This window comes from Atractosteus spatula, chromosome 7 (genome assembly GCF_055471065.1).
Source record: "Atractosteus spatula isolate fAtrSpa1 chromosome 7, fAtrSpa1.hap1, whole genome shotgun sequence".
In the NCBI taxonomy this organism is placed as follows: Eukaryota; Metazoa; Chordata; class Actinopteri; order Semionotiformes; family Lepisosteidae; genus Atractosteus; species Atractosteus spatula.
Window position 1 is genome coordinate 40509131 of NC_142712.1, and position 61984 is coordinate 40571114.

General features: G+C 42.6%; 2 protein-coding genes across 9 annotated transcripts in view; one reads left to right on the plus strand and one right to left on the minus strand.

Moving 5' to 3' along the window:
* Window positions 1-842, plus strand: part of etnk2 (ethanolamine kinase 2) — a 16742-nt gene extending 15900 nt beyond the window's left edge. For all 3 annotated transcript variants that reach the window (XM_088922267.1, XM_088922268.1, XM_088922269.1), the window contains one exon: window positions 1-842. This exon is cut by the window's left edge and continues 4210 nt beyond it. The gene's annotated coding sequence lies outside the window, so the exon portion shown is untranslated.
* A 3615-nt stretch (window positions 843-4457) lies between these two features.
* sox13 (SRY-box transcription factor 13) lies at window positions 4458-45171 on the minus strand. Of its 6 annotated transcripts, none has more exons than XM_088921225.1 (14): window positions 44960-45171; window positions 19594-19792; window positions 18846-18951; window positions 18451-18537; window positions 17909-18081; window positions 17218-17286; window positions 16945-17059; window positions 14330-14406; window positions 13180-13327; window positions 11744-11844; window positions 11130-11229; window positions 10367-10537; window positions 8257-8473; window positions 4458-7665 (listed from the first exon to the last, which is right to left on the minus strand). In XM_088921225.1, the coding sequence occupies exons 2-14, from the start codon at window positions 19789-19791 to the stop codon at window positions 7398-7400; spliced, it is 1830 nt and encodes a 609-aa protein (XP_088777351.1). In that variant the 5' UTR covers window position 19792; window positions 44960-45171; the 3' UTR covers window positions 4458-7397. The 6 variants fall into 6 exon arrangements, with proteins under 6 accessions (XP_088777351.1, XP_088777350.1, XP_088777349.1 ...); XM_088921224.1 differs by having other exon boundaries at window positions 14330-14403; window positions 44960-45131; XM_088921223.1 differs by having other exon boundaries at window positions 16945-17056; window positions 44960-45035.
* Between the last annotated feature and the right edge of the window lie 16813 nt (window positions 45172-61984).

The window sequence follows — 61984 nt, forward strand, 5'->3', positions numbered from 1 at the left end:
GTCTCATCCACTCCGAAGAGCAACTTGGAGTGAATTTGGGCTGTGTCCCCCCCCTCCCCCTTTCCCAGCCTATGGAAGATGCGATGCTAGGGACACTGTTTTCCTACAACTTCCAATAATGCACAGATATTCCCACCATGAAAACTGGCTCTTGGGGGATTTTATTGGGAAAAAAAGCAGCATTGATGTGGGACAAGCCCAATTTGGATATGGGAGTTGGTTCCAGGAACATGACGGGAAGCAGAGTAGATGGGCGTACAGGACTTGAACTTCTAATACACTGCATAGGAAAACAAAAAAAATCATGTAACAGTTATTGAAGAGAGGGGCCATGGTTCTTTTCCATTTCCAACATGTCTGATACTTAAAATCACATGGAATAACTTTTCTTCTGTTAATTTTCTAATATTGGAGACCAAACCGCTAACGTCGTGACAGAGTGAAGTCAGGGTTGGAATGATTAACACTGAGAATGTACTAAACTGACCTGAGCTCAAACACTGTACAAACAGCTTTTGATTCTTATTTTTAATAATGGTTGTGACACATGATGCTTCAGCTCTGTGTGGGATCTGATGCAGGGGGTGCAAGCGTGTTCATATTTGATGGGGGAGCTCTGCGAGGCACCAGAGGATCCTCATGCCTGCCTGCGTGTTGTGGGGTGCTGGGGTGGCGTTAAGGGCTGGAAGCAGGCTGGGGGTGTAAATATTGTAATAATATTGTTATGGGAAAAATACATCATTCGATCATGTACAGTGACAAATTTACTGCTCTGTATGTGTTTTCTTGGAGAATAATTTTACAACTGTTAGTAAATATTTATATTAAAAAGGAAGTCAAGAGGTGCCATGGTGTTTTCGTATTGAGTTTTCAGTTACTGAAAGGGAATGTGACAAATTCTAAATAATATATGTATCTGTATGTACAGTAGGAATAACTTAGTCAACACTACTCCGATCCTGTAGAGCCAGAGACACACATGATAATGTTCTCTCCAGTCCTCTGTTCAACGGGTATTTACAGCTCCCAGGACTGTGGCTCCCCAGCATGAGACCAGTGCACTAGACCAGAGGCTCACAGATCCAGTCCTGGAAGGCTACAGTGTCTGCAGGTCGTCCTCCACCTCGGCTCATAATTGATCTCATTATTAGCTTAACTGGACCAGGGTAACACCTTTGCCTCAGGTCTACAGGTGCTGGGGGTGTTAGGAGACTTGTAAGACCTACTGGATTGTGGCCCTACAGGACTGGAGGTGTGTAGCCTTGTAGTGGAGGATAAGAGGGGTCCTCGGTAAGGAGTAACACTGGTTACATCTCCCTCTCCCGGTTAGGGGGCTGGTGTGTTTATAATATACATGTATGTACATCTACACAGCCAGAGCAAGGCCATTTCTGAGGTCTTGGATTCTCAGATTTATTGGGTCACACAGCTGTCCTCATGCAGTTCCAGACGTAAACTGCTGGGGTGCTGTGAATGATAAAACTATTTTTGCACACAGCCCTTGACAATTATAGAAAAATTCCTGGCCTATAGCATGGACAGTGTTGCAGGCATGTTGTATTTGTACAAAACATACTTCTCTCAATGGAGTTTACTTTGCGTTACAGTTTCTCCAACAACATAACAACACATCAGAACCAGACAAACATAGTAGAAAATAATTATTAAAAATGTACTTTGCACGGTACAAAACAATATGTTGTGAAAAACGTGTTTATGATGTCCCGTTTGTTTATTAAGTATGTAGGAATAACGAAGACCAGGGATTCCAAATGTAACGAAAGAAAATAAAAGGAGGCAATATTTATTTGTACAAAAGGTTGTAGGAGTCCAGAATAAGTTAGCCATTTGTTGAATCTGATTATTGAATGGCGTTCTTCAGGAAGTGAAAAAGATTCTCAGATCAGTAAGTACCAAACAAGCAAATAATATAGATTGACCAAATGCTTTACTGTTGTGTGCAGTCTTTTCATATCCTCTTATGTTATAATTCTCAGTTTATTAAGTCCTGACATTAAACTGATTCTCAACGGTAGATTACATAAAACTGTGGGGAATCAATTAAGGTTCTTAAGACAAAGTTGAAACCATTTAGAAAATTATGCAAAGGTGGTAAAATTAGACCTTTTTTCCAGGTATTTATAGTATCTGTAACAGAGATCTATGAGGGTATTACATGGAAAAAACCCAAAACACAATGTAATTGAATATTACATGCGTAAAACAATAAAATAGCTGTATGCACAGTGCATGACCTTGGTTGATATAAATAAATTACTATTTTTTAAGAGTTAGTGGGGTGGTAGTGGTTAGCAGTGCTGTCTTGCAGAACTGGGGTGCCATGGTCAATTCTGAACCTGGGGTGCTAGCTATGTGGAGTTGATATGTTCTTTCCATGCTCACAGGGGTTTCCCCTGGGTACTCTGGTGTCCTCCCACAGTCCATAGACACACTGATTCTGATTCTGTGAATATTGGTCCTGGTGTGTGTTTTTGTCTGTGTGGACTGACATCCCACCCAAGCCCCACGACCCTGAATTGAAGGAAGCTGTAAGAAAATGGATACCTGATAAATCTGCAGTTCAGATATAATTACATAAAAACAGCAGCTATTCAGCATGGTAAATCAACTTTTCCTGATACTTCCAAAAAATGCTAACAATTTGCATACAGCGACACAAATATTTCAATACAAGCTTTTAAAACAAAAAAAATAGCTGTCCGTGTTTTTCAGTCACTTTACAGCTGCTGTAAATGGTATACTAATGTACAGTTGCTCATGTTTGTGTTTAGATAAGGACATTAAACATCGCATTGCTTCCTCCTTGCACCTGTTCAGTCTTACTTCATCAGTAAACAGCAAAGAAAGGCCCCTTTAACTCACCGCACCGGAAATACGCCAACTGTTTTCCTGTTGTCATGGAGACACTATCCCAGGAAATGCTACCATTCAGGCTTGGCGAACTTGCCGTGAGGTGTTACGTTTTCTGACGTGTTATATTTTCTAACTAAAACTAAAATGAAAAACACCGTACGTAAAACCACATATTAATTAAATGCACTTTATTTCAAAGTTAGTTGATTCGTTTTTTAATTTAGGCTTGTCAGATAAATTGTTTCCATTTCAACTTCACCAAAGATGATGTGGGTATTTGTTCGTTTAAGAAAACAGTGATCTTATCACTCGTAAATTCAGTATATAATTAAGACACAGTATATTGTCCATAATCTGTATGATCACAATCTACAAAGAAACAGTTATTGCAAATTCACACAAGAACTTGCTTTCCAACTAAAAGCAATCTAGCGCCGTCTTAATTGACAGATTTGTAGGGAGGTCAGATTTTATCAGGACAGCTAGAGTTAACGTTTCTAGTGATAAGAACGGTGCCATTGGATCTTTAAGAGCCAGTTAGGAGTTTGGCTAGTCATGATACCTGGAGATTTATTTAGGAAATTCTGGTTTAGGGGGAAAATCCTTCCTTACCTGTCCACCAACACTTCACAATAGCAACCTAGTTTTAATGTAATGGTTATCCTGGCAAGGAAACATTTGCGTGACCAAAAACTGTGGTCGTTATGTGCTAAAATTAACCTTGAGGTAATTTGGTCATGGAAAGCTATTGTTTTTACTCATTGCTTGGAAATGTGTAGTGTCTCTTTCACGCTTCCTTGCCCGATCACTTATCAAGACTTGATCTCCTGCTTCTTCCCAAAGGCTTCTGTGTTGGTGGTTCGGTCGGTGTCTGCTTTTGTCGGTAAAATATTTCGGTGTCTTTGGATAGTACTGTACTTTGATAGAGCACTAAGAGGTCGACAGAGACGTGTTTATTAGTTTTATTTGTGGAGAAGATGGCTCCCCACCGGAGGCGTTCGGCTTCGAAGTTGCGGCGAAAACACAAAGGCTCCCTCCGTGAAGACCCACTGCGGTAAGTGCCGTTTCGATTAATGTTTTTAACTGGCTACGACGGGAAAAGAAGAGGACAAAAATACCTGTTGTGGAAGATAAACCATTGCATCAGAAAGCGCCGAATTTAGAACCATCTCTGTGGGTTTATAGTGCCTTAAATTAGATTGCTGTCTGAGCAGGCCTCCTCTACCGAAAGTAATTAGTAGCCTTGTTTGTTTTGTGACTTTGCGCAAGCTGGATACAACTGTTCGTGCATCCAAGACAGAGAATTATGTAAATATTGTGTTAAAGGCTCATCTTAGGTTACATTTCCAAATGTCCCGGTGTTTTGAAGGTTTACATATCCGTTACAGGCAAGGTTATGATTTGGGATTGACGTTCTTGATTGCATTTTCCATAGTTAATCGTGTACCAGAACTTAAAAAACCAGCCTTCCAAAATACCTGTTTTCTAATGGGCGTTGCATTAGGACATCTGCTGTACTTTGCTTTCTCACGCTTCATGCTTCTCTCTCCCTAACTTTCTAAAATCCAACACGCGACACCGACTTCCGCTTGCAAGAATTCTTTATTGCCTTCAAAAACAAAACACTCAGAAACATGTAAATAATACATGAAATATACACCTTGAATTACGCAACCACTTATAAACAAAATATATTTCTATGTCTGTATTTACAGCAATAGCAATAATAACCAACCCATTTGAATTTGTTGAAATTAGTTTTCAATTTAAAAAGTTTTAAAAAATGACGTTCAGAAAATTCCAGCATTCCTAGGGAGAGGTCCGACTTGACGGTCTCATTAGAGCAGTCTTACACAGGCCCGTGTGTGCTGCCCGACCGGTCAACAGCTTTAAGAAGAAAGACTCCTTTCCTAAAACGTAATCTCAGTAGTTTTCAGTGTTAGAAAGGTGATCATTAAGAACATGAGAAGTACCCCTCCCCCCAAGAGTATTTTTCCTCGGGGCCCTACTGTCAGACTTGAACAAAATGACGGGAAAAGGACAACATGGGGTTATCAACATCTTTTCGCAGTTGAAAATTCGAACCAGCAGGTGGCGCTGTTCACCGCGTTTAAGTTTCTAGGACCGCAAACCAAGTTCTCTCCCCGAATACAAAAAACACGTCACATTACAGCATGTATGAATGGAAAGAATACATACAAAGCAAGTAACAATAAACTTAATTTAAATAAATATACGATAGATTTAGAAAAATACAGTTTAACCCAATGGCGGAGGTACTTGGATTTTTATTTTGGACTTTAAGAAATCTAGTTGTATATAAGGCTGCCAACAACCTCGATGTACACAAACCTTAAAGGAGATCTGTGCATGTTTAATATACATGTATATGTGCTCGCCGATCAGCTTCAGTTATGCCCCACCTATTTGCGTATTTATTAAAATCTATCTCAGTATGCAAACTAAGTTATGGACGCAGTGATTAATGATTCCAGACTCGCAGGTCTGAAGCAGACACGAGCACGTGCACGTGTACACAGTTAACAGAGCAGAGGCACGTTCGTCATGTGCTGGCTTGGCGAGAGTAAATCATTTTAACAGTTTTGTTTAATACCGCTACAAAAATCGTGTAAGTGCATGATCAAAGCTGAGGTGTGTGTGTATATATATATAATCAACAATTAAGTGGGAGACTTTTCCATTCGTTTAAAAAAATCTGCCTGCCATAAGATCATGTATCATCTGTTCAAGATACTTCACATTTTGCCAAAACCTCGTGGTAGAGCAGACTTAATAAATAGAAAGTATGTAGTATTTCTATATACACACTTATACACCTACAGCTTTTTGAAATGGAGACTGGTGTCACACAGTGCATCTTGCAGGCTGTTTTTGTAAGCCTGTTACTTTTTTTCTGGCAGGAAGGCTAGGGTTTTGCGATTGATTGCATCTTCCGGTTTTGGTATCCATGAATTCCTTTTTCACCATGGCGGGCAGGTTTTGTTTCAGGTTACCTCACTTCTGTACAGTTAAACCCAAGACATACAGCCTGATCCTTTTCCCCTTCCCCACCCAAAAACACCTGCAGGATGTCTCCTGTTCAAATAGGGGGTAGTATTTGGAAGGTTATGTGTTCTGCTTCATTCTTATTGTTGTTCGGCTCATGCTTTCTTCAACGGTCCAACAGCTGAACTTGGAACATATCCCGAATCCCTAATCAATACTTCACTCTTTTCATAAGCCTTTATTTACTGTGCTTCAGATACGTCTGCCAGAGTGGCTATATCTGCTTGGAGAACTCCTTTACTGAATGGCTGTCATTTTGTTTTCAAGAGGTTACAGATGTATGGATATTAAAGGTGTTAATAACATTATGAGGCCTGTAGAAAGGAGGTGATTGGCTGTCTAATTAATTGAAAAAGCTGTAGCAGCACAGTCTTTACATGTTTGCTAGGGAAGATGGACATTTGTGACTTCTCTCTTTCTAGATTCAGAATCTCCAAGGTGTTAATCCTCGAGACTGTGGGTTTGAATGTCTCTAAAGTGTTCTGGTCAAACTATCTACCTCCTTTTAAAGCTCTGTCTGTAATCTACAACCTAGAGATCTGCTCCACCATATTGTGACGCGCTGTATGGAGAATATGTAGTACCTGCACTGATGGCAGAGCAACATTCTCCTACTACACTGGATCCAAAGCATTTTCCTTAGGTGTTTAAACTACGATTTTAATGTTTATTTGAAAGTCCATGTGAAAATGCATAGTTCTTGGATGATCTTAAGGCCTTTTAACCTTATAGGCTACAATGTCACTTATGGATCAAGAACTGCTATTATTGTCTGTGTGATTACTATTACACAAATGGAAAGTAAATAGGTGCTTCTCTATACAAAGGGTTATAGGAGTCTACCCAGTTCTGTTTTCAAATTGGATACCTTGGCTACGTTCAAAGAGCGCTTGACAAGACCCACAGATCAATTGGCCCATGAGCTGAATAACCTCCCCTTATCTACAATCTTCTCGATGTTTCTGCATTGCCATTTGTGTTTTCTCAGGTAAATCTTCCCAGAAGTGCGGGGATAGTCTCTGAAGTAATCTAATGAAATATTGTGAACGTAGCTCTTAATTCCGAAAACTCCGTTTCTGATCTTTATATTCACAAAGATGTAGAAACCTTACAAAAAAATAAATAAAGCAAATAAATAGAGCCGGTCTGATCGCGCCTTTGCTCTGCTCTGAGCTAGGTTCATCCACGTCTCGGAGTGAAATCTGCAAAGCTCTCCTGACGGTGAGACAGGGACTTGCTTTGTGTTTCAGTGGGGTTTTAAGAGCGTAGGGGAGGATTCTGTTCACAAACACTGTGTTTATGTTCCCCATTTTTAAAAATAGCAGGGAGTTTTACCCCTTGAGCCCCTAAGATTTCAAAAACGTATAGATCCTTCAAACCCAGAGTGTCGTCGAGGTTTAGAATTAAGAAAAAAAGGCAAAATTAAAACTGCCGACTCCTGGCTGGCCTCCTGGGCCTCAGTCAGTGAGGACCACCAGCTCGCCCTCACTGCGCTCCCCCGGGTTGCTGTCCTCCCCCTCGCTGTAGGGGTATCTCTCCGCAGGCGGAGGCGGCGGAGGGGCTCTCCCCTCCCGCTCGCGGGGCTGAGAGGGGCGCGGCTCCAGGGTGCGGGGTAGGTACCTCTCCAGCAGGGCAGGGTGCATAGGCAGGCTGCTCAGGGACACGGGGGGGCTGGGGTACTGTGGCTCCGCGGAGGAATAGTGATGCAGCTGCTGCTCGGACTGGCTGAAACACACAGACGTGCACAGACAGGGGTCAAACCAGCGGAGCAGAGCCCGTTACAGAGGGAGGAGCCCGCGGGGAAGACCTAGCAAAATCAGGACCTGCTTTGGAACGGCTGTCGTGTGTTTCACTTTCGCTTTTCAGCTTCACAGAGAGATAAAAGCAAACATGAGCATGGTTTGTATTTCTAATTGAATTTGCATTTTGAGGTGTTCTGTGACACACGATCATAATTTAAACCATTTCTGTTTATACGTTTGTGCTGTAATTGATGTGTTTGCATGCCATACCAACGAGCAGCCCACAGGGCAGGGAGAGCTGTCTCCTCCTGCTGTCCTGAGCTCTCCACATCTAGCTCATCACTTCAGGATAAGAGGGCCACCTCAAACCATCCATCCGTTCTCTTACCCCTTCTTCCAGTTTGGAGTCATGGGCGAGCTGGAGCCTATCCCAGCAAGCACCAGGCACAGTGCAGCAGCGCGGGGCACACATCACAGACTGACTCGGACCAGGTCTCTCGAGGACCTTTGTCACGACTTTGCTTATTTAATGAATACCCCCCCGCCCCGCCCCGTGGATGAGAGAGGATCTCACCTCCCTGTGTAGCCGCCTCGCTGCTCCTGCCTGCGGCTCTTCATCATGGCCTTGTACTCCCCGACGCGCAGCCGCCGCCCCTCCACGATGCAGGTGCGCTTGGGCCGCGGCTTGTACTTGTAGTCCGGGTAGCGCTCCAGGTGCTGCCGGCTGAGCCGCGCCTGCTCCTCGTAGTACGGCTGCTTCTCCTGGTTGGACATGGCTTTCCAGCGCGAGCCTGGGAGACACACAGGAGGCGCACTGTTGGGAGGGCTCCCTGGCAACACCGCGCGGGTCTGTCCCGATACTGCCCCTCTGAGTCAGGCCTGATGCACTAACAACCCCCCCCGCCCCCCCAACATCGCTAATGATCCGCACTGATCCCATGCATTCCGGGATCCAAGATCGAGGAGCGGTAGGGATGTCCACAGCCTGGCTGGATTCCTGCTGCAATCATTAAAAGTTTTATAAAAGGTGGCAGGTTGAGATCGGTGGCTACATAGTTACTGGAAATAGTAGGCAAGGCTGTGTGTGTGTGTGTGTGTGTGTGTGTGTGTGTGTGTGTGTGTGTGTGTGTGCGTGTGCGCGTGTGTACTGTTGGGGTTTCTCTGCACAGCGTATTGAGAACTCCAAGCAAGATTTATTTTAATTAGCACCTTTCAAAGAGCGTACATATTGCGCGCAGCATGAAGAAGTGACTGGGCTGCCTGCTGTAGTTTGTGGCATGCTGGGGTCTCACTGCAATCGTAGTGCTAGGAGGGAAATGAATGAACAGAGGCAGCCTGCGTGTTAAGATCGGCAATTGTAGTCCTTTCATTCGTTTTGCAATCTGTTATTAGTCTGTGTGCACTTTAGCCCGTATTGCCAACAGACTTCAGTGACTGAACAGCAGCGTGTCGTTTCTTACAGCTCTGATGCAGGTGAAACAGAAACATTAACTCATATCCCTGCTTAGCAGTTAATAAGTAGCAGCAAGTCTCTGAGGGGCTGTGGACGGCAGGCAGCTCCATGTTCCCAATTACAAAACTCGGGAAGGGAGGGGATGGGGAGGATTTAATGTGGTTGAGCTGTGCCACTGCCTGGGAGCCCTGTAGAATGGAAGGGAATGTCAGTGTTCCGGAACAGGAAGAAGAGGAACGGGGAGAGCTGACAGGCAGTGCTGAGACACCCAATCTGTGCGTGTAGGTGGGAGGGGGAGGGGTGATGCTCTTGTGCACCCTGTTGTGCCGGAGAGCAGCAGGTGTCAGTCCTAAAATAAACCAGCGTTCACAGGCTGACGCAAGCACGGGCTCACACGCCCACCTCGCCGAAGGCAGCGCTGGGAGAGCAGAAGCGGGAACAATGCGGGCGGACCGGCATGTTGTTAGGGAGGGAGACAGAGGTTATAGCCAAAGATAGCACAGAAGGGCCTTGCAGAGAGAGAGAGAGAAATCAAAGAGCAAAGTGCAAGTCTGTGGGAGTGTAGAAGGGAAGTACAGAAAAAGGAGTGCATGAGCGATAGGACACAAAATAATACTCGAATCAAAAAAAACTTCAAGCCTAGTAACAAATTTAAGCCTGAGCCTAAGGTAAAACTGTATTGCCCCTGTGAAACAGCACTCTATTCTCGTGTTTAATTCCCATTTCTGGAAAATTGAGCAAAGAAAAATAGAAGAATACATCTGTTTTTGTGCACTTAAGCATAAGATTGAGGATAATCAAAAGGTGATAAAAGATTTGGGCTGGAGACTGCCGAAATGTTGCAGAGCTCAAACTTCTGTCCTAGTTCATTGGAACATGACCTGAGAAAGGACAATTGCAGAATGGAAGCACTGTTTTTGATTTCATCAGAATGTTTCTGCTCATCTCGGGGCTATTCTGAGTGTGAGGTTATCGTTTTCTTTCACAGAACAGGTTCTGCCACCTTGCATTTGGACTGTAACTCTTTCAGTACAATTTTAGGTTGCAATAATCGTAACTCTACATTAACCCTTCATGGGTTTGCAGGCCAGGAAGCCTGGGCTCAGAAAGGAACTGGACCAAGCTGGAAGACGCGAGTGGTAGAAATCTGATTTCAGGTTTTGTGCCTAAATTGACCAATCTAATTGCTCTGAGTGAAAAACATTCTTGTGGTTCTGCCAAGAAGGCTCACCTAGGATCTTGCTGATGCTGGAGTTGTGCATATCCGGGAAGGCCTGCAGAATGCGCCGCCGCTCGTCTTTCGCCCACACCATGAAAGCGTTCATTGGCCGCTTGATGTGTCCAGCAGAGGGCGTCCTGCCTTCTGGGTACCCACCACAGCCCGCTGCTGACAGGGTCCCTGCTGCAGAGCCAGAGAAACCGATGTTCTGTTGGTTTGTTACCTCTACAAAGCACAGAACGATTTCTTGACCTTGAATTTTATATTCAGTAAAATCTCCCTGTATCGCCCCCATGTGGCATGTTAAGGGTACTGCAAAAACTACCATCACATACAACACAATAGAAATTATTGACAGTATTGACAGTTGCTGATGTATGAAGCAGATGATGCACTATATTGCACTCGTATTATAGACATATGCCCTTTGCAACTAAACATATAAGTTATAGTTTGAACATGACTGAATGCTGCACCGTGAACAGGCCAATCAGCTTGTGGCCTTTGTCCTTGACCTATTTGAGGAAACCTTTTATTTTCCCAGTTCAGTGTGCCTTGACTAAGCTGCACTAAACTGCTTCACACAGCCCAGTTAATACATGAGGCTGAATTCTCCACGTGGCTGAATTGTGGGCAAAATGCCAAGCTAACTCATTGAGAAACTATTAGCCTAAAGGGAAATGAGGATCAAGGTACAATAGTTCAGGAGTTTTATGTAACAATGCCCAGCATAACAGCAAGACTGCAACACCCCCATTTCTGCAGGGATACCTACCCTCTGAATCGCTGCTGTGGTGGTCCTCAGTGGTCCGGGATGGGGCTTGGCCTTCTTCTGTCCTCTCTCCCTGCATGGGTCCTTCTCCTTGACTCCAGTCCTGCCACACAGAAGACAGCCTTGTCAACAGAGGGCTCCCTTAGGACAGAGGCAAGACTCCTCCCCTGGGCTCTTTCAGAAGCCTGTGCATCCAAACAGTCAGCAGTATTTGGATTGCCAGTTCAGAGGCTATGGGTTAATCACTCTGGATCTCCTCCCTCAGTCACTGAGCGGTTCAATTGGTGGGGAAAATCCATTATATAAGTGGGCCCAGCTTATGCACGTGAAAGTAGGGTGGGCGTCAAGACACTTAGCACATCCTCATATAAAAAGAACCAGGCCAAAGCTTTGCTGAGAATGGAGATGTTCAGGTCTGCTGGTGAAACGCTAGGCAGAATAGCAGGAGTGCCATGAGCCTAAGGAGCGTGGGTGGGCAGGGTTAGCCACAGCAGGGCACAGGAAGTGTTCTGACAGCACTGGCCCTGCTCGGAGTGGGCGCGGGCATGTGCCACAGGAAGCCTGCGACGGCTCCGTCTGTAACGGATCTCGCGGGTCTCCGCCGGCCTGCGTCTCACCTTCCTGGAGGAGCTCTCCCGCTCGCCGTCGCCGTGGCTCCGCAGCAGCTGCCGGGCGTCGTGGATGGCCTGTGTCACCACGTCGCCCTCGCCCAGGAACCCTGCGTCCCAAACAGGACAGGACAGGTCAGGACCCGATTACGTGGAGCAGCCTTGGCCCGTCATGTCAAGGTCTCATTTCACGAACCAAACAGTGAAGCGTATTGCATGCAGGAGAGGCCGCGAAGGGTCTTTGATCTCCCTGATAGCAGTGACAACTTGAGCTCTTGTTCATCAGAAAGATTACAAACAAGAGGAGGCTGTTCAGCCTATCTGGCCCATTTGATAGTAAGTAATTAACTGATCCCAAGATCTCATCCACCTGTTGCTTGAAAGAAGCCAGGGTATCGGTTTCAAATTACAAGGCTGCACAGCTCATTGCATGTCCCATAACCTGTTGTGTAAAGATGTCTTGAAAGAAACTAAGGTACTGGCCTCATCAACATGACTGTTTTCCCTTCAGCCTGTGCACTTTTGCTCCATTCTGTTTTGTAGTATGGTGCTAGGGTACACCTATGGCAACATGATCTAGGAGTCCCAGTACAGAGTACTGCACATGGGATGTAGCTTTTTTTAACCTAAACTGGATTAGACTGTGAGCCAGTGTATTTCAAGTACAGTATATGGCCTGCCATTGTGGCAGCAGGAGTGATCTGTAGCACTCGGGGCCTGAGGATAGTGGCAGGGGAAAATGCCATCAGGTCTGTTACACTGCCACCTCTTAGACTCTGTCAAGTCAGTTTAATGATAATTAATACTGATCGGTAGTTCAGTTCATGGAAAATATCAATAAGATAATATTTTCAAAACCCAGTATTTCTTTTTAATTATGCATCAGAACTATTGCTGTTGAGGTTTCCAGGATGCACAGAGAATAAGTTCCATTTCTGTGTGGGCTGACTGACGTGTCTGAGCTCACTTTCTCCTGTTTAAAAAAAATACTGCCTCTGTTTTGCCTTTTTATTTTTCAGTGCCTCAGAATATACGATGCTAAGAAATACACACATTGAAAATGAGGCTTTCTGAGATAGGAAAGACTTGCTGCAGGTCTCTCTTCTCTCTTCTTTTGAAGGGACTTTCACAACTAGTGTTCTGCAGTATTGCTGTGAATGTGTAAAACATATCTGTATTGGAAAGCAGAATCTTTTTTGGGGGAATAAATGACCAACATCCTGGCTGATATGATGTTTAGAGTGGTCTTGTAGGATGTCATGTCACATAGGCGTGGACACCCTGTGAGACTTTAGGTGGTTGCTGTTCAAAAAGGGGACTACCAGTAGTCAAGTGGCTTTACAGCTTTTCTGGCTGACAGTTTAGTGTGCAGTTGAACAAGCTGTATCCGTGCGAGAGCCTTATCTTATCCAGACTGTGCTGGGGGGTCAGCTCGTGTGACTGACCCAGGGAGAGCGCTGTCCTGCGGGGGCTGTGCTGCCGGTCCAGGGTGGAGCCGTATCCTGGGGGCAGTTCCAGGGCCTGGGGGCTGGGGGTCTTCCCCAGCTCCAGGGGCTTGGACTTTGAAGTCAGGTTAAGTGGCTGAGGCGCTTCCTGGAAAAGAGAAGCCCCGCATTGAAGTTTTCAGCAGTTTGAGTCCTTGACATTAAGAGAGTGTGGGCACATTGCACACTCTGCAGTTGTAATGGGCTGTCAGCAAACTGTCCACAGAAAAAGGTGGGCCAATAGGATCTGCTATTTGTTTATACAGCTTTGGTAAGTTTAATAAATGAATGCCTATGCTTTCAACCTATTTTAGAGGTTGCTACTAAAATGCATGCCAATCTTGATATTGCCTTCTGCTCCCAAGGTAACACGCTGTCAATCACAGCGAGTGCCCCAGCTCTGAGCAGCTAGTGAAGTCTGTCGCACTGCAGAGAATGAATTACTCTGTCAGCGGGATTTCCACCGGGGGTGGGCAATCGTGTTACTGGGGTCTCATATGTCTGCAGGTTCCCATTCATTCTTAGCTGTTAACCTAATTCAGCTCATGAAGGCACTAATGGGACCAGTTTTATTTCTTCCAGCTCATCAAGGCTGTGGTTTGGAAGAGCTCGAAGAATCCCGCAGACGCTAGGGCCTGCCCAGGGCCGGGATTGTCCACCCTGGTTCTGCACCATACTCGTGACCTGCACTCCCCAATTCAGACTAGTCGAGGCAAACTCTCCAGCTATTGTTTATCCCAGTTTTAACATCAATCAAGATCAAATTAAGCAAGAGCTTTTTCTTTATGATGACTCCTTTTAAAGCTTCTGTGCTGAGTGTTGGTCCGGAAAAAATACTGAAATGTGATCTTGAATAGCATGATTCTAGCAGAGCGGTACTTTCTGCAAAACATCAATTTAAACAATGCTTAAAGTATCTGCTAGGTACATGGCATGCAGAATTTTGTAATGCTGTACCCTCGTAACCTCATTTTAGAAACTGCTTATGACTCATGATGTCCTCAGTTCTTGCAGGGTCTCCTCTCTCCAAGCCAACTCACTCATGGTTTTGACTTCATCATAAACCACTTCTCTAATCTGCAATATGTACCAAGGATAAGAGACACAATACCTGCAGGTGGACTGGTCCACTGGACCTCTTCACAGGGGTGGAGTGTGAGTTAGGGAGTAGTTGCATGGGATAGTCTACTGGAAACGGAAGTGAACAACAGCATTAAAAACAATTCTTTTCTGATCTGAAACATTCAGCAGAGGAGCAGGAGTCCCCAACTCTGGTCCTGGAGAGGCACAGGGTCTTCTTGTTTTTACTGTACCTGAGATCTCTGACTTGGTGAAGCTGATTTTTGGGATCTCTTAGTCATGATCACAATGATCATAGGCATTGGCTGAAGTGTGGGGCTGTCCAGGACCATGGTGGCAGACCATTTCACAAATAGGACTATGATAGTTTGCAGTCTTTGTTTTAATTCAGAAAACAATAAAAAGTAACATTGTGGTAGATTCGGGGGTGTGGTGGCTAAGGATCTGCGCCTGTGGCTGGACGGTTGCCGGTTCGAATCCTGCAGCCGGTAGAGGAATCCTACTCCGTTGAGTCCCTGGCAAGGTCCTTAACCCCAACTGCTCCAGGGGCGCCGTATAAATGGCTGACCCTGCGCTCTGACCCCAAGCATCTCTCTCTGTGTCTGTGTGTCTGTGTGGCTCACGGAGAGCACGTTGGGGTATGTGAAAAGACAAATTCCTAATACAAGAAATTGTATATGGCCAATAAAGTGGTCTTATCTTATTCACAAGTTAAGGACAATTTTAATAAACGTGACATCTCTCTGCCTTGGTCTGTCACACATAACTAAAGGCAGGAGGGTTTCATCCTACAGCTCAAGGAAGTAGTGAATAAATGTCTCATCTCCCCTTTTGCATTTAAATACAAATTTGCATCTTTGTTATGGCATCTCAACTGAAAGTTTCCACAATGGGGCTCATTGATGTCAATGGACAATTGAGTCCAGGTTTGTGTATGTAGTTAATTCTGCACCATAACTCCCTCACAGTAATGAAAACAAAACATTTGCATGTTCTAGCCTGTGGTGTGACCCAGCCTTTCTTCTTTTGTTGATTTTTTTATGCGAATCTGGGTATTTAATGTGATGGAACCACATCCTTGTCTACTTCTAGAAAAAATGTATGAAGGTATCTTGGAAAACGTCCCACTCCATGTGAGTCTTTTATAGCTTCTCTTACTGTATTCTGATTCTATCATTTTTATGATAATTAAGTGGGGAACAACTCGGCGTGGAGACAGGTTGGTTTTTACTGCTGTCTCACAGATCTTGGATCCTGGCTTCAGTTCCAATCGCTCAATCATTTGCTATAGCAACCTTCACAACACTTTGCCACAAAGTGCTTTACAGATTTCTATAGTGGTTAACAATATATCTACATAACAGCATTTGACAATTGGGCACAGAGATGAAGAAGACAGAAACTCCCAGCGATGAAACCTCTGGGGATCTCTGGCCCATTATGTCTTCCCTTTCAAGACAAAAAGGTTTGGAGTTTCAGCATGGGGCAGTTCTATGTGGAGTTTGCATGTTGTCTATGATGGTTCTCTCTGGGCGCTACAGTTTCTTTCTGCCTCCCAAAGAAATGCAAGTCAGATCAACTGCTATGCCCTGAATTGACAGGGATCGGCAGTCTGAAATTCAAGATTTAGTATGGACTCAAAAATCTTTAGATCGATCCCAAAATCTGAACTTTCCCTAGCACAGAACAATATGAATGAAGTTCTCAGCAAGAGAAAGTAATGGGACCCATTTAATCAGGCATCGTAGCGAAGGTACGTTCAAAGGTATGAAGCTAGCGTTCACCTCTGAGTGATAAGTAAGAATGTGAACAAATTGCAGCAAGCACAGTCTCTGGACATCATTTTACTATTTGGGCTTACTATTTTGCTGAGTGCTCTTCTCTCTTTTGAGAAAAGGCCTTTCTCATGTAAGTAATGGAGCAAAAGGCCTTACTATGAGATCATTGGGATTTTAGTCATGATTTGGATGCACTTCCCAGACCTGCAAATTAGCATGGCATATGTAATGACTAAATGTGAGGCTGATGGATTACCTTAAATTTAAACAGCTGTTAATTCATCCTTTAATGGAGCTTTACTGTTCCTTTCATGCAAGAGCTGCCATGTTTTGCAGGGCGAAACAGACCCCTTGGGTAAGGTTTTGCATATCGGCTGCTGTTCAGTGACCAGTGTGTACCTGCCCCACATCCCAGTAGATGATTTAACAAGAGTGAGGAAGCACTGAAGCTCATGAGGTGTGCTGTTAGCATAGGAGGGAAATTTGATGCATGTGCCCATAGGCACTCTATGATATTGAGATTGGCTTGCACACTCTGAATTGGCTTTCAACCCTCCTGCATATGCATATTCTCCTAGTGTTTGTGGTTAAGAACTAAGGAACATGCCATATAACCTAGGAATCTGACTGTATTGATAAATGTACGTGAAGAATGTCAAACAAGATCAGGCATCTGCTGAATTGCTTAGATGAAGGGAGGCCTAGTTCTTTAACTGGAAATGAAATACTGAATACTTTTCTGTCCTAATTCCATCTTTGTTTAAAAAAAAACATACATATTCTAGACAGGAGAGCTGTAAATTCTCTTAACATTTTAAATAAGAAATGTTTCCATAGTGAGGAACTGGGCAAGGTGCAGCTCACTCACCTGGCTTGCAGGGAATGGGCTGAATAGGCAACCCCATCTGAGGGTCAGAGGTCACAGGAAGTGGCTGTGCATTGTGATGGAATGCGGGAATCATCACGTAAGGCATATTCACCTGCTAAAACAGGCCACGGAAAAGGTGTTAAGGCACAGCCACTCGAATTGGTAAAGGACGGTGTAGTAGTTCAGTGCCTTTCTGCAACATGTGAAATTAAAACAAGCTTCATGATTAACCGGTTTAGTCTCTGGTAAAGGTGCAGCTGGGAGGATAAGTACCTGTATTTGCTGTTGAAGGAGGTTTATTTTGTGCTGCTGTTGAATCAACTGCTGTTGCTGCTTTGCAATCTGCAAGAGACATTTTAAAATACTTCAATTGCTGGGGCATTTCTGGAGCAAATTTTACAAAAATGTGAATGTTTTTCCAGACCTCCTCCCAACACACACCACCACCATCACTGGTCCCACACTCTGGGTTTCTAACAAAAATCTCCAGATTAATGTTGAGGGAGGACAAGATCCTCCTTCCTTTTATCCACAGTGCAAACATTCTCCTTTAAAACCGACCAGGAGAGTTGCTGGTTCTGGTTCTACCAATGCATCGAGCAGCACATCTCCAACAGGAAGAAAATTAATTCTTTGAGACAACATGATAATGAATTTGCTTTTCTTGTGATCTTTGTTTTGTACATTTTTAAAATCCCCTGCCTTTGTTCTTTGATTTATTCATGGAACTACCATCCTTTAGAAGTCTCCCATGCTACATACAGTATGCATGTTGTTTCACCTTTCATATACTGTGCTCGTAACTCAGTCACCTGTGGTCTCTATCATTCTTCACCATATCTCTATTCCATAGCATGCATCTGTAGTACTTGGATCATTCCCATTATATAGCACAGCAGATTTTCGTAAGAGATCTTTCTCCATGGAGCGGTGAGCACTGTTGAAGAATTTCCCCCAGCATTACCTGTTCCTGTTGCTGCCTGGCCAGCTCCATCTGCTGCTGCTGCTTCTCGAAGAGCAGGGCTGCCATGTTCCGCTGCTCGGAGTGCGCGCTCAGGAGCTGCTCCCTCAGGCTGGACAGCTGGTTTATCATCACCACCAGCTGGAGCTCCTTTTCCGCCAGGCTCTCGGGGGTTCCTGACAGACAAACGGAGACAGGGTCAGTGCTTCAGCGGTCACGAGATCTTGTCCGCAAGGGAAAGACGGAATCCAGGCAGCTCTTCTACATAGATGCATCTACTTCAGGCTCAGTCTAACTGATGGTGGGCAGGTGAATTTAGGTCAGGAAGAGCAGAAGGGGTTTCCTCACAGAGCTGTGGAACAAACTACCTGCAGTCACATTGTTGTGGTAGAAGATGCTTCAAACAGCCTTACGTGTTACCAATCACAAAAGGTCAGTATTTTACCTTTTTTTATTTGTAGTTTATATCATTTCAAGACCTATTTATTGCAAATTCTGAAAGCAAGCGAAATTGGTCGAATATGGTGAATCCAGGTGCTCCTTACCTTTCAGTTCTGCGCTGCTGGCTGAGCTTTTCCCCAGCAGTTTCTCTCTCCAGTCGGTGCTCAGCAGCTTCTCAATGGTTGGCATCACTGCACAAAAACAGTCAACACTCAGTATGTATCTGGGACTGTGCCAGGCTTAAGAGGGACTCTAGTGCCAAAACAGAGCCTACAAACCATGCACTCAAACGGACTCGGCCTCTGTACTGTGTCCTGAACCCAGTTAAATCCGGGTTATATTATTTTTCCTTTTGCAAAGATTAAATCAGCTGAAAAAAAATCCATACCCTAAAAGATCAGGTATATTATATTGGCTAAATGGAGGGTCAAGGCATTCAAGAGAACCTGCTTCTTGCATGTAGCTCTCTAGCATAGAGAGAGGCAGGGCTGTGTCTCACCCTCGCTGATGTTGCGGTGAAACTCCAGCCTGTCCGGTCCCCTCTGTGGCCCGTCCTGCCCACATGGGCTATGTCTGTGCATCCTCTCCTCTCCTGGTGAGCCCTCCTGTAGGGACATAGTAGCTTCGATTAACCTTGCTGTATATCTGACAGGGCAGGACTCCCATCAGTTCTGATTATTGATTTGATCTACATGTTACATCAGGTTTTCAACAGTGTTTATGCAGTTGCATTTTCTTATTGGTTTTGACAATGTGGAACATGGTCAACGTCTATGGGAACATGCACACTAGAGGGAGCTAACATCAGCACCTACCAAGGGAGTGCAGGCCAGTCTTAGGGCATCAAATTGCTAGCACACCTGCCAGAGTACTACATTTCATTCACTAGTGTGGGGATCTCCAGTTCTGGTCCTACAGAGCCCTAACCCAGTGTGTTTTGTAGGTTACCGTGAAGTCTCCAATTATTAATTGAACAATTCAGTAGAGAGCTATTAAACACAACTTGTTAAATTCACCACACACTCGGAATTACAGAACTCCTCTCCCCCAAACACACGTCCAGTCCCTTCACACACACATGTAACAGCATGGTCCTGTAGTGACCATGGAGCCTGATGTGCTGTGAATGAAATGGACAAATCCATAATAACATTTCAGTAGGGCTGGACTCTGCAGTGTAGATCCATTTTAGAGAAGAGTAGGTCTTTAAAGACTCCCGTGCTGGCGTTGGCCAGTTGGGGTTTTACCGAGGGCGTGCGCACGTTGCGGGGTGTTCCCGCCTGGCTCTCGGTGCGGGTCGCGGGAGCAGGAGTGGTCCAGTCGCACGGCGAGGCTCCCTGGGGCTCCCGGCCCACTTCCCCCTCCTCCTCTTCGCACTTCACGCCAACCATCATCACATCCCTGCTGGCCTGGAGAGACGGCGGAGTGGGGCTGGGTTCACACATCCTGCCAGGAACAGGAGGGGATAGGGAGAGAGTTTGATCTTGGGTTTTAGACACAACAGGTTAAAACATAGCATATTACAGTGACGTAACCTATAATAATAATTGTTTATACTTATATAGCCCTTTTCTGGACACTCAAAGCGCTTTACAGGCAATGGGGACTCCCCTCCACCACCACCAGTGTGCAGCCCCACCTGGATAATGCCATGAAAGACATAGTGCTCCAGTACGCTCACCACACATCAGCTGTCAGTGGGGAGGAGAGCAGAGTGATGAAGCCAGTTCGTAGATGGGGATTATTAGGAGGCCATGACTGGTAAAGGTCAAGGGGAAATTTTGCCAGGACACCGGAGAAACACCCCTACTCTTTTTGAGAAAGATGCCCTGGAATTTTTAATGACCACAGAATGCAATAACACAGTTTTAGGTCTTATCTGAAGGGCAGCATCTTGGGATCGCAGGATTGTACCAAAAATGCCCTAGCGTGTTTTACCTGAAGCCAAAAAGGGCTGTCTCTCCTTGTGTTTTATATATGATTAAGAGCTTCTTATTCTTCATCTGATCTTAATCCTTTATCTTCAAGACCCGAGTATGAATTTAAGCCTTGTTTAGGAAGTTGGAGGAGTCTCTGTTGCCTCAGAATACTTCTTAAGAATAACCAAACCACCACAATGAAAACTCTACTGTGGAAAACTGGTAGCAATAAACACTCCAGACTGTGTCCAGCTAGACACTCCTACTAATAGAGAGCTGTTAAAGTCGGTTGCTTACTGTGTAACCAACTGTAGCTGGTCTGTCAACAGTAAAGACAGAGGAAAATTGTTGCCCTGTCTGAACACTGCCTTGAAGTTAAGGACTATTTATTTTACTCCAATCCAAGTTGCTCATGCCTTTTAAACATCATCCATCAAGTGCACAAGGATTTTAGATTAGCTTTCTTATTTCTAAATGAAAACTTTATAAAAAAGGTACCGGTTTTTGCAGTCAGCACTTTGAAAACTGAGAACAATAACCCGAGTGCTCTGTGCCAAGATCCTGTTGTTTTAACCTGTGCTGTGTAATATGACCCATGTAGTATCAATAACTGCTCACTTCTTGCAGAGGATTTGGATCAGTTACAGTTTAACAAGCCTTAATTCCAAATGCCTTGGAGAAAAATGAATTTGCAAGGAAAAAAGGCAAGATTTGTGACGCATTTATAAATAAAATTCTTTGAAGTGCTTCTGTACATCAACATTACACTCCAACGATGCAATGCTGATGTACAGTACAGAGGTCTAAGCCTCCAATGTCAGAGAGAGGATTCACGAGTCTCCTAACCCAAACATTGCTAATCAATCCTGCAACAGAACCCCATATAGCCCTATCTGGTCTGACAGGTTAGCAATGTAAAAAACGGCTCCCAGCAGCAAGCTCTTCAAACCTCATTCCAAAGGTCTTTGTCTTCAGAGTTGAACAGTGAAATTAAGGCCCCAACCCTTAGTATTTGTTTGAATGCACCTGATGTGCAAAGGTACTGTACAGATGTACTGTAAGGATGATGGGACCCAAACCATGTATTTGACATTTTGCCGAAGAAAGCCTTCATCAACAGCAATTCAAGATGCAGAAGGGGAATATTTTAAATAGCAAATAGAAAGAGGACTCTGATTCTCTCTGTAGGCAGGCAAAATACTTGAACGGTTCTGACCATATAAATATACCTTTATAGGGCACATAGTCATTGGCCTAGGCGCCTCTTCTTTGTATGATTAGCCACAATTAGGGAGTCCTACTTTCAGCTGGTGTGCATGGTGTACATGCACCACACACTGTGCATACTTCAAGATCGAGAGCTCAGTGCAGCTGACAGTTTAACAAGTTTTAATTCTAGAACTAGAAACCGATTAGTGTTCAGGGAATTAGCATCTGACTTGGGAGCCGGTGTGTTGTGGAGAATGCAGAAATCACAAGGTCAAGGCTAGCTGGAATTGTAAAATGGAGTGATGTGTCGCGATTTTGCAGGCCCCCAAAGTATTCTTGTAACGTCAGACATATGAAGCGGTCTGCCATGAATCCTTCTGGAGGGAAACTGCAGAACCAACAGAAACACACCAAAGCAAAACATCGTAGGTGAATGGGGGAGGTGAAGAAAAGAGTTGAAACTTTTTTTTTTACCAAGAAAATTGCAGAAAATAAACCTTAGCTTAGAGAACAGAATGAGAAGCCCAACCCTGTGGTTGTACAGCACTGACACTGCTGGTCTTGGAGGGCTGTCATGTCTTCAGTCTCTCCTCCCCCTCCAGGCTGAAGTCTGCAGTCCTGGTCCTGGGGGGTCAGCATGTCTGCAGGTTTTCCAGGTGTCTTAAAAGCACCACTACTGGGAAGAGCTGGTGTTTAAACTGGTCCAATTAATCCAATAACAACCATCATCTTCTTAAGAGTCAAGATGGTCCTCCAGGACCAGGATTGGGAATGGCTGCAGTAGAGAACCAGGACAGCTGTATTTGTAAAATAGTAAACTGGCTCATTCATAGGAGCGAGATAAATCTCCTTTGACTTCCTTTAGGTTTGCAGCAGGTAGGAAGGACTTGCACTGGCATGTATATTGGGGACATCTGACTAAGAACACAGGAAATAGACCCTATTGTATAATGATTAGGGAGCACATTGTAAATTGTAAATTACAATGGGGCATTGTAAATTGCCACAAGCGTCTAAAAATGATAAGGATACCTGAATTACTGGTTGCTTTCTGGTTCGTTATGTTTTTATTTCTGTTCTATCATCAAGCTGAATTGCAAATGATCCAAGCATATTGGCTTCAGTTGTGTGTCTTGGCACTTTATTCCTTAAAAACGACAAATCATTTCCCACTGTGGGTGCAGATTCAGTGGTGAGCCTGACAGCAGGAGGCTGAAGTAGAATCTCTCCGATGGGGTGTGGCTGCACCCAAGCCGAGTCTGGAGAGATGCTCTCTTGTGTGCCAAGGCTGTGCTCTCTTGGGAGAGCTCAGCAAAAACTTGTGCGGTAGCATTGCGTGACTTCCACCCCTTCCAGAGCCCCCAGAAGAAGACTATGTTTCGGATCTGCCCATCATTTTCTTGCAGGTTCTTTCAGTATCTCCAGTGGCAAAGGAAGAAGCATTCTAAGAATTAATGTTGTGGAATAAATCTAGTTGGGATCACTTTTTTAAAGCTTATATAAAAGCTGTTTGTATTTAAGAAGGAACCCACTCTATCCACCACTGAAGTGCAGCCCCAACCTAGGTGACACACAAAAGCCATTCTGCACCAGCAGCCTCGCTGCACAGTGCAAAACTGCTTCACCAATTGACTTAAGAGAAAACTTTTAGGGAGGCCAGGCTGTGTAAACAGGGTGGAGATTATTTAGCCAGGACTATTCTTACAAACAGTGCCATTGGATCGCTAATGACCCAAGTTTAAGATCTCCAACTTTAGCACCATGTCCCCAGTTGCCGTACGAAGGAAATTTGTTAGTGTAAAAGATCCACCTGCTGGTCCACAAACACCACTTACAGCAGCAAACCTGGTTTCCTGAGCAGGGCCTGCTTGTCTGACATTCTGATAAGATTGGACTACACGGTGATAATGCTGTGGTCAGTTATCGTGTGGAGCTGTCTGTCTGCATGCATGGATGTGGATTTATTTCCCAGCTAATATTGAGCTATCCCAGTCACAGGTTATACTGGAGATTGATGTGATCCTGTCAGCCCTGTGCCTCCACATTTTTTAAAGGAGGAAAGAAAAACAAAACCAACAAACCCAAAAAGTACAAAGAAAAAAATCCATTGTTGCAGAAAGAGGAACAAAGGAAGTGTGAACAATAGGCAAGAGATGGACAAAAGCAACACAGTGCAGGAAGCAAGGCAGAGTAATGATACAGGCCAGGAACAAACCAATATCCTCTGTTCAAAAGGGGGGAATGGGGTCTACCACTATTACGGGGGTCTCCACTGCTTTTAAATGTTTCTTGAGTGTAGCAGCTTTTTTGGGACTGAACTGCCACCAATAAGAAACTGTACCGTTCCTCCTCTGTGCTGAACTGTTCATTTGCTTTCATGAACTGTAAACTGCCAAATTCTCTTCCTTCTCCACATACAAATAAAAAGTTGTATATTCACTATATGTTGTAGCACAAAGTCGTTACAAAATGACACCCAAGTTAGTAAAGGACACCGATATATTCTCAAATACAGTATATATACCCCAATGATAAGCGCATGTAGAGAGGCCAAGATAAAGCTTGTGTTCCCATAGTTGCTCAGGGAATGGGAAAATCCGTTTGCGTAGCACTTCGTCACCTAATCCCAACCCTGCCATCACTTCATTTCACAGCTGACCAGAGAGCACTGGTTAATTCAGAGGCCCACCTGGAGTCCTCCAGGGAGCGGTCATCCCTACCTGGGTCAGTGAGGAGCAGCTCCAGGGCTTCACCGTGAGAGTTTGGCGAGAGCTGGCCTCTGGGCATTTCAGAAGCATGTTCAGCAAGACGCTGTGGAGCCTGTGAACAAGTGCAGTCCAGGAGCCTTGTTTGTGTCTGACTGCTCAGCTGGTATCCTGCTATTCTTAGTAGCCAGGCAGGCTCCTGGGGCCGTTCTTGGCAGTACCACCCTTTCCTCAGCACTCTGTGACTTCGATGCTATCTCACTTTCCCTTCTGTTCATGACTTGATGGCGGGGGGTGGCATGCCTGCCTGCCACAATGCATTTACAAAAATACCCACTGCCGTAGACTGGCAGGGCAGCCCGGAACCTGGTAAGTATTTCTGGATTTGCAGGTCTGTCTAGCGGGCTCAGTGCAGAAACGGATAGAGGTGGAGGGGCTGGCAGGCAGTGTCTGGACTCTCAACATTGCGCACATGCGCCAGCTTGGCCCGGGCAGCGAGAGAAATTGTCACAGGCCTTGGACAGGACTTTTGCATGTAGCTGACCTTTCTTTTTTTAAATAAGATTTGATAATGGTTTTGGGAAAAGCTGAAATACAAGCTTTCCTTTTAAGACCAGTTAATAAGTGTATTTGTTTCTCTGTACATAGAAATAACGTTGTGGAAGAGTAAGTGCGATCGTTCAGAATCGCTGGGAAATTGAGTCCACACAGGCGAGTTAACTCTTTAACTACATCTCCCAGCAGATCATGATAGCTGACAGAGATGGGGAAATGAGAACCTGTCCAAAATTATTAGAGATTAACTTTGTCTGCAAGAATAACCCCTGGACTGCCAGCACTAGAATATACATTTGTAATCAAAGTGCAGTTTCATCAGGCTCAAATGAAGTCCCCCCTCTCTCTAAAGACTTGATGAAGCACTGTATATTGTGATATCAGAACCTTCCAAAATTACAACCAAGCTGATAAGTGGCAACTTCTTTTGTTTGAAGTGCCCACTGGAATAAAATATTGATTTTGTTAATGCTACCAAGCTTCAAACTGTCTTAGCTATTGCTTTCTTGTTAATTAAATACCCCTCTGGATTTTCATGGGGGAAGAAAAATTAACAACAGAATTTAAAAAAAAAAATCTCCTGAACTCTTCATGGGGGGGTCGAGACATGAGGGGCGCCAGCCATGTATATTTTTATCATCGCTGCTCTAAAAGTCATAAGCAGGAAAAGATTTTAAGACTGGTAACGGAGCCTAAAACTGCCCTCTCTGATTCTTCAGGTTCACTCTTTCTGCATCTGTCACACTTTCCTGTCTTGTTCTGCATTATACCATCCAGTTTGCCTTGTGTCCTCTGTCAGCAGGGGCAAGCTGCTCCATTGCCAGCCCATTGGCTGGTGTCCTCCCAGCTTCATTCACCTTCCTAACTAATTTCAAACCACGTCCACAGTGCCCCACATGCCCTGTCACTCCCAATTATTGCTCAGCATCATCCACAGGGCAGCACACAGGCAGAACCGCATGAAACCATTTTCCTCTCCTTTGAAATAAGAGGTCTTTGAAGCCTTAGTACATTAAACCTGGGTAGAGCATGAGCAGGACTCTGGACTCGTAACTGGAAGCTTGTGGGTGGTTCAAGTCCCAGGTGAGACACTGCTGTTGTACCCCTGATCAAGGTACTTCACTCAGTTTGCGTCAGTAAAATTCCCCAGCTGTATTATTAGGTACAAATGTAAACTGATTTGGATAAGAGCATCAGCCCAATTGATCTTTTCAGCATTACTGGTTCTACCAATCATACTATCGAGCAAAAGAAAAATTGTTTTGTTTTAAAGTTTTGCATGCAATTTAAAAGCTCACAGAAAGAAAATCCTGCTCCGTAGGAAAAATGCAGGCCCCCTTACCAACTACAAACACAATCGAAACCTTTGTTTTCTGATGCACGTTTTTAAAAAAAAGATCATTCATAGTGACACATTTCTGATTCTTGTATTCTTGTAGCACCTGTATTACAATGTAGCATGAAGGGCTTGCATTGTGACACGCTTTGGAACTATGTTACAATCAAAGATACCATCTATGCAAATGCCACCCGATATCAAGAAGATATCCACTTTTCTAACTGCGGTTTTCTTTTTTTAATCCAAACCAGACACGTTTTTAACTGGATTAACTGAATGGTGCTCAAACCAATCAACATTATGGGAACACTGATTGGCACTGTGCATTAGCACCCCTTGCAGGTCGTCTCTTGGAGTACAAGAAACCGATCAGCCCTGAATAAGTTCCATAAACTTTAAAGTCACCATCGAACATTCTGTGAATTAAGAGAGACCTTATTGCTGAATTATTAGAAATTATTTTGCAATATGCCTGAGAGAAAAGGGCATCTAATGCTATCATCATCAGGTCCACTCAGCTGCCAGCTGACGGAAGAGAGAGCAGGGGAATTCTCACTGCCTCATGTAGCTCCTCCAGCTTTCACTAAAAATAATAGCAATAAAAGACGGGGGGGAATTCACCACAATCCAAGCACTAATTTTAGCACCAGTGAAACGAAAGGTTACCAACCTCTAGAGTGCGCCGTTCACTTCTGTCCCTGGGCTTGTGGCTCCAGTCTTCTACCCCGACCTTGTGGGGCAGCAGTGTGGGTCGCTGGGGACAGGGAAGCACCTCTCGGTGTCCTGGGACCGAGCCGAGAGGGTGTGCGCCGAATTTCCCCGAGTGGGGAAACGGCGGGTCTGGAATCCTTCAGAGCTCTGAGGTCAGGATGCACGTGCAGCTGGGATAGATGAAATGACAGGGCAGCCTCCGCGATGACAGCATTTGCATGAAATGTACATCCAGCCCTGCTTGGGTTTTGCAATGCCCTAGAGAGGTGACGGCTACTCTCTCAGGAGCTCAGCCGCCTGCTGGGCTTTCCAGAGGGGCTCAGTAACTGGTACTGTGCAGAACTAGGGGATTCTGAGCAACACGGATCCACAGACTCCCTATGTTCTCCACTCTGGGTGTAAGGGGACAGTCAGCTCTGGAATTCTATCCCCGAGGATATCGGAGATATCCACCTACCTGCATTTAAATCTAGACTCAAAACCTTTAGTTGCAGAAAGAATTTTACTTAGTGTCAGTGTCTGCTCAATTTTCTAACTTCTGCTGCACTTCTAATCTCTTGTCTTATATGTACTTTGTAATTTGCTATCATTGTAACTTTTTTTAAACATTTACTGTAAAGTGCTTTGAGATGTTACTTTTAAAAGGTGCTATATAAAATAGTTTATTATTAGTATGAGTAGTTTCCCCAGCCTTTTTTTATTCTTGCTTTTCAAGTTCCTGGTCATGAAAGTGATTGCTAAGACATTTATTTCTTTTTCTCTGGCCATCTCTTTGATGACGAGAAGTGGAAATGCTAGCTTTCAAAAACTTGCAAAGGGACCGAGCTGCTTTATTTCACTCCCTAACCTTCAGCAGCATTACAGTTGTTCTGATACAACTTGATACCTCCTGGGTAGAATTCACCCTCTCATCTCCCCTAGGCGGAACCAACAGAATCTACAGCAGCAACAGCGAAAGACTTGCCAGCCACTTTGTACCAAAGCCTTGCTCATTGTGAGGAGAAGCAGGTCTTTTCAAGTCACAGCCAGGACCCTTTCACGCTAAGACAACCCTTCTACATTGTTCTTCTACTGCTGTCCCTAATTGATTACATTTGAACAAAGAGCATCACCACGTGCACACAGAAATACAATTAACCTGTTACAAAAGAGCTGGAAAGAAAATGACGAGCAGGAGTAACAAAAGGGGAGTGAATTCTTGGAAGTTAGAGAACAGAACTTGCTGCCATCAAGTAACGTCTATAACAGAACCACAGTCTGTAGAGTCTGTAGGCAAAATTATGAGCTGTACCCTTGGACTGAGAATCATTTATACAGGCTATTTTTTAAGATACAACAGGTCTTGTTGTCAAGTTTGTATGGTATGTAGTTATTGCAACTATTTCATTAGTTGACGAACAGGAGTGACTGAGCAGTCATTCATAGCATCCAAGGGGGAGCCAAACTCTATAAGCTATAAAAAGCATAATAACAAACATCTGAGACCTGTTTTTGGTTGTGAAATGGGTCACAAATTCCCAAAAGGAAGGAAAAGGTTCAGAATGCCTTGGGAGTTTGGTATTTCTTCTTTACTCTTTTGTTCTAGGTATGCTCACAGACCAAATGCTCCAGGAAATAAATGGCTACATAAAAAAAAACCCTGCATACTTTATGCAGATGAGAAGTAAAGTAAAGCCATTGGGAATCAAGCAAAAGCAGGCTGCCATAAGATAATCTGTTGTTTTCTGCTTTTTCCTGCTCTGTCACAGGGACAGTCCCACTCTTTCCCCTCCCTCTGAAAGTGACAAACAAGAAACCGATTTCATCACACTGACTCCCAAATCACAAAAGATAAAGAGACATAGATACCCAAACCCCAAACCTTCATTATCAGAAAACAATTTAGGAACAGTAGTTCAGTCTACAAAAAAAACCCAACAATTCTACCTAAAACACCCACAGCAGCAGCTACAGGAAAAAAGTGTATACTTGTCTGACAAGTGTGAGTTCTCAGAGTGTTTAACACTTGGTATTCATCACTTTTTGATCTCCAATAATGTGGGTAAACTAGTTTGATGTCTCTTGTAAGTTCATTGATTGCCTGTTTATTATAGTATATGAAGAGTTCCAGCAAACTAACAAGACTTCCTGAACTACAAGCATAACTATTCACGCATCTGGTGTTCTTAGATTAATTTATTCTCTGGAGATCTTTAACACCACTTGCAAAGATGAGTATTGGATACAAATGTAAGAGAGAATAGCAACTAGGTTCAACTCAACAGTACTTATGAATTGCTTACATTGGTGAACAACACTGTTGGAGACAGAGGATCCAACAAGTCTTTGTATGATGAAAGCCAACCTCCAGTTAGAAGATCCCTTGCTTTGTTGAATGTCTGTCTAGGAGCCCTAAATTCCTTTGAAATTATATAATGTACGTTGCAAGGAGAAGTGGTTTTACTTTTGCGCTACAGCATGGCTACACCCTTATGAAAGTTTAGTCTACATTTGCAAATTTACTACAGTATTTTTGCATTTCTGTGGTTTTACCAAAGCCTTCCCTTGGTCCCTGTGGGATTTATCATATATTCAGTCTTGCTATACAGGACCATGGGAATACCATGATGTACCACAACGATTTGAATGTTCAGTGCAGTAGACCATGATGTTCTTATGGTCTAGTGTAGTAAAGCACATGAGGGCTTGCTGACACAGAGGACATGAACTGGGAACATACTACTCACTCAAATAGCTTCTGGTGTTTAGATGTTACTTAATGCATTATCAAAAAAGTGTAAGAAGTGTAAGTGTAAGAACTGACCACTTAAAACCCAATAGTTTCATGCAAAAAACGAAATAAAATGACAAAAATTAATTCAAATAAATCAGCTTAAGTGGGTCTGAAATATGATGGTTTCGGAATAGTCCCAACCTGCGCCCTCTGTAAAAGAGGTTAGATAGCAAAATCTATTATCCTGCTTTCTCTGCACAAGAGCCTCATTCTCTTCCTTATGGGTGAAGGGTTATCTGCAGCATTCATCCAGGAGAAAATAAGTGAATCTGGACACTGAAGAGCAGGAGGACAAAACGCTATTAGGAAAACAAAAGCACGATATGAACAGAATAAAAGAAAGTATTCTTCCAAGAGCTTCCCACCCTCTTCCCCAGTTCAAATGAAGAAAAAAAATATTGTATACTTGTGCTTTTTTGGTTTAAATCCTAAATCGTGAGCATTGGCTTGGTGGGTGTGGTGTACGAGTGTTTATGTGGTTTTGTTTAGGAATAAGGGATTGCAAGACCGCTGTTCTGAGTGGCCTGCTCACATCCCCCTAAGCACTTCCCTGGCTGGTAGAATCACAGAAAAGTAAATAGGGACCTTGAATACAAAGCATTGCAGCTGTTTCGTTTCCATGGCGATGCGGCCTGCTCATTGTGCGCCGAGGAGGAGAGCGCAACAGGTACTTAACGGAGCCTGCTGGTCCCAGTATTGTGTGCGTACTGGAAAGGAAGGGTAGGGGGGTGGGCAACGCACAATGGATAAAACCTTGTTAGAGACGCATAATTAGAGAGCGCGCTCAGTGGGAACACAGAAGGGCATTGTGGGCAGGGAATTAAGGCCAGCTTGCTGCTGTAAAGTGCTTTGCTACTTTATGAGGTTCAAAAGTGGAATTAATCTTTCCTGTGTTTCTGTTTTGTTGCTTTTACTTGTGCAGAACAAAAGTCACCATTCATTTCCAGTTATTTGTCATATCAATATCAAGATACTCAAGACTCTGGTTGTTCTGACCCTAAAAAGTGATATTTAAATGCATTTGCTATTAAAATTTGTGTAATTAAAGATTACATCAGAAAAAGAAAGGATTTTCTGCATTGGATTTTGGAAGTGTCCCTTCACCTGAGCATACTTTCTTAAATCCTTTCCATCTAAACCAAACAGGACCACTACATCATGTCAGCCTTCTCTGTTTACTCACTGGAGAAGTATACGTGTCACAGAACACCAGTAATTCAGGACAGAAAATTCCACCTGTCTCTTCTGCTCTGTGAGTTATTGATAAATCCTGGAGCAGTGACTTGGAACTCAGCAAATACGATAACATGGAAAATGTAGGAACAGATCATGCACAAGTAATAATATGGCAATCCTTTTAATAACTAGAAGATTGATTACGGTATTATTTGTGTTCTTTGCCAGAACATTACTAGGGGAGAAACATGATGAATAAAATGACCTTATACTTGTCTTGGTTAGTTGCACTATTACAATACAGTGCAACTAACTGAATTGACTATTAAATACATGTAAAACATTGAGAAATGTTTTCTAAACATGTGGAAAATGTTACATGAACAAGTAACAGCTTCTCCCTCTGCTGTAATTTCTGGAGAGCTTTTGCATAATTTTATCAAAATGCTCAGCTGAAGCCTCTGGTGTTAAGGGAGCAGTGCCCTGGCTGTTCTCTAGGATCTAAACAAATTACCCAGCGCCCTTCTCGAGGCACAGAAACAAACGGGATACCTCTACGGCACCAGGCCTCAGCAGGAGGAGGAAACAAGTACTGTAGGAGAGCAGGAAAGGGAGAGAAGAAAATAGACCAGGAGACCTGCAATCCGGTTATTCTCCTTCAACTGGAAAAACTCCCTGTGTGGCAAAAATGAACATATCCCCTGTGCTCAAGCGTGACCAGATTTAGTGCTTAACAGAAAACAACACGGGTACAATTACTATCACTGCCACAGCTGTTCAAACACACCATAATTGTAGAAAAATTAGTAATAATTCTACATGTGCCTCATTCATGCAGTGGTTTCTGCAAGTCAGTGATTATTTTCAAGTCTGCCTTATCTCGAATTTACCATTAGTCACAATGGGATGCAGGCCAATGCAAGTTGAGTTCACAAGTTAAAGTAAATGTCATTGCTACTTTCAAAAATGAAGTTTGTCAGGGAGTAAAAAAAATGTAGATAAAGGATTCTGTACAAAGCATTTTAAAGTTCAAGCATTTACGAGAAGGTGAATAATTTACAAGAATCCTGAAGACTCTTCTTCATCACCACAGTCACTTCTCACTTTTTCTCTCAGCCAGCTATACTTCTTGTTGGTCTGTTCTGATAAGAGAAGCTGCTGTGAGCCCTGTGTGACTGTGTGTGGTCGGTTTGAATTAGTGTGGCAAGGCTTTTCACTTACAATCATGGAATTTGTAGAGGCCTGTTCACCTCTTAGGGTTCCATTTGTAAATGACAGCCCACAGGCTCTTATTTTAGAAGCCCCTTGCATCTCAAGACTCTACTGTTCCACTCTCCTCTCTGTGCAGTGACAGTTCCTCATAACACACATCCCACCTTTAACATAACAAACAGTCACATCTGACCTTTTCAAATGTTTTCTACTGCCCTTTAGCTTCGGGGGGTGGGTTGTTGATGTTAGATAATTGTTTAACCTGGAATCTGTGGAGATTCAGGGAAATGAGTTTACTGATCTTCGTTCTGCTGATATTGGACCTGAAAGAAAAGACTGTTGCAGTGTGTTGGAAATTTGCTTAAAATCTACCCATCTTTTAACTACCCACTGGATAAGAACTAAGACTTCCAATGAGATAATCTAACTTTATTCCCCTGAACAACTTTTTTTTTAAAGAATGGAACATTGTAATAGTTTTTTTTATTAACTTAGAATTTCATTTGGTTTCCCTTGATATACGTACGTGAATAGTAAACATTTTTTGCCTACTCTATTTACTTTTTTATTAAATAATTGTGAAATTGTTATGCTTAGCAATAGCACTTATTGAAGTATTGTCATGCAGAAGAAGAATTCAAGGTAGAAGTAAAATGGCAATTGGCATAAATACCAGGTTACATCAATTACTGCATTTGTTGCTATTGTGAGAAAATTATCGTTTCTATCAAAAGGAGGAAAAATACTGCTGATTGTAGGGTGAATTACCTCAGTGAAATGCACACACAACCACGGTGTCCTGTAATTAGATCATAGCCTTTGAGGAATTAGAATGAGAAGAATAGCAGGCAGTGACATTCTTGTAGACAACAGAACATGAAGAAACCTCCCATGCAATGTTCAAGAAAAGTCTTGCTTTTTGTCTATGGTCTCCTTCATGTCCATATGTTCAGAGTGCCAATTTCAGTGTTTTGCCAAGATCTACTACAGTGAGTCATATGAGATAGTTGAGGAAGATTTAACCCTCTACTGCTTTCTGGGAGTCATTATTGGTTAATTCTAGGTCTGTCTCTAGATTTCTGGGCAGTGTCCTCTCTATAATCTTGAACTGTATAGTTTCTTCATCTTAAACGATAAAAACCACACCATCGAAAGATGGATAAACAATGGCAGCCACTCGGCACGCCACCTCGCTCTGGGTGAAGGGTCGGGGGAGAAGATGTGCCAGGCTGCGCAATGGCACCGTGGCATACAGGCAGGGCTTGCAAACGCACCTTTCAGCTCCTGAAGCGACCGAGGTGAGGAGCGAAGTTTAGGTAAAACGAGAAGCAAGAGCCTCCCGGAAGCAAGGTGCGATTCTGCAGTCACAGATGTGTATCTACAAGGAGAACAACCGATGGCACCGCCTCAGGAAACTTCTGACATTTGCATGTCGTGCTCACCCCTGCACCTTTCTGCTCGGCTGCAGGTGAATTTGTAGTGGTTTTATTTTTATTTTTTACCATAAATCAACAGTGACCTTTCCTTGATCCCACAAGTGAGCACAAAAGGAAGGAAGGGACACAGCATGTCTGGCCATGAGGCTATGTATGCAGAGGACACCTGAGGAGTCTTAATGCTGTCACAACACCTTAAATAGCTGAAGTGAGATCACGAGAATGAGAGAAGGTCATTCTGGCCACCTGGCCCGTTAGGTTGTCAGTAGCCAACTGATCTGAGGACCTCATCCTGCCGTTTCTTGAAGGAAACCAGGGTATTGAATTGTACAATATGGCTGGACAGCTTGTTCCAGACTCCTACCACCCTTTGGTTAAGAAGTACCTCCTGTGCCCAGTTTTAAACACACTTCCACATATTTTTTTTTTCATTTCTGTCATCAAGCTGAGCAAATCAGCTGGTTCAGTCCAGGTTTGAGAATCCCGGTCCTGGAGGTCCACACAAATGCCAAACGTCTTGCTTAAGGCATGCAGCAGTCAAAGAGCTGAGAGCAATTAAATAGTTCAAATTAATGCTGTCAATAGGTTAATTTAGAGCACAACTTTGTAACTGAGAGCTTGAGCAAAAACCAACAGATGTGTGGAACTCCAGCACCACGGCTGAGAACCTCGGATTAACAACCAATGAGAAGGACACCGGCAATTTTTATCACTACTCCATTTCCAAATTAGATTTTGTGCAAGGCTTTTTTTTCTTCTCATTAAGAGGCAGAAAGAAAGTAAGCTAACATATACACTACAAGAAAGAATCTGTGAATTAATTCTATGGTTAATGAATTGTTGAACGCCGGTCTTGCATCTGTCTTGACAGTGATGCCAAGAAGTTTTAAGACATCTGTTGTGTGCATAGCCTCATCACACCTCTGTACCGCAGTGTGGGACTGAACTCGAAAAGGTTTTTCCTGTGAGGTCAGTCGCCCACTTCATCTGATTACATCGCCCCAGCTGTAGGTTTCACAGACAGCTTTGACACTACAAGATCAAATCATTTCCACATTTCAAACTACACGCCTGACATCTGACATGGAATACTCCCAATATGTTACAACTTAAGGAATGAATCTGTGATGTTGCAAACTGCCTTTTCTGGGGAAGCTACTTTTAAAATGTAATGCATTTATATATATATAACTATATATTATGCATTACTTTTTAAAATTAACTAATCAGGTTAAGGGGAAATGTAAAGGAAGCAGATAATGTGATCTGTCAAGCATACATATTGTTACTGTGCAAGTAAGAAACTATAAAAGAAGCTATTCTTAAAAGCTGTTTCCACGAACTTGTTAATAATAATCACGAATTAATAAATAATCCATTAAATTAGGCATTTTGCATTACTCAAAACTAATGCATTATTTTTAAGTTATCTGCACCAACACTGCAAATTGTGCGATGTTCAATCTTAAAAGTGCCAGGTGTTTGCATTTGGGTCCATTGTAGATCTGTGTGATTGTTCATGCTGCTAGGGTTTCTTTTAAAGAGCTAATAGGTGCTTTCTGGTAGACTGCAATATTAAAAGTTTAAGTACCTTTTTAAAACGGGCTGACAGATCTCTCTGTTCAGTACACAGATTAGGCTATTCTTTAAAAATCGGAAGTCATTTCTGCAACCCTAATCATTCCCTCTTCAGGTGTGACTGCTCAGGAAGATCTTTACAGTGAATTTTTTAGCATGCAAGTCTGGGCATATGGACTGTGCTTCTCTGATCATCTGGAAAGACAGAAGAGGAAAATTACAATAGGTGCCTTGGCATGAAACAAGGTTGTCACACAACTAGAAATTGAATGAAAAGTCCATGAAGCAGAAAATGTTGTTATCTACAGTATATGGGAATCAATGAACTCTCAAAAATCTTTGTATATTCCTTATGCGGTGTATACAGAGCCATACAGTAATTCTTCTCACAATCACCTTACTGCATTTTCCTAGTGTTTGGATATGTTTTGGACTCAGCTTTTTTCTTGGGTCTGTTTGCTGTCATATAAATGCAACTAATAATCAGTTAAAATAAATAATGGCAAACACACAATCTAGGTTAACTCTGACTGGATATCACAGAGCCCTCTGCCACAAAGAAAACAGCAGATCCTGACCTGGGGTTTTGGTTAACATTTTAACAGTTAAAATTAGCCAAAACCAAGCATTCCTCATATATGGGTCACAGTGATGTTTCCATTTGCTTTCTATCTGAAAGCTGCACCATTTCAATGATCTGATTCATAAAAGACAGTAACTTCATCAAACTAAACAGAGCCCAGTAAGAGGCACGAGTTCTCCTGAAGAAAGACGAATCTAAAGAGAATAAATGTCTCAAGACTAAATACACGTACTGTTTGGGGTTTTGGCTTTTGTTCATGATATGGACTTCTTCCCTGTGTCCTGAAGCTAAAATGCGACTTAACTTGTTTGCAGAAAACAAAGCATTACCAGCTAACACGTCTCCCCGTCTTTGAAGGCTGGTGACACTGTGGGCTTGCTTTAGAGATTCGAGCCCAGCCTGCCTACGCCGACCCCTGCAACGTCTCTCAATTCTGCGCAAATGTTTTGAATTGAATTCCTTTAGTTTCTTTTCTATTCTTATAAACCCTCCTTAAAAAAAACCTCCCGTTTCGAAAACAGTCCCAAGGTGTACAAAAACAGCGAAAAGGTGGGTTCAGGATGATATTTTATTAGCCGTTGCTGGCTTCGAGTGGCCCAAATTGCACTGTGATTTCAAACGACTTTCTCCAACAATTTATCTCGCATCGAGATGGGCGGGAACATGTCTTCGATTTCTAATATTAAAAACGATACGAGTGTTACAAAATTGTTTCTGTGCTATTATGCGCACACTTTCGAAGAAATACATGTATCTGCAGTAAAAAAAAAAAAATTTGCTGATAAAAATCATCGAAAAGGAAGTACTTCGGCATTATAAAGTTAGAAGAAAGCCTTTCGTTATTGGTTAAATAAAAATAAACACGTTGGAAATAGCATAATTAGTCTTATAATTTGTGAAATAAAATAAGAATTAAACCACGCAACATCTCCGACGATTTATTTCTAAGTGTGATTAATACTGCTTTGTTCAACTTTACCTGTTTGACATTGTTAGCTCTTCTTTGTTGACTGATCTTTCATTTTTTTTGTGAAGTGCTAATTAAGATGCCTTGCGAATTAACTAGTTTAACACATCAGGGGCCAATAATTAGTTCTATAATAATATCTCCTACAACAATTAATATTGTGAAATAAGTATAGTTTAACTTACTGTGTTACCAAATAACACTTGTAAAAGAATAAATAATTTAAAATATGATATTAACTTCTGAAGATTTATATTTCAAGATACACGCATGGACTTTGGAGGTTATTTAGTATTTTATTTATCAAAGTGCAGTCTTGGAGCGATAGAGAGCAAACGAACTCCTTTTTAGTTAAAGGTTTTGAAACGGTTCGAATCTGGTTTCTACATAAAAAAAATCAGATATTCGTGTAATTTCTTATGGTTTCGATTCAAAACGCAAAATATCTGAAGAAAACGCTACCATAATAATCACAGAACTTTAGCATTGCCAGCAATGTAAGTTTTAGGGACAATTCAACAGTGAATTCAACACATTATTTTCAGTGTCTGAAACCGGCGATTACTTTAATTAATTAAAATGAAGTAAAAAAAATGTTATAGCTGCTTACAAAATATACATATGTTGTTAACGAAAAAGTACATGTTGCGACATAGCACTATCACGCCTTAGCAAGATTTGCATAGTAGAATCTACTTGTGCTTTCTTTATACGTGTTTAGGAACAAATTTGACATATAGCTTATGTAAACATTTAGTTTTATTATTATCCTTAATTACATCGGCACCGTGCTCTCCTTTCCACGCCAACAAAATGTTGGATGCAGTCTCATTGTGAGCACACCTTCAGCTCTGCCATGCTATTGATGGTACCTATTACACCACGGTACTGAATTTGTAGACAAAGTCACATCTTTGAGACTCTTAAATTCTGTGTTCTGACTCTTTTCGTTTTAATTCACTTCATTGCTGCGCAGATGGAGCTCCGATACCGAGTTTTGCTCTTAGAACGCCTGTTCTCAGACGGCTTTGGGTGCGACAGCGGCGTTAAGAGAGCCCCTTCAGTCGCCCAAAAGCAGGAGAACCGCACAAAAACCAGACACTGGAGTGATTTCCCCAAATTGGTAGATCGCAAAGCCGGAAAAAAGTTTTCATTTAAATTGGGGGGGACAATTAAGGTGGGAGTCACATATATATGCTATGAAAAAAGTGTATTTAATCCTTCAAATAGTACAAAAAATTAGGATGCACTTTTCGGGACCAGACACCTGAACCTAAACCCGCTACAGATCGATTGCTATCCGGACTGCTGAAAGAGCGTTTTGTTCTGTTCGTGGTCGACCATGATCCAGTTGAATGATGAGAATCAACGTCTAAGATTGTACCTTTGATTACCGATCTTTCACTCATGCTGTCCCGAATACCACAGAACCCAGCTGTCTCCTGCAAGAGATTGCAGCTTTGAAACTTGAGACAAAAATAAGATTCTGTTTTTGCAATCTGCATTTTACATATTCATTTTTTCCTTTGAAAATAAATTAACCTGAATAACAGACGTTCTTTTGACTTACTTTGCGTTCAAAGACTTAAAATATTTTTTTCCATGAACATTAAAAATAATCTACTGTGCTACTTAAGACCCAATATGGGTCAAAAGTACAAAAATATACATTTTTGCGAGTTATTTCTAATTTTGTACTTGTTTTTTTAAAAATATTTGATCATTTATAAATATTAAGGTTTTGAAAACTAACTCAAACGTCATAAAAATCATTCTGAAGCAGAACCAAGTGTCAAAGCCACATTTTTAAAGCTCAATACACACATGCAAATTAAAAATTAGGACAAATTATTTTCTAGGTTTGCATACAATCTATATATATCTTAAGTGTAAGACTAAGTGTTTTTGTTTACTTAGGAATTTTCTTTAATGCAGAGGTCTTTCCTTATGTGACTACAATCAACATCTAACGTTTCACTACAAAATTTAAGTTGAAATTATCAAAGCATGGGAGAACTTCTGGAGCACACGGTGAAAATACGCTTAGACCAACCGTATCTAATGCTTACCTCTTCTCATATTAATTTTTATTTTATAAAATAACAAAAACACTGCAAGAATTTTATTATGTTTGCTTTTTCCCTAAATTGGTGAATTTTGAGTTAGGGTATAGGCATGCGACCCGATTGTTAATTTGCGGCACGCACAATCTAATGATGATGTGAAACTTTAATACTTTCAGACCCTTCTACGTTTTTCTGCGCTCTTTGGGAACTGATTTTGACTTAAATGGTATGAATATCAACTTCATTCAAGTGTACACTGAAGATACAGTAGACAGTAGAGGTGTTAGTGCAAAAGACTTTCTGGAGAAGCTAAGTGAACAATGTCTGCCCGCCAGTCTTTTGTAAAGGAGTTCATTTACTTTCATAGCTTTTAAATACATCTCAGCTAGGTTCTGTCACAGCTTGTTTGATGGTGAACCCCTTCTTGCCCTTTGCACAGGACCACATTCCCTGGCTCAGGCAAAATGAGTTATAGCACCACCAAAGTAAAGGACTATCATCCATTCAGGTTCCCTTTCTCTGGAACTGACGCTGGTCGGTTTTTTTTTTACAATGAATTCGCCTGAATAACGCGGCTTAGGGGATGGATTGTTTACGAGACTTCGTAAGAATAGAGTTTAAAACAGAGAATCGCAACTCATTCGAGGCCCTCTCAAATCGATTTCATTCCGTTTTTGTTTTCAAGGATTTTCCCCTCTTGAGATTTCAGAATGATAAATTCTGATAGTTTGGGGAAAAAAGGTTTAGGAAGCTGGATCATTAAATCGGGGAGGGAACATCAGAAACACGCAGCTATTTGGTTGAAGATCATCAAGGATGAAGAGCTGCAACAGTGTGAGGGATGGAACTGTTCATGCATATAGCCAACACAGCAAAGCTACCCCACCCTGCAGAGAATTACCCCGCCAGGAATGAGCAGGGCTAACCTCTTTTTTTTAGTTAGGTGATGGTTAACATCTCTCCCTCAGTTTACAGATTTCCATATTTGCTCTGTGCACAACTTAGTCCCAGGAATAACAGAATAGAAAGAGTGCAATCCTTCGACGCGTTCTTAAATGGCCCCAAAAAAAAAAGATATTTGTTAAGTTCTGTACCCCAATGATCACCTGCTTTCTGAGAGGTGTGGTGGGTGTTTTTACCCTCAACCCCACTGTTTACCACCTCTGTGTGGCAATGCACACTTTCCATGGTACATATTGGGTTGAAGCAGTCTGCGGTACTCTAAAACCAGTGTTTGCTAGACTCACCCAGATAGGAAAATCAGAGCAATATTGTCTTAATACTAAAACCTAGCAATTAAAATGAGTGTGTGCACGTTTAAAAGTGATTCTGGTTTCAAACATAACAGAAACAATTATAGCCCATGCAGCCCTAATACATATTAGAAAGCAATCTGTGAAGCCAAGCTTGACCTTGAGTGCATTTAAGTCATGATTAAAGTCATTAGAAGTATTCAGGTCACTCATATATTGGTACTATATAAATGTACAATGCCTATATTGAAAAAAACATTATTCACATCACCATTAATATTATTTTTGGATTTCTCATTAATCAAGAAAAAGCCACTGTACAGACAAAAGCATAATGCGAATAGAAAGCAAACTGGTGTTTTGCAGTTTGCTCTAAAAAGCATAAGTGAAGATATACATTAAAAAAAGACATTCACTGCGAACTATAAATATAGAAATCCCAGATCTGGATTTGTGGATTGGAATAAGTTGGCCAACATTTGCAAAGCAAAACTTAAAATAGTAAGTTTCAGAAGTTTCTCCCTGGGCCTTGTTCTAATATGATCAAAAACGTTGCGTTTCTGGAAGCGTTAAAGGGCGAAGCAACAAACAGACAAAAGCTGCCATATTAGAGCTTTGGAGCTTACCCAATAATAGTGCTGATGAACCCGATACTGTCTCCTCAACAATGAAGTGAAGTCTCTCTTTCAGGGCTACAACAGTATTTGTTCCCTCCTGTTGGCTCACGCTGTATCTAAAAATCGCGTTCCATTATTGCTGTACTGTTTCTGATTTCCGGTGCTCGGCTTGGCGGGGGTAGGTTCCTGAAGTGGGGGTGGAGGGCGATGGGGGGGCGTTGATAGACTTATCAAACCCAGAATCAGAGCGCGTGACTATTCCACATTCTCAGCACTTCAAATCGACCAAAGATGTGACAAAGTGTGTATGTACAGGCTTGCATACAAGTACGCAATAGAAATGAAGCTGTTTCGATCAGCCCACATTTGTTAGTTGTTAACGATTCAGGAAACAAACTGGCAAGAAATGATAGACAAGATAATGCATTTAATTATCTTGAGAGATGGTGTTGGTGCTGTTGCCTCGCACAGAACCAACGGTTCTTTTTTTCTGACGAAGAGCTTAATTCACTCGCTATTTTAAATTGCAGCTTGGGATCCATTCAAGTTTTAGGCTTTATATTATTCCTTTGTGAAAAAAAAGAGAATTCACGAAAAACAGGAAATTACACCCCATGTTTGTGGCCTACAGTCACGTCTATACATTTGTTTAGCAATATCAAAAAAATAAGTCTGAATTTCTCCAAGCTGCTTCCGATGGGAGCCAGTCAACGATGACACACCACAAGATTCTAAATCGAAATTTCAAACCTCTGACTAATACCACTAACGTGAGTTATCATGTTCAAGCCATAGTTAAATACAAAGTACAGGGAAAGCTAAGGAACAGTCAACACAGGTGTACAGATTTACCACATTAGAAGAGTCTCCTTCATATCAGCTGACTTTGAATAAGCTTGTATGAGCAACACGTTGACTTAAAATTCAAACTCGTAAACGTGATGTGAGAAAAGCCCCCCTACACACTCTATATCTAGTGATGCACTGCCCAAAAAGTCATGGAGGGCCCCCTACAGTCTTCATGTGGCCTTTAAATACATGCCCAAAAACATAATTCACAGGAAATCGGAAAACTACAGGAATCAATAATACATTTAATATTCATTAATAGGGAAACAGGTTTGAAAATATTTACTCGGAAATCTACTATTTAGAAGTGTCAAATTCTGAAACTCAAGGGCTTGGCGCAATGTCATAGTTCCTTGGGGTCTAAATTAATTCACTGTTGTCAAGATTGGAAACTGAAAGGGCCTTTTGCACAAAAACCAAAACAGGAACATAAGTTAACAAAAAAAACTAACGTTTCACATAATCAACTAGAAATTTACAAATAAAATAGAAGAATTGGACCAGTCAGAGCAAGTGGCAAACTGAACCTCTTCCTTCTGATCAAACATAAGATGGTAAGAAAGATCACCAATGAAAGGGGGCAATTTTGGCCCATTCGGTGGTTAGGAGCTGATTGATCTGAGTTGCTCACCCTGCTGTTTCATGAGAGAAGCCAGGGCATCAGCTTCAGCAACGTGGTCGAGCGGCTTGTTCCATACTCCCACACCAGAGCCCTCTGGTTTGGAATGAAATCTGACAGCCTGCTTTTTACACGAGTTAGAGCAATGACAGTGAACAGTGAGGTTATGCAATGCCCCTATCCCTTTACAAGAACAACATTTCCATTGAGAAAATTCACACTTCATAAACCTCAAACCCACAGGAAAAAAACGGTTTCACCCACAGAGCAGGGATGCGGTCTGTATGTAAGCATTTCCTAAACACAAGGGTGGAGGTCAACACTCAGACAGGTCTCTGCATATATCCACTGAAGGAATAAAATACAGCATTAGGCACACTGTATCCAACATCTACAGTGTATTGATTTATCACATATACCTTTACTGGGAGCCCTCCATGTTGGGACATATTCAACGAATCATCTATGGGATTCTGTGATCTTGCTGTGCTCTGCAACACCACCATAGGAAGAATCTAGGTGTTCACCAGGTGCACACCACTCTCAGCACAGCAGTGAAACCTGCCCTGGGAACTGTGGCAGTCCCTGCTGTTTCATGAATTCTGCCCTGTGTGAAATAACCGTCCAGCTAGTCGGCAAAGGGAGTTGCTCACACTGGGAATAGCTATGGTGAGTCACGCTGCTCTGCTGGGGGAGCAGTATAGGGCTCTGGACTTTCCCAGGCGGGAAGCTATAGTTGTCCCCTTGAGCTGCTTTGATATGCTTCTCAGATTGCCCCCGTGAATTCCCTGCGGTGTAACTGGCTAACTCTCCAGGCTGCCATTGTAAAGCAGTGCTTGTTCTCAATTCACCGAGCTGGTTAAACTCAGGATTAGATTGTTTCCACATCTTGGCTACAGTCACCAGTGTTGGAGCAGCTCACTCCAGCTACACTGTTTTGTGAGTCTTTTCCTTTTGTATTCTTATAAATGGTGCTTAAAGTGTTACTTTTTATCAAATACTTCTGTTTTGTTATTGGATTAGTCTTCATGTCAAAATACAAGTGCGCTCTGACAGGAAGGCCCAGATATCAGTAACAACAAGTGGCAAAGGGCGCTTTCACAGCGTCGCACCAATAATGGTTTACTAATGGGCAAACAGGGGCAACGTGTTGCACTAATCCTCTTCCCTCGTGTTGTAAAATCCTGCAGAAACTTTTTATGCTTGAACGCCTCATTAGCATAGAAGGCAGCGGCAGTAAAATTCAGGCTGTTACACAATGTGCCAAAGGGGACAGGTTTAAAAACTGACAATACAATAGTGCGCTTTAAACGAACGATGACACCAGCGCGGCTAAGACCCTCCACCAACATATGAACCCGTTTCCGCCCTTCTAAAAGAAGGAAAAACACGACAGGAAGGCTGAAGCTCGCGCAGATCTGGCGTGGAAGGGGGAGCAGGATCCCACTTCACAGCTTGTCTTCCCTTTACTCCTGCAACTTTGTCAGAGGAGGATTAATTAGGAGGTAGAGGTGGGAAGGAGCGCACACTCGGAGGTCGGGCGCGCCCAGCAGACGGCTCGCATTGTGCGGAGTCAGACAGCGTGAAACTAGCCCTTGCGGGCACTCTGGGGGCCCCCTTTCCGTTTCCTAGAGAGACAGGGGTGCAGGATCCAGGTACGAAAAGCATTTGGCCATTGGCGCGCGAGTCTGTGTGTGCGCGCCTGTGTTTCTCCTGCTGGGGGTCACGCATCGGTAGATACAGTCTTAATCCCCTCTCCAGCAACGCCCCCGCCCCCTTCCCCTCTCCTGGAGCTCCGTCCAACACAAAGGCCGTAACTCCATAATAATCCACAACACTCCGCCGAAGCAAGCCAACGCCGCTTTCGACCCAGGGGGAGACTCCCCAGGGATCCCATAACGAGCTAAAGCCTCTCTCTTTCCTTTCTGGCTCTGTAACTCTGTAGATAACGGTGACCCTTCGGCGCTCTGACGGTCACACATTCTGATCAATGACAGCATCACTGCAAAGGCACGCGCGGTGCAGTTTAGAGTGCATCGGGCATGACTAAGGCTGAGCGGCAGGACTTTGAAGTGAGCACTTGTAACACTGCGAGTGAAGAATGATTTAGGGATCGTCACCTCTGTTAGAAGCCGGCGGGCTGGGGGGGTGCAGATTCCGATACTGTCATTATTTTGCACGGTGCTAATAATCAGTTCTGCACCGTGTGTACAACTGAAACAAAACATTGTTTTGCATCATTTGTAAGGCTTTTTGTGAGAATCCAGGCTCGGATCGAATTACCTTGAGGCGCTGTAAAGCCCTGAACTTCAGTACTGCGTTGCATTAAGATTGACCGAAAGCTGGGAAACGTGAATCAGTATAAACGAAAGCACATTGACTGAAAGTACTTTAACTGTTTAATTAAAATAATTAGCAGTACATGTATAGGTCCGCGCTGCATGTGTGATGTGCGGGCGTATGGTTTACACAACACACATTGCTAGGCGGCTGTGAAAGAAACTGGTCTTTTTATCTCTTGTTGATACACTGAATAACTTTACCAAATATATTTACCATAACCGCCGAAGTAACAATAAAGAACGGACTTCGAAAAGGGGCGCTCAATTGTTATTAATTATACGGTAAAATACTTCGAGAGTAATCGGTCAGAAACCTGACAGGAGTACAGTACGGAAGAATTGGAAAGAATCGCAGAACTGTCACTTTAGTGTTAAGCACACCCACATCAGAATAGAGAAATCACTGCAGGATTAACACCTGACAAGTCAAAGCACGCTAACGCACACGAAGTGGCGATAGCAGTGTACACGACTTAAACTTCAAAATCAATTTACATTACACCAGGACTATTCTTGTTTCATCTTGCTGAAACTCATTTTCAGAGGCTGTCGAAGCAATTAGAGAGTTAACGTGAATACACGGAGCAGATCAAAATTCACTTTCAGCTTTGCCTTCGGTAAACTAGTGCACTTTACCAAAGCGCCCCACTGCAATGCAACGCGGGGTTGAAAGCGAGCGCAATACAGTACAACTGTGAACTCACCACTCCAGAGAAACCAGTTCTGCTCACTCGTTACTTTTCCGTCCTCGCCGATATTTTCTGAATGAGCAGTTCTTATGGGCGCTCAAACGGGTTTCCTCTTTGGTACCTGGTCACCGCACTCAGCTATCACGCAAGACAGTTGCGTCCCGTTTAATTATAGAAGCCCCGACTGTGTATTTAGTAAACGCGGTGCTTATCGTCAGTTCCCCTACACTGCCTCCCTGACTTTCAGCTATTTTGTTTCCAACATTCTCTCCCTGTCACTCACCTCCCCCTTAAAGGCGCAGGACAATTGTTTTGTACGACTAAAACTCCCATTAAAGGTGCACCTGTGGATTTTGTCTGTCGGGTTACACACGTCGATGGGCGAACAAAAATGACAACCTGCAGAATAAACGGAAAACAGCCTATTAGAAACAGATACGTCTCGTCGTAGTCCTGTCGAAATTATGCGCGCATTCTCTTCCCAGATTCAGACAGAGACCAGCCTGGTGTTGAAATATTACCGTGAGTCAGAAACGGCAAGAAACGAACAGTGATAATAAGCGAGTGAGACCAGTGTCTTTCTGTAATTTTCACAGCTTGGCGTAAATTCTGCTGATTCCAAATACATCGGTCTGTATGTGTTCACTAATTAAACACCCGCGTCTATTTTATTTTTCTAAAAAGTTTATTTTCGCCGTCATTTTTACATTAAGTAGTGCCCCCTTTTAATACAAGCGTGCAGTTCGGGATTTCAGTAGTTTCTTTCTTCATTCTGCGTACTTTACCATGACACAAGACTACGTGACAGTAAAGTACCCAGAATTATGAAACATGAATAATATAAATAAAGGTTTTGAACAAAAAGGAGGTTTTCTTTTATATATTTTTTGGAATTGTTTACTTATATATCAATGAGTTAATAAAAGTGCTCGCTGAGTTCTGATTTAGGGGGCGATTTTGATCACAACATGCGCACATATTATTGAACTGAAAAACTAATTCCACGAAACGTTCTCAGAAATTGCTTAAAAAGTCATCCCAAGTCAATTATAATATGTTTAGTATTCCTATAGCCCACTTTGAAATATAAAATAAAAAACGCATTTTGTCCCACTGTACAGCAGCTGTGCGCTTCAAAAAGCCATTTATCTCAAAAAGGCATTGATGTTTCCTCCGATACCTTATCAGTTCAGCAAAACCTCCTTATCCCCAATAGCTACAAAATACCACATAAAATCCTTTGCTGTTCGCAAATACCGAGTTTCTTCCTTCGTTTAGAACATTTAGCCTTTTCTCTCTCAATATCTGAAAAAAAAAACTCCAGCTGTTCGGATACATGTTTCATAACAGCTTGGATGTCTTATCATGTACGTACCCATACATTTTACAGGTGTTAAACGAGGTTTACTCCCAGCTTGATTAAGATTTTCTGATCGTTGAGTACTCGGCGAGGACATTCTGTTCATATAGTGCTATTTTCCCAATTCAGCAGTAGAGTCCCATTCTTTTCGCAGTGTAAACCAATATAATGACATACAGTGACATAATGTGTTTTAAAAAGTCGGACAATCGTGTCTTCAGATGTGGACAGTTACCTGAATCAGGAATTGTAGTGTACGAGTGAAGGTACGTACGAATATGTAAATATGCAGGGAAAATGACTCGAGCACCTGGGTTATAGACGCCGCCAATGAACATTTAATAGAACAGAAGATCAGAAACTTCTGATCCACTTTTGGCTGTGTGAGCACAGAAGAGACGTCTGAATATGTGAACTCGTATTGCAAACCCTAAAATTTTAATTCGCACCTGTTAACCTCCTTATATAATCCTATAAGAACACGGAGGAGGATCTGGGTATCCACACGTTTTAGCATCACTGCATTTTAAATACTACAGATTATATAAATGCTGTCTGCCCAGGGGTGCTAGATGCAGGTATTGTCAGGTAGTTTCCAGTTCTCAAACCGTTAATGTGTTTTATTTTCCGGTCTCTCTCTCTTTTTCCTCTTGTGCCGCGAGGTGCTGCAGCGCAGGGGTTACAGTGCAAAGCCAAAGTGCCATTTCTAATCCCCTCTGTTCCTGCCTTTGTGTGAAAACCCAGCAGGAAGTAGGAGCTGGGCAGACAACAATTAACAAAAGAACTGTGAAGAATACAATCAGCCATCAATAGGAAACGACAAGCCTTTGTGCCTGTTTCCATGGAGACGACCGACTACCAGGATTCTTGGATTATAGACCTTTCCACCTCTTCTTTCTTTACACTAGACCCAGACCTTCCTTTCTTTTTTGTCATTTAATAACTCCAGAAATTTACACCAACCTTGCGACCTTTGTTTTACCTGAATTAATGAAGCTCATACAGTGCTGGTCCATTTTTTTTTAGCCTTTGCAGTTTATCAAATGAATGCTTCTCTGGACCAGGGCACAAACTGCGACGCATTGTGGTCTTTCTGAGCTGTTCTCCTGTGTCATATCTTCTCATGACGCCCCTGGTTCTGTCAACCTGGTAACAGATAAGAGAGCTCATCGGCAATTTCTCTTTCGGGTTTTCTAAAGCTTTTTAAAAATTCGAATGCATAATCTACCAGAGGTGCCGACAGACAGAAAAAAAAACATGGGAGTAAGACAGAACGTAAAGGAAGAATTCTGGTGCGTTTTTTTCACATCTACACGGTTTTATAAGCGCTCCATGTCTAGCGATATTTCTGGCGTCGTAAAACGCATACTTTTATCACGTTCCTGCTCCAAACAAGCCCAGCTGAGTAAATCGATAGGTTGTCATAAAAAAGTAAGAATAAAACATAATGCAAACCCCTCCAATATTTTTGAATCTTTGTATTTACACATTTTGGATAAGTCAGGTTTTCTCAATGTTTTTCATGCACATCTCATTACCCTCATAGCCACCTCACAACTTCACCGTTTCAACAATACAGCAATCCAGTCAGCAAGGTAAACGTTACAGGAACAGAAGGATGCCCTTCAAATCCAATTCATTTGAGCAATGCAGGACATTGTCAAATGAAATGACAAATTGTCAGTTGTCAGTTATGTAATTGTAATTGTGAGGAGAATTGAAAGGAATTTGGAAGGATAAGCTCCTTACAATTATGTACAGTGCCTTGCGAAAGTATTCGGCCCCCTTGAACTTTTCAACCTTTTGCCACATTTCAGGCTTCAAACATAAAGATATAAATTTTTTTTTTTATGTGAAGAATCACCAACAAGTGGGACACAATTGTGAAGTGGAACGAAATCTATTGGATTTTTGAAACTTTTTTAACTAATAAAAAAATGAAAAGTGGGGCGTGCAAAAGTATTCGGCCCCCTTGCGTTAATACTTTGTAGAGCCACCTTTTGCTGCGATTACAGCTGCAAGTCGCTTGGGGTATGTCTCTATCAGTTTTGCACATCGAGAGACTGAAATTCTTGCCCATTCTTCCTTGCAAAACAGCTCGAGCTCAGTGAGGTTGGATGGAGAGCGTTTGTGAACAGCAGTTTTCAGCTCTTTCCACAGATTCTCGATTGGATTCAGGTCTGGACTTGGACTTGGCCATTCAAACACCTGGATACGTTTATTTGTGAACCATTCCTTTGTAGATTTTGCTGTATGTTTGGGATCATTGTCTTGTTGGAAGATAAATCTCCGTCCCAGTTTCAGGTCTTTTGCAGACTCCAACAGGTTTTCATCCAGAATGGTCCTGTATTTGGCTGCATCCATCTTCCCCTCAATTTTAACCATCTTCCCTGTCCCTGCTGAAGAAAAGCAGGCCCAAACCATGATGCTGCCACCACCATGTTTGACAGTGGGGATGGTGTGTTGAGGGTGATGAGCTGTGTTGCTTTTACGCCAAACATATCGTTTTGCATTGTGGCCAAAAAGTTCGATTTTGGTTTCATCTGACCAGAGCACCTTCTTCCACATGTTTGGGGTGTCTCCCAGGTGGCTTGTGGCAAACTTTAGACGAGACTTTTTATGGATATCTTTGAGAAATGGCTTTCTTCTTGCCACTCTTCCATAAAGGCCAGATTTGTGCAGTGTAAGACTGATTGTTGTCCTATGGACAGACTCTCCCACCTCAGCTGTAGTTCTCTGCAGTTCATCCAGAGTGATCATGGGCCTCTTGGCTGCATCTCTGATCAGTCTTCTCCTTGTCTGAGCTGAAAGTTTAGAGGGACGGCCAGGTCTTGGTAGATTTGCAGTGGTCTGATACTCCTTCCATTTCAAGATGATCGCTTGCACAGTGCTCCTTGGGATGTTTGAAGCTTGGGAAATCTTTTTGTATCCAAATCCGGCTTTAAACTTCTCCACAACAGTATTACGGACCTGCCTGGTGTGTTCCTTGGTCTTCATGATGCTCTCTGCGCTTTCAACAGAACCTTGAGACTATCACAGAGCAGGTGCATTTATACAGAGACTTGATTACACACAGGTGGATTCTATTTATCACCATCAGTCATTTAGGACAACATTGGATCATTCAGAGATCCTCGCTGAACTTCTGGAGTGAGTTTGCTGCACTGAAAGTAAAGGGGCCGAATACTTTTGCACGCCCCACTTTTCATTTTTTTATTAGTTAAAAAAGTTTCAAAAATCCAATAGATTTCGTTCCACTTCACAATTGTGTCCCACTTGTTGGTGATTCTTCACATAAAATAAAAAATTTATATCTTTATGTTTGAAGCCTGAAATGTGGCAAAAGGTTGAAAAGTTCAAGGGGGCCGAATACTTTCGCAAGGCACTGTATGTTAGTGCCTGACAATTCTATAGTGAGGTGCACGATGGAGCAATCTGCTGTGTAGACTTCATTTATAAATTATTCCAGAAGTCTGATTACTGTTAAGCAGTGGTTAATAGGTTTTTAAGTTCTCTTTGGAGTGGCATTTCCGTGTAATTCCTATTCTTCTGTGTATTAAAAAACATACATGCATAGCTGGGTATATGGCACTGCATACACAAGGAATTTGCACTGATTTTGCGGTCAACCATTCATTTCAGCATTTTTCTCATATACAAACATTGCATTGCACTTTATGCATAAATGTTCACTATTACAAATGGAATTGGCAGAATATTACAATCCCTAAAGTCTACCATGACCAACTCTGTACTGCTCTGTAGGATTACTGTTCCTAAGACAAATCAGTCTTTGCACTGATAACTCTATAGCATCTGCCTCATAGGAGAGGACAGGCAGGTTGAGTGAGACTGATCTGCAGAAACAGTACTAGCCTCACTGAAGGGTTCATTCAGTGTACAGTGTGGCAAAAAGACAGAAGAGCACACTACAAATACTGACTCCACTTTCAAGAATTACCACATTTGAACAGTTCTTCATAATTATAAAGTCCTTACACTTATATAGCACTTTTCTGGGCACTCCATTCAAAGCATTATATAGGGAATAGGGACTCCCCTCCACCACCACCGATATGTAGCACTGACAATGCGCCAGTAGGCTCACCACACATTAGCTATCAGGGGGGAATTTGGCCAGGGCACCAGGGTTAACACCACTACTCTTTTCTAAAAGGATTTTTAATGGCCACGGAGAAGGTAAAAAAACCCACAGTAAAACAAAACACAAATAAAAACAATAAAGTGCACACCTGTAAGTGCCATAATCTCTGGATTCCAGGGACAAGGGGGCTATTTAACTCTAAATACTCTGAGCAATTCTGACGCAAACTGTTTTTGGTACATTTTCAAGGCCCAAATCATCAAAGAATGGCAAACAGATACCAAAGCCAGATAGAGATACTGGGACCACAAGACAGACTCAGCTAAAACAGAAAAGCATGTGAGCTGAAGGGAGATTGCAGTAGAGGTGCAGGGCGTGTGTCCCTGTTTCACTGCTAAATATAGAAAGGCCTCTATTTTTTTTTCAAAAAATTATTTCTGTTTATTACCATTTCAGGTAATATTTTGCTCCACATTGCTGCTGCAAAAAGAACAACAGTCCCCCTTTGCCTGAGATCGTTATCTCAACAGATGTAGTCTAATTATTTAAGGTATTTTTCATTTGTAAAACATTTGGCAGGTTTGTTTTTAGTTTCTTTATATCTCTGAACAGCTTTTCACAGCAAGTGACATAATCTAGCTGATTAATAGTGTACATTGAAGTACGACGAAAATCTCTCTGAATAGGAGAATGTATTGTACTTTTTTTTTTACTGAGACGTCTGTTAAGTCTAAAGAAAGTCTCAATGAATTTCTAATTTCGGCAGTTGTCTCCAGTATGGCACCAAAATTGATCAAGGTGTTTTTCATGTCGTTTGAGAAAGCGTCCTTATTTTCTTCCTCATTTTCTTCTTAATACAGCAGAAAAATCAACTATTTGCTCAGGGTGACACAAAGTAAGTCAGTAGCCCCAGCAGGGTCTGAACCAAGCACATCCAGACATCAGGGCCACTGGACGACTGAGACTCAGTACCCCTCACCATGCCCTTTGGTGAATGGTGCATCTTTATTTGGAGCACCAGCATTGATTCAGACTAAGCATAATTCACTTTGCTCATCACAACATGAACCCGAACATGCATATCAAAAATGAAATGTGCCCAAATTAAGCAGGACCTTTGAGATTAATTTTTAAGATCATACTTTTCATTCCAGTATATTTATCTTTGCAAATATTCTGAGTTTCTACGTTTATAATGCCACATTTGCAGAAGATCAAATGCTCCAAAACTCTCTTTTCGAGATCCCTGGTGAGCTTAATAATTTGGTGGTCATGTGTAAAAGAAAAGATTTAGGGTCTCTGCTCCACATCGGCCAAAGTTGAAGCGATATATGCAAGTAATTGGTCATTTGGAAAAATCTTCAAAGAAAAGCAGCTTTCAGAAATCTGGTCATAAACTGAGGCATCAAGAGCAACAGCTTGTAAATTGTGATTGAACTGGAAGCTCATTGCATATTTTCAGAAGATGTTTGAGAACTGTTGACATTGTTAACAACCGCTACTATTGGGATGCTGGCAATAAGGCCTGGGTTTCATATCTTTTCTGAAGGTTTTAGGTTAGTTTATCTGATTGGTGGTGATGCGCTGTAAGGCAATAACACAGCCTGGTAAACACAGTTTACCAGAATAAGTTTGCATGGTACTTTCAAAGCCTCACATTTATACTGATTAGGCAATGGTTTCCTTCAGTTTATATTATGTGTTTGCATTAGTACACCATTATGTATTACACTGTACTCTGTGTGTACCATGTCAGCTAAAAGTAAACATTAATGAGGTATGGCTAACACACAGTGTGGCTGACAAAGGAGATGTACCATTAGTAAATTAAATGACAACTCTGCCCAGGGAGTTAAAAAATACTACAGAAGTGAAAAAGTCCTTCCGTCTTAACACGCCACCTGAATGCATACCAAATGGAAATAAGTAGCTATTTTCTTTGCAGCATTCAAATTCAATATGGAAGGCCACAAAAAAGAAGAAATGCCGGAATAATTGCTGCAGATGTCTACATTTTTAAATAATAGTTTACCATTAATTGGAACCAGATACTGTAACCAAAACCTAGATTACTAATTTGGTTTATCGTTAGTGGACAAATGCAGAATATCTAAAAAGAGAAATAGAAAAAGAAACCACACAGCTGTTTGGCAGTGCTGACTCCAGCACTAACATCAGACTATTTCTAATAGCTCAGTACTATTTGTGCAGCACTTCTGCTTTTTCATTAGTTTACAAAACAAGAAGCCTTTACCAGCATGCAACAGAACTAGCAGCCAGGGAGCGTGCGGAGAAAACACAAAAAACCGCAGAGGAAAATAACAAGGGGGTGAGATGTGCTTCACTGAACTCACCACTGATGGACGAGAGAGATACGAACATCTTAAATGGCATCAGGAACAGACCACTGCTTTCCCGAGCTTTTCTGACTCATCTGCAATCCGACAAAATACCAAGCACAGTCACAACTGAGAAGTTGAATAGCATATAATCGTTTTCATTAAAAATCCATCCATCAGTGTTAAACAATTTCTTAGTCCAAGACAGGGTTGTGGTGGGCTGGAGCCTAACCTGCCAGACACTGGGTGAAAGATAGGATGAGATGGGACAGGAATCCCACTCAGGTCACACAGAGGACACAGGGGGGTCAATTTTTAGATTTCACTTCAACAGCATGGCTTTGGATCGTGGGAGCAAGCAGAAGCACCTGGCCAGAACCTATTTGGTCACAGGCAGAACATGCAAACTTCACACAGAAGGTACCCCAAGCCAAAATGGAACTCAGAAACCAAGAGCTACAAAATACCCAAACTAACCACCACATCATAGCAAAACACAAAATTTACAAAGGTTGCCAAATGTCTGAGGAAAGGACCACAATCTCTCAAACCCAGATTCAGTAGACATGCCAAACTGCATCTTATTATCATTGCACTATCTTCCTTTGGGTCTGAAAGGCTCAGTGACCTTGTAATCCTCTGGTAGATCTCATTGTGCGATGCAATGACATGCACAGAACTGTGTCCGTAGGCCCACAGGCTTGGAAGGGTTCTGTTAGGAATCTTCAGAGTGAGAAGGGTAGGAAGACACAAGGCAAACTGGGAATCAAAGCACACCTGTGGCTCCCCCATCCAGCTGAGATGCAAAGAGAAAATGACATTGGAAAAGGAGTTTAAACCCATTAACATCTTGTCAGTTTAGAGGACAGATGGAAGCTGTTTTCTCATTGTAATGTCAAAGTAGCATAATATAATCAGACATTAAAAGTACATTGGCAGCTGCAGTTTTCAGCCCTTTTAACCTATCTGTTTCATCACTTTAGTGCCAAGTACAATTATCCTGATTCCACCCAAAGAGGTCACTCGTTGTTTATCTTAGCTTATTTTTTCAGCTTCTGACAGTGAACGCTTCATTTTGGGTGAACATTCCTTTTTTATTTCCCTCATTGTGTACTTATAATACCTAATGGCATATCGTTCAAAGTGAAAATATGTTTTATTATATTGCTCCCTGTAAAACTCACAGTGCAGTGCATGAATGTGTCAAAAAGGCATATGAACTAAGAAAACTAAGGCAGGAAAAAGGTCGCTTTGACATACAGAGTTTAACAATGGAAATATCATTTAAAAAATATTACTAGATTGTAGGTTGGAAAAATATTTCCTTTAGAGTTTTTGGCAACACAGAAATACAGTTGAGTGGGCGCTGATAGGTCGTGGATCGCAGTGTTAAGTTCCGCTTTGACACAGGCAGATAAGCCCGGTGTTGGAATAGTGTGCTCTTCTCTGTGCTTGGCCCTGCTGCACCCGTTCCTACACAGTACCCTGCCACTCACTCGATTGGAACCGAGGACGGGCACGAAAAAAAAAAAACTAAACAAAAACATAAACAAAAGCAAGAGCCGCGTCTCTGCAGGGCTGGAAGAAATATCAATGCTGTCCAACACAAAGCGAGAGCTGAAAATAGCTGGCGCACAATGAGACCTGCCAGAGTGCGTATGAGATAATGTCTAATTGAAAACACTGAGGCCATTGTCCTGCTGTCATTGACTCTATTGTCCTGCCTCACTATTGGCGCGGCGCAATTGTTCCCTGCCATTGTGTCCACCCCCCTCCCCCACCGTGCGTCCTATATTGTTATAATTTCATTACTCGTTTATTTTCTGTTCCCTTCTTTTCTCTCGCGCCCCTTTTATTCCAGGATTTAGGAACGCTTTTTGTCTGGGTGTGTGCCAGCGTGTTTGAGTGGGTGTAGGTATGGGTGAGTGGGAGTGTGTGTGGTGCGTGATGGTGTATGAACCGAAGGTTCGCGTGGCTGTCTTGGGGCAAGTGTGTGGGATGCCCAGATGATGGCAAAAATAAATCCATTTACCGCTCCCCTAGATCCAATATAGGCCTCCAGTTTTGAGCTCCTATTTGATTTCTCTGCAGAAAAAGGTTATGCATCTCTCAATATGAAAACTAATGTACGACGAGCTTGCATCTGCGTTCTGCGTTATATGTAGATATGCTGGAAGCTGCTGTAAAAACGCAAGCAGGTCACCTGCTGTGCCCATCCTCAAATCATGGTCTTTCTGTTTTTGTGCCAGGTTCCCGATGATGTGCAAATGTGCTACGTGTGTTGGAGCACCAGTGTTGAGGTGTGTTAAGTGTGTAGGTTGATGTTGGTGTGCTGTTGCATTGGAGTCTGCAAGAACTGTGTTAAGATGTGAGTGATTTCGGTGAATTTACTCCTTTCAGGGATACTGCACTCCTGCCTCTGTGTCTGTCTGGATGTAGCTAACAGTGTGAGGCAGGAAGTGGCGATGGATTTGACTCATCTTGTAGTGGAACAAGGGAGGAGGTGTGATGGCAGAGGGTAAGGAGGAAGGAAGACCGAAAAACGTGTGTGTGTGTGTGAGAGAGAGAGAGAGAGGAATTTGCCTTGCTTGGTATCCTGTCCGAATGTGTATTATCATATACTTGCCTTAGAGCTGTGTCTTTAAGATGAAATGTCTTGCCTCTCAAAATTGGAGGTTTCGAATGCTCCAGAAAACTAAAGTTTTGGCTTCTGGGTCTGAGACTGAAAGGGATGCTTTTTTAATCACCCTTGGGCCTTCTGCTGAGAGTGGTCAAATACTTTCTTTTTGCAATGACGTCACTGATGCTGATCCCTCACACTTGCCTGCCATTGCCTGGTAACTCACAGAGAGCACCTGCTCACAGCATCTACGCAGGGTGAGCGGGACTGGAGAGAAAACCGAGGGCTTTGATTCAGATGAAGCTTTTGATACTGTGCTTATGATATAAATGTACAACGCCAGAAGACAGATCATTTCCTACCCTTACATCAGTGTTAGGAATTCGAGCCCCTGTGTCCTGAAGCACCAGGTGTTTTGTGTTGGGTCGTGTACTCTTTTGACAATCTACAGATCGCCTGGAACAAGTGAACTACAACAGCAAGACAATCATTTGAGGACAGACAGAGCAGGTGACATGGTGGAATCGGCTGTCAAAACTCAAGCACATCTAGGTGCAATGCAGAAACCAGCAGGTTCATCGTACTTAATTAAAAAATGTAAAAAAATTAAAGAAGCATACCAGTTTCATATAAGGAATTGGATTATGAGCATAAAATGTGAGGTTGGCTTTTAGAGCAATAATGAACTCACTGTGGAGGGGGATCATTGCGTTCTCAGAACAGCCCAGCTCAATAATCCTACTAGCCATTGTTTTAGCTAGTCAGCATCATGCAAAATATGGCTTTTTTCAAATTTGCCTAATCTCATTTCTGCAATCTTTGCAGCCGCACAATAAAGTGCCAACATCACACAAAGGTACTCAACATGGGGAGAACGTACCGTAAATTGAGATAACATACAGCTGGGGAAACAAAAAAACAATCTGGCTCATCTCAGGCCAAAGTATTTCTTGGAAAAAAGCTGAGAAAGTTCCATTTCAAACAACATTTGCATGCCATAAAAATGATGTGTGTTATTGTTTGGATTTTTACACTTGTCAGATGTCCTTATCCAGAGCAATTTGCATAGGTTGAAAAAATTCAGTACAGGTCAGTGCAATAATAATGCAAAGGTACAAATTAAATACATCAGAAAATCTAGTCAATCGCTGTTCTTGTGAAAAAGATGATGAGGCCATTAACAACTGAGAGTGAAGAAAGCATAATCTGTATGAGGCAACATGCCCATTACTATATAATTAGTGTCAAACTAGTCCAACAGCCACAAGATTAGTTTCACACTAGTGCAGCATAAGAGGAGGGAATTATAAAATTAGACCACTGTCCAGATCTGTTCCCCTGTTAGAAGGTATGAGAAAAGTAAGAAACCAGTAAAAAAAAGCCTGTTGACTCTTTCAGCTGCTTTGTGCTTTCCTGACACTACAGAAAGTATGCACTAGAAAGTTTGATTTGAGCTTTTTGCTCCTTATCTAGACTTTATTACAATGCGGATCTGGTGCCCAATTAGAATAATTTACACGTGCGCTTGCTTCCTTTAGCAAGGTGGTTTTCGAGAACTTAAAATTCTGTCAGCCTGTCCCACTTGAACACCCCCCCCACCCATCCAAGAGAGACTGCTGACAAAGCCAACATTAAGATCAGATGAAATTTAGTTTTGCTGACAAAGGGAAAAGAAAGAAACACCAAAACACCACATTCAAACTGCTTTTGAATCAGTCCAGGTGGTTGCTGGGATAGGTCACCTAAAAAAAAAGAAACCGATGACTCACATTTATTAATATTAGCCCTTTTAAAGATGTTTGCTTTTTAAAAAGAAGTTCTTGCTTACTTCTTTTCAAACACTTTATATCGAGGACGTTTATTTAAAGTTTCCCAGCTGTTTGCTGTTTCAAGTTGCATTTGGTCGTCAATGTTTTTAATGAATAACTCAAAAACCTTGGCAGAAATCCTTCTTTGACATTTTACATTCGAACATACACTGCAAAAGATGTTTTGCATGGTCTCTGCTGCATACTTTAATATAGGAGAGTGAAAAAAAGTCTAAGGTCATTGAAGTTTATGAAAGAAGTACAGAAAAAACAGTGTCAGCCATGTTGTGGGAGTTGTTTATCTGGTATCCTTAAAGTAACAGTTAAATCAGATTCTCCAATTAAGAAGCTACAGGACACTAATCTAGCAAGACTGGTTGGGGTTGTCTCCCCTTTCCTAGCTTGTTCTTATTCTTCTGTGACACACAGATCACATGCTGGATGTCCGAAGAGATGCTGGGATGTGGCCCAGGATTAGCCTGATCAGTGAAACGAATGAGAGGTAAGAGCACTGGGCTCTGAATGTGCTCTGTTGTATGAGGCTCTGCTTTCTGGATGGTCAAGACAGTTCTCTCTTTTGTGAGTTTCTGATAGGCTCTTCCTTCCATCCTTTCCACATCAATCAGTCACTCTTGCAAGCAAACCTATGATGTCTGGTATTAAATGCAGTGAAGGAGGTCCACTCCAGTGACTAAGCCAATTAAAGTGCTCACTCAGAACCAAGATTGAGCTGTTGGCCTGAATGCTGCCAGTTCAAGACAGAAACAAGTTATGGAGACTCCTAAAGCAGTAGTGTACACCTTAGTAGAGAGACAAGGGTGGTTTCGCATTAGTCTTCGCAGGGCACCTGGCCATTCACCAAGAGACACGGTGCTCCTCCAATCATCACTAACTCTCCTGGAGGGTGCTGGGAGTCTGCTGCTTGTCCAAACCTGAACAGTGTAGGATCACCATGTCTGACTCAGCCTCAGGCCAAGTTTTAAACATTCGGCACTTCCAGATTGTGTCGGTATAAAACAAACAATTGGTGACCTAGAACTGATAATAATGACACATTGGCAAAAGTGTGGTGCAATAGAGATCACACCAGTCAGCTACACCATACTGACAGGGTCATGGACACAGCTGCCCTGGCTCTAAATACAATCAGCATCAAGAAGCTGACCTGACAGACAATGTGTTCTAATATTACTGAGAGCTCAAACTCATATGTGAAGATATGTGAAGAAAAAAACTGAATTTTTATAAGATGTAAGAATGAACTCCAAAGGGTCTAAACTGCACACCATGATGTTTTGTGGGCTTCTGCTCCCAATGCTTTGTGAATACAAAAAAAAATGACTCAACCAGCCAGAGCTGAAGCCTCATAGGCTTCAGTCAGACATGACAAGGCAATTCAATTAATCAGTTTCGCCCTCTCATTGTCCACTCTGCCAATGAGGCTTGTGTCTGGTACCATAGAGCACGGTGACAGAGCTAATGCACTGACAGCATACTGTTTATGGTAAATATCACAACAAGCAGAAGAAGGAGCCAGCTGAAACACTGCAGGGTACAGGAGCACCACCTTGTACATCACACAGGTATACAGTATAGTGTTGAGCACAAACAAGAAGATTAAGCTGGTTTTAATGTAGAGCAGGACAATGGAATTCTGGTCTACAGAGCAAGGTCTTGGTCTCTTTAGAGCAGATGTACCTGATGAACGAGGAGATGTTGGTAAATTGGTACAATTCAGACCATAATGAGCTGTTTAGGTTGTAAAGACCTGAGATTGAATGAAAACCTCCAGATACTGTCCAGAGCATGATGTTATAAACATTAATGTAAAAAGTGTAGCCCCGTAGGACTAAATTCAAACAATAGGATAGGTTTTGTCAAACTTTACACTGAGAAATGCTGAGTTCCAGCTGAGAAACGCTGCATGTTCATCCAATAAAACAAGCATTTTAATCAGAAGAGTGATAGTGTTAAACACAGCTAAAGCCATTGTGCTGATTTTTTAGAATGAAAAGGCAAATGCAGCTTTACAGATAGTAAACATGATGATATCAAGTATTTGGTGGAGATAAAAAAGTGTTACATTTTTACATACCTCAGGTTGAAAACAACAACTGCACAACTCAATTTGCATGGTTCCTCTCTTCCTCTCTCAGCGTTGCTGGAGCAGACCCATATACCAGAGCACAGGAGACTTGTGCTAACTCTTCACAAGTGCGGTGGCTAAGCGATTGCAGATCTAAGCAAAGCATACTGACATGGCGATTTCTTTATCAAATGCTCTTGGTCTGGTTTTACCAGAAAATGATAAATGGAGGGGGGGGGGGGTTAAAAGTGAAAGGCTGCTTAATTCTACTGACGTTAAGATGTTCCCTTAAAATAAAATGACATTTCATTTGCCTGACATTTTTATCGGAACAGGCTGACAGAGGATAGAGGTTGAGTTGTTTATCAAGTGCTGCAACAGTTTTGCTGAAGTTTCATTTTGGTGACAGGTTAAGTGGTTTGCTGATCATTGGCACACAGTGAGTCAGTGCCACCGCCCGGGTGGCCCTTATAACCACTGGAATACTTTTTCTAGCAGTAAGGAACGGACCTGCAGTGTAACAACATTTGCCCGAAGTGTTATGAAATTATGGAGTATTGCTTTCCCTGGTGATGCCTCCCTATGTATGAACCACAGAGCCCCGAACAAGAGCAAACCAGACAAGTGCTAAAGGAGCAACATCTGTACCTGCTCTGCCAGCTAGCCCTATTCACCTCATTCATATTTCCAGGCACTTCCGTTGACAGGTTTATGCGGGCACGACCGTGACAAAAATCAAGTATTGGCGCGTTAAGCACTGTAAACATAGAAGGGACTAACCCAGACAGGAATAAATGTAGCGCTCATTGTTCGGACATTATCACATCGGTACATAAATAAATGCCTGAAAATGTTTACTGTTGGAGAGTGGCACCGGGGCGTCAGTCTGCCACCTGGGTAGCCTAGCAGACGGCGGAGATGGCCTCTGCTTGGAGAACAAAGCCCTTGTTGAACAATTGGGAACACTGCTCGTAGAGGAAGAGGAAAAAAGAGTCTATGAGAAGCACAATCTGACCTTGGCAGGGTTTTCCGCATGAGAAAATGGACAGCTCAATGAGCTTGGACCCTAGAGGTGGGTTTGGGCTTTAGAAACGTCTGCGTCCCAAATGCCACTCATTAAACCCCGTTCAGGCTCGCCAGTCGGTCAGGGCCACTGGCAGCTGGTCACAATGACCTCTGTGCTCTCCCAATCCTCGGATGTTGATAGGTATCGCACGCGAAGAAACAACGAGCCTGAACCCGCAATGAACCTGCCGTTCTGGGGAGCCCTGCAGCTGCCTTTCAAAAAAAAAAACAAAACACATGTGACAGATGATCAGATTTCTGGTGCAATTTCTCAAAAGCGCATTTAAATGCTTTGCATGTAAAGCACCAAAACAAATGATAAGGAAGGCAGAAATTCCTGTTGCATTTTCATAATCTGGTACCTCTATCTCGAGAGAGAAGTTAGCTAGGGTGGGAAACTGAATAACTGGTGGGACTGGTAGATGGGCTTCAGAGATTCAGATCCTCAAGAAACAGCTGCATCTCTTCAGATCTAATAACAACCTAACAACTATCACATAGGCTAGATGGGCCAAATGATCTCCTCTCGTTTGCAGTCATTCTTATGTACTCTGGTGCCAAGCTCCTGTTTTCTGTCCCGAATACTCGTAAACCTTTATTATTACTGATGGAAAAGAATCATTAACAGCTTCCATGAGCCCACCACCTCTTTAAGTGTGCCAGCGAGGGAGGCAGATGACAGAAAATGAGACTGTCACAAACACAAACAGCATCGGGGTGCTTGTCCAGCCGGATCTTTCAGGGCCTAACACACAGATGTGGAGTTGCTCATGCAGAGGGCTGATATTTAAATCACAGGTGAGATTGGTGTTGCAGGAAAACAGGACAGTTTTCCTAGGTTTGGGACACTGATGGTCTTTTGGATGAGAGCTGTAATATCATATATGTTAGGAAAAAGACAGATTGTGCTTCAGTTTCCATGGAAAATGGAAAATACTCCATAACAAACACCATACTTTCCAAAGGTTTGAAGCTGCCTGGCATGGTTAATGATACGGTGGGCTCATGAAAACTGTAAATAATTCTTTCATATCAGTAAGAATAAAAAGACACAGGGAAAGAAGAGGAAATTAGGGTTAGGATTATTCAGGACAGAAAACAGCAGACAAGTCTTTGCACAGAGGATTGTGGGAATCTGGAACCAGCTCCCCAACAATGCAGGTGAAGCTGGTTCCACTGCATGAGACCCTTTCATAAACATCGCAGCAGGAAAGAGAGCATTCATGGGTCATTAAACTAACAGCAAGCAAACTACCACCATATACCAGATGAACTCCTCTCCTTCGTAGCTGTTCTTATGAGCTAGAGTGCAAGCTTGCAAGCTTTAAATGCAATAATGTGAGCGGCTCATTTTTATTTTCTGATGAATTATGAGGCGCGCAGGAGGGGCAGGAACGGTTGTGCTCTCGTTTCAGAACCTGCTCTTGAAAGCGTTAACGAAGGCTTCTTGCCGAGGGTCTGAGCCTGTGTTGTAGCAACAGACCGAGACGGGGAGAGCTGTGAAAAAGGCGTCCGCTTGCTCTCCACACCTCGGGGCTTGCGGCTGCAGAGTTAGGAATCAGTGTCGTCTTCAGAGCTGCTCCGGTGCCGCTTCCTCCCAGATGAAGTGGGTTCCTGCCACACTCGCAGCCCCCCCACTCTCAGACCCCCTTCCTTG

Excerpts from the sequence above, each read along its gene's own strand:
- sox13 (XM_088921225.1), bottom strand. The coding sequence starts at position 19,791 with ATGTGTGAACCCAGCCCCACTCCGCCGTCTCTCCAGGCCAGCAGGGAT. Across the intron at positions 18,538-18,845 it reads TCACCGCAACATCAGCGAGG|TGATGCCAACCATTGAGAAG; the intron begins GTGAGACACAGC and ends GTTTTTGTGCAG. Across the intron at positions 8,474-10,366 it reads CAGCATCAGCAAGATCCTAG|GCTCGCGCTGGAAAGCCATG; the intron begins GTGAGCCTTCTT and ends TGTGTCTCCCAG.